At 40.9% G+C, this 61,865-nt stretch overlaps 1 long non-coding RNA gene across 3 annotated transcripts; it reads right to left on the reverse strand.

Moving 5' to 3' along the window:
• Positions 1 to 7,108: 7,108 nt before the first annotated feature.
• LOC104910622 lies at positions 7,109 to 50,542 on the reverse strand. Of its 3 annotated transcripts, none has more exons than XR_793262.3 (3): positions 49,552 to 50,542; positions 47,569 to 47,722; positions 7,109 to 7,814 (listed from the first exon to the last, which is right to left on the reverse strand). It is a non-coding gene; the product is annotated as an uncharacterized LOC104910622 (long non-coding RNA). The 3 variants fall into 3 exon arrangements; XR_793263.3 differs by lacking the exon at positions 7,109 to 7,814 and adding an exon at positions 40,002 to 42,263 and having other exon boundaries at positions 49,552 to 50,540; XR_004159519.1 differs by lacking the exon at positions 7,109 to 7,814 and adding an exon at positions 43,816 to 44,175.
• Between the last annotated feature and the right edge of the window lie 11,323 nt (positions 50,543 to 61,865).

The raw sequence follows: 61,865 nt of genomic DNA on the forward strand, positions 1-61,865 counted from the left end.
GTGTGTTCCATTCATATAATTTATACAAAACATTAAATTATTTTACTCAATGTAATGTAAGAACAAATAAGAAGCCAATAATAATGGGTTTCCAAATATTACTTAAAACAATTAAATTTTAAAGTTGACTTAAAAATAATTTCTAAATAAATAAGTAATTATTTGGATGGGATTCATCTTTGAAATCCCTAATGCAAAAATAAGTTTATATTTATACAGCATTAATGAACTTACTTTGTGGTAGAATTAAATGCTGCAGGCATGCCAGAACAGTATTGCTTTTCCTCAATGGAAAAAATCTTAATGATCCTAATACATATGCTGCCATAATTCATTTACTCAGCTGTTTACTTCTGCAGTGGCTAGATATCTTCTTTCTTAACCGTCATCTTGCAACACAAACTAATGACAACATATCGAGGAGCCACCGCTCTGAGTACTTCTGTCTGTGGTAGTCTGCATTTCTGCAGGATGGATTTGAAATATTAACAGGTGACACGGGATGATATAATTTTTACAGAGTATCGTGTGTGTTGGCATTTTTGAACTGTCCAATATTGTTCCTTAGGAATGTAGTGGTCATAGAGGAACATTCAAGGATATTTAGGTGATCAAGAAAGTAGAAGAAATTTCCACAATTAGGCTTCCAGTGCTTGGCTGCTATATCAAAGCTTGTGTAAACTTGCAGTGGTGAAAAGCTCAAGTTAATTAAAGTCCCACCCTGCTCGTGTATGACTCAAAAATGTCAGTTCGGTAAATCAAATTAAGCATCTATCCTCATGAGGAACCAACACTTCCAGTAAACCAATGGGAATTTGTCTGATGAGGATCAGTCCCCTATGAGAATTTTGTTTCTCTAGTACAAGTCTGAATGATAGAACTATCTCAGGGTTATGTAGATAAATTAAAATATGAGTATATTAGAAGGTCCATATGTAGAAGAACAAGCAAAGAACAAGTACATTTGTTTGCAGACTTATTCAAGGCTTATTTGACCCATGAGACAGAAAATCCGTAAGTTGCACACCATTCAGCTATGTGCAAGAAATAAACACAGCTCTAACCAAGTGTAGAACAATATATATATATTTGTTTAACTATTTCCACGTGGATCAGCTTCAGGTGGCTGCTTCTAGTGAAAAATCATGCCTCATAAATGGTTAATGGAGTTGTAGATGAAGTTGAATCAGAACAAGTAATTGATTTTGATTTTTCAGAATGATTTCTATATGGTTTCTTGATGTAATGTTCAGGGAAATAGCTGTATGACTAGAGACCACAGGCTCTTTATGGAAAATGAGGCAAGTACACAGCCAGTTACAGAACAGGGAAAAGGGCATGTTATCCTGATAGGATTGATGGTTGGACTTGATTATCCATGGAGGTCTCTTTCAACCGTAATGATGCTGTGATTCTATGAAATTGGAGCAAGATTTCAAGGTCATACGTTGTGGAGTCTTTGGAGAGCATAGATGGTTCTGCACTTGGAAATCTCTCTGTGTTCCCAAGATTGTGAGAAGTGGGGGGCAAGTGGGTGTTTCTGTCATTTCTCCTAAATGATTACAAAACCATGCGAAGAAGAGCTGGTAATTGAGTGTTGGTAATTGAGTGTTGGTATTCGTGAGCTGTGCTGGAATGAACTTTGGGCTGTGGCCTCAAAGCCTCATGCTTTGCTTGCAGCTGAGTTAAGGGAAAGTCCATGCAGACAGCCCCAGGCTTTTGCAGAATTAGCTGCACACAGAAAAAAATTCCAGATCACAATGGAACTTCTTCAGAGCTTGGGTAGGCAGTGTGTGCCTCTGGCATCACTTAGCTCCACGCAGTCAGTGGTGCAGCATTCAGCTGGAGATGGATGACTGTATCTCCAGTCAGATCACATTAACAGAACAGCGATCCAGTTACTAAGATTTGTAAGCTATGGATTAGATAGATTTCACCTGTGGCTTTGTGTGCTTGGCATCCTGCCACCATTAGAAGGAGTGTGAAGGGGAGCACCTGCGCTGTGTGATTCAAGAACCTGAGTAAGCATTAATTATATCTTTTGTTCTGTGCTCTGTGGGTTTGGAACTGTTAAGCCTAATCTAGCTGACTTGCTGCTTTGCTGCGATTTGTTTGGTCATGTTACATCGCTGAGACTCTGTGAATGATATGGGCTAGAGGTTATGGTTTCATCACTTACTGGAGCCAAGTGGTGCCGGCGCAGTACCAGGAGGTCGGAGAAAACAGAGAGGATGTCTCAACAATAGCTTCACTACAACTAACTCTTCAGATACAGTGATGATAGATGCCTTGTGCGTGCTGACAGCACAGGGTTGTGCACCAGCCTTGTATGAAATGCCAAACATTGATCAAGCAGTAAAACACTGCTTTGATCATACTGGCAGTATGAAAGAGAGCAGATTGTCAACGCTGTCATGTCAAACATTGACTCCCTGGCATACTGGAATGACAGTATTTGTCAAGATGAGCTTATCCTATACATTATGTTTTCTGAAAATTGTTATAACAAAGGACACATACAATTAAGCTATGAAGTTTCACGACCTCTCAGTATAGCAGCTACTGTTCACTCAGTCTGTTTTATTGCTGTTTTTATCGCTAGTGCCTTAATGACCCTGCACATTTTACAGTTTTAAGACAGAAATCTTGTATGCTGTAAGATACATAGAGCATCATTTGTCTCCTTGATGAAGATTTTAGTACCAGGCACTTCATTTCCTGTGTTGATCCCGTGGTGCCCCTTTATTCTCACACTTCTTTCCTATTTATGGGGGAAGGGGAAGTGAACCTTGTGTTGTTTTTATACCTCATTTGTATTTAGAAAGGGAAATGTGAAAGCAGAGAGTAGTCTTTCTTGTGTAGTCTTTCCCTCCCAGGTCTTCTTGGGAAAAATCTTCCTGACGCCAGGGATAAACCTGGGATCTCAATCCTCTCATATAAGAACATATGCACCGCACTGTAATTTCTGGGTCAAGGAGTTACAAGGAAATGAATTGATCAAAAATCATCACAAGGTTCTAGCAAAAAGCAAAGCAAAGAAAGGTGAAAACTCATTTGCTATGAGTTTCAAGATGTATAAGAACTGTAAGAAGTGTTGCAGCAGTGGTGAAATAGCATCTGTCCAGGCAGGCTCCTTTCTGTTGGATGGAGGTACTTCTGCAGAGGAAATGCTGCTACCCAGAGTTAGATTGGAAATTCTTCGGGATGTATTCCTTCTGATTTCACATACACCAAAGTTTAAATTTTTTTGTTTTATCATTGCTTTTGTTGTTGTTGCTGTTTTAAAAGGTTTTGTATAAATGTTTTATTTTGTGTCACTTTAAGTGATTGTTCTTCCAAGGAAGAAAAAGTTGTGCTGTAGTTGAGAGCAGTGAAAATGGAGCAAAGCAGTAAAGAAATGAGCAGGAGGATGGAGGGAAAATGTCTTTTAAGCTCTTGTGAAAGGCCCAGTTACTTGTTTCAAATATCCATCCTCCAGGGTGATAAGTGAAAAACTTAAAATGCCAATTGATCTGGGTGGGAAGTGGAAAGCTGCTATAATCCAATTAATCACAGAGCACTGGATGTCTCTGTGTCAATGCAGAACTCCACCACATGCTCAGCTGTTACTCTTTCACAATGAGTAGTACAGTTGTCACTGTGAGACTCCTGCCAGCAAAAAACATCCGCTGGTTTCGTTTTACCACCAAATATTTTTACACTTCTGCACTAATAAATATAAACTACCCTGGCTGGAGCAGGCATGTCATCCTACCGCTGCTTGCACTGCACCAGGGAAGGAGGCTGGGCTTTGCCATGGCCACAGGAGTGTGTGTGCCCCACTGCAGAGATTGTGGCTGTCATGGAATTGGTCCTTCTCAGGATTTTAGCCCCACAAACTGAGAGGCAGAAGGGAAAGTAGAAAATAAAATGAGCTTTTACAAGAATGCTCTGTTGACAATCCATACCAGTTCTTACTCAAGCTTTGTTCCAAGCATGCTCATGTACATGCAGAGCTTGTGATGTGATGATGCACGATGGATTTGCCCGAGCCTAGAAGTTCTGCAATGTTCTGTAATGTACAGGGGAACATGACAGATGTGCAGTGTGTTCGTGGCTGCATTTCTTTGACATGTGGAAATATGTACTGGAGCAATCAGCAGAAGGGAAGCCTGCAATGTCTTCTGTGTAGCACATAGGATCACACACTGGGTGATGCTCCAGTCTTCTGCCACCAAACCTGTAGTGACTTTATATATAATTCCTACCCCTCTATGTGCCACAGATCTAAGAGCTGTGATGCCACAGCTGAATGGAAAAGAACTGCATGCCCAGTATGATCCTAGTGGGCCTTGACCTAAAAATACTCTAGGTATTGATCTCAACAGGATTACTGCTCAGCTAGACATTCTTAGTTGGAAGGACTGGCCTTGTAGACTTCAACTGAACTTCCTTTAAGGAAGTGCCAAGCATTTAACTGCTGAAAATATACTTGTTTCCAACACTGCAGAAGACTTACACTGCTGAACTCTCCAGTGTTTATGTTTGATATCAATGGGAATATTGCTTGAATGTGAGATTAGAACATCATCCTGTTTTCGGCTCGCAGCGTCAGTGAGGAGGTGTATATTGTGTATTTCAGCATTTCAGCAATATAGGATGAGCTGTTATGGGAACAACCTTCTGCTGCTATACAAAGAGCTTCCCAAGTTGTGTCACAATGTCAGTGACCTTTCTTGGGCAAATGGCACATTTGCTGACACTGAAACAGAGTGTCTCAGGTTGAGTTTCTACTTAGCATCTGTAATGCTGGTGTCTTGGTTCTTCTTTGTATGTATGAGTGTGCCAGCCTATCAGGGGTTGGTGCCCTCAAGAGCTGTGCTTTATTTAGCTAAGGGATTGGCAGATAAAAGTTTGGGCATTGTGAAAATATTTCTGCAATTAAAGACACAGTGGACCAAATTAGGAATGAAAAATGTCTTGATCTCTAAATGAATCGCCTCACCACCAGCTAGCCGCTCTCAGTCATTAGTTTCTAACCTTAGGTGATTTCAAGTTTTTCAGTTTGAAAGCATTGCATTTAAGTCATCAGATTTGCACCTGTTTATGGGTATTGTAGTCTTATGGGTTACTACTTTTGTCTATGAAAAGAGATGAGTTATATTCACCTTTTCAGTTGTGCCATGAAATTTTACAAACGTCTGTGTATAGGAAGTCTTCTCAATATACAACCACAGTATAAACATAGGGAATAACTATTCTGCACTCAGATGTTCCAGTAGAAATGCAGAGTAAACCTGTTTTCTTCAATGCAGTAATGATAATTCTCATTAGACTGCTGCCATGAGATCAGACTGCTCTGTGGTTTTGCCTTACTTAAAATCAATTTTTATTTCTTCCTGCAATGTGTTTTACAGGGCTTTCCATCTGAAAAAAATATATATTGAATTCTCCTTTCTGTTTAAAACTGACTATTATAATTGTAGCTTAATCCAGTGCCTGATGAGCATAATTATATTTCTCCAACACAGATGTTCCAGAAATTTGCATTTTGTTGACATCAATGCTTAATTTTATTTTCCTAAAGCTCAATTTGATTTTTCTAAAGAATTATATAAACAAGAACACGTGTGTAACTAAGCTGTGTTTCCCCCACAGCCTCTTGGATTTCAGTCCTTCACTTCTGGGTGGTCACTGTACTAATGGCCGTTCTCAGGGTATAGAGTGCTAGCTCTGATATAAATGAAAATACAACAGAATTATGTTTTCAGTGAAGGCATTTATGCTATCTCACTGCACTCATCCATCTCTTCCTGTGGTTGGCAGGAGAAAATGGTTTTGTTGTTACAGTGACAACTTGGGATATGGTTTAACACTGAAAGGAAATTGATAGCAACCTTAAGGAAGTCTTTCACTCTTAATAGTCCCTGCACGTCTGCTTCACTGCAGTCCAACCTGCCTAAAAGTTGGTGGGTGAAGTTGGCCAAACCACATTGCATGATAGCATTCACCATCTGGGTCTGAAATAGCACCGGTGCTGATAAGTCCTCCCCAGTCTGGGTTTGCCAGCCACTCGGACCCCTGTGGTGTGAGCGCCCTTCTCCATGTTTGGTTTCACCATTCTGAATCTCCAAGGTGGACCCAGCCAGGTCCAATCCATTCCTTAGAGGTGCTCCCCTGCTTTGGGATGTGGTTGGCTCCCAAAAACATGGTGAGCTGGAGGAATGGCTGCAGGGGCTACATCACTGCTGCATTCTTCTTCCAGGTTTAAGAGAGCCAGATATATTTGGTCTTATGCACAGTTTGCAGCTTTCAGTATACCTAATGCAATCATCTCACTGAAGGACATGATTTCAGTTCATTTCTTCCTTATCTTTGAGGTTAAGGCTTTACCTAATTGCAGATATTAACCAAATCTATTTTTATACTACATGTTTTCTTCCCTATCCTGCTGCCACAGACTGAATGACACAATGTCTGTAAGGAGGCAAAACTTCACTGCAGCTGCTATACTGCTCTGTCCCAAATGAGTTCAGCCTGGGGGAAAAGAAGGGGTTAGTGTTAGACCTCTGCCCTTGACAGCGGATGTGCATTGTTACTTTTGCTGTGTGTGTATGATCTGAGGCCTCGCTCAGCACTGACTTCCTTATGGAAGGGATCTGCTGAAGTGCTTCTCTCCATCTGCTCCTGTTGGGAAGATAGGAAACACTTTCCTTTTGATGTCATCTTTCAACAGATACTCCTTCATCTCTCCCAGAGGACATGGCTGTCATGTACCGTGCATATACAGTAAGTGCAGGCATCCACAGGATCTGACTGTACACCATATAGTTAGGAAGTTAGGAATATAAATTATTGTGGAGTATAGCTACTCCTACATGCAAACTACCTTCTGATCAATAATAGATGCTCCTGCCAAGCAGCTGTGTCACAGGCTGTAGAGATAGCATTTGTGCCAACCTCCTGGATGCTAGCTTGAATCTATAAAAGTGAGAAGGTTTTTTAAGTGGGAGAAGAATTCAGTTTGTGGAGGAAAAATGAACTTTTTATGGAAAAAGAAAAAACCTAGCAAGCCAGGAGCTGTTTTGTTCTTTCGGTTTTATTTTTATTTGTTTTGAGTCAAGAAAGTGTTTATCTCCATTGCCCCTTTCCAAACCAGAAGACAATAACCACCTGGAGGGGTTTTCTTTTTGAAGTCTGGTATCAGGGTTTTCATGAGCTTTGTTTCCAGTGGGGGAAAAATAATCCTGTGTCCTTAGGAGAGCATAGAAAGCATAATGTGAGAAAGATGCCTTGATAAACAAGCACCTTTGCGGTAATAACAAAGATGATTCTTGACTCCTTTCTGAGAACAGAAGCACATGCTCACCCTGTTTAAGGTGATATTAAATTTCTTTTGGTAAGGAGATTTACGCTAGCTAAGATTCAATCCGGTTTTCAAAAGACAAAAAACAAAGCAAAAAATAGAAGCCTTTTCTTTATTAGCCTGGTGAAGAAGAGACCACAGATAAGTTCATTCCTGGCAATTCTATAGCACATCTGAAAAATGGCATTATCTGGTGTACTGTGAGATATCCATTCTTGAAGAAAACGAAGGGACAGGTAAGCAAAACTTCACCTTGACACATCAAATCTGGCTTCTGTTTCTTTCATATAGATGCAGTCATTTGAAACAAAGGTTGTCTGAACTCGATCATTTTTCCCTTGTCAGTAAAGAAGGTGTCCAAGAAGGTATTGCTCTCTTTTTTCTTTCTTGCCTCCATGTAGCCACATAAGAGGTATTTCTGCCATTCCTCTTTCTTTGCAGTCTCCTCCTTTCCAGTTTCCATGCCAGTCTGCAAGACCAAAAAGCACCTGCGTTTTATCCCTGGTCTGGGATATTCCTTAGTCTGATCGGGTTTTAGAAACCAGGTCTAAATCAAATATTTATTTAAACTGTTCTCATAAAAACAGTTCTCTGGTCATGATTATCAGGACACAAATACATCAGTAAGCTCTAAGTTTTCTTCTTTTGCCTCCAGGAAATCACTGTACATTTCTCTCTTTTTCGAGACATTTCAAAATAGCAGCTGCCCATTTTATTGGTGTCTCCTCCAGATTAGACCAAAGTTTAAAAATTGTCTTGTATGTTTACACATAACTCATTGAAAAAGGTTCCTGTCAAGTCTGCCAGCTTCCAGAAACAGCCCTCCGGTCTCAGAACAGATGTCCCTTGAAAATATATCTATATTTTCAAATAGGCTACAGAGTAAGGAGGCAGTTCCTCTAAGGTTAAATAGATGCACTCCATTTGAGCTAAGAGGACTTCTGAAATTAGTGCAAAGCGTATAAGCAAGTTGTTCCGAATCAGGACTCTGAAGAGCTCTGGTCAGTTAGCTGATGAGGAAATTGCCTCGTTTCCCTTTTCTTTCAGACGCCTAATGATTTGGCACCACAATCTACAAGAGAGAGATTGGCTTGCTCCATAAGCAGGGGTAGAAGCTATGGGCAATCCTCGTGTCTGCTCCTCATAATGAAGCGTACTTGCAGGAATAACTTATTTGTAAATAAGTACAGGAGAGCAAAAGAAGGCTTGAATGTACAGTTTTATTATTGGAACACACCAAAGTATTCCAGTAAGTGAATTGACTGTGAGTTTATGAACACGCTGAATCAACAGAACAAATACTACAGTTTTTACTCTTTGAGTGTATTGGCACTCTATGAAAGAATTTGTATTTTGTAGACGTAGATGATCGTTCTGGCTGGAGATACTTTTCTTAAGTTATGAATGTTGAGACCATTTCTGTCAGCCCCAACTTACTTTTTCCAACCATAATATTCTGTGACAATATATTAGAACTTCAAAGTAATGGGAAGTGCTGAAAAATATCTGGGACTGAGGCCTGAGCATTTCAAAAATCATATCTGATAGTGGTCTTTTTGAATGAAAAAGACTTGTTCACTAACAAGAACAAGGGTAAAGAGATGCTGCTCTTCAAAGAACTAAACAATTGAAGGAAAACAGTAAAGAGAAAACTTTCAGGGAATAATAAAATGTTACAAAAGCAAAAGGATAACGGTGAGTCAGAAGCAGATATGAAGAGAAAGAAAGGGTTTGGAAGTGGATTAATAGGCAAGAAAATATCCACTCAGATTGTGGTGTGAGGGATTTTGATTTAATTTATATTTCAAATGTTTTCCTCGCTCCAGATAATATCAACACTTTTTGCAGAAAAAGAATACCTCCCTGCAGAGGACATGTAATTTTCCTCCTCTTTACCAAGCCAAAATGGCAACCAGAAGGAAGCCATTTCCCCACAGCCTCAGTTGCCCCCTGTTTTGAGCTTTCCAGCTCTGTTTCTGCTCTCTCTCTGGGCAAATTTGAGCTGGCAAGGTGTTCTGCTACATGCACGATTTGCAACGCTACTTGCAGACTGCTATATGTTCCCGGCCTCTTGGAACTGGAAAATGCCCAGAGTCAGATATAGGACATGATTGCCATCATTTGCCTAAAAATGTTTTTATTTCATGCATCTGTGGAATGCACTGAACCTGAGTCATCTACAGCAAAGTCACTGGAATGATAACAAGGGTGCATTTGGCCCTACAAATGGCATGTGAATCTCCTCACAACCAGTCCTACATTTCCAGTATTTCCTTCCTGGAAGCCGACTGGAATCCTTGTAATAGTCTAAGCATAAAAATCTGATTTCATGCTCAGCAATTGCAGATTCTCAAGCCACTTAAATCCTAAACATCTCTAAAAACAACAGCTGATCCCAGTATGCAAGACCATCCTGTATCCAAACAGAGCCTGTTGCATTCAGTCTGCTGAGTCAACTTCAAAGCCCAGAGATAGAAGATCTGCCATGATGGAGGGAGTGTGGAGCAGCAGTTTGTAGAATAATAGAATCATTATGATCGGAAAAGACCTTTAAGATCATCTAGTCCAACAACTGACCCATCCCCACCATGCCTACTGACCACATCCCTCAGTGCCACATCTCCACATTTCTTGAGCACCTCCAGGGATGGTGATCACCACTTCCCTGCTGAAATCTGTACTGAAGCAATTGGACTCCATCCTCATTCAAGTAAACTTCTTGCTAGGTTCAGTGGAACTTTACTAAGGATTGACTACTAAAGTTTTAATAATTTCTAAACTACATGTGTAGCAGTAATGTAGCCATGAGACTCCAGTCCGTTTATCAAAGCTTTCAGGAGTATACCAGGTGTGTAAATCCACCTAATAAATGGTTTCCCCTTTGCTGGATTAATATTCAATGGGAAGCCACTGCCGTTTTTCTCTCCTTACTCATAGCAGCAAGCAAGTATTTCTTCTAAAGAAAACTTAGAGTTGAAAGCAGAAGTTCATGTGTAGTGATAGAAGTACAGTGTCCCTAACTGTCAGGCTGCACACAGAACACGGGCTGCTTCTTTATGGAGCCCTGGGAAAAATCTCTGCAATGAAAATGGTGTCATTTCTTGCTCTTAAGTATCATTGCTGAAGTAGACCAGTTTAAAGGAGAGCTGTGAAGGTGTATTTTGTTGTTTGGTTATAGATCATGGAATATGTTTATATGTTAAAAGTAAAATCAGGAAGGTGACTGGCCACAGTTGAGTTGTCCAAACACATCCTGTGTGAAACTGAACTCAGTAATGTGTTTTTAGCATGCTCAAGAAATGTAATGGTGTACAGCAGGCTCTCTTCATGTATCACTGAGCTTCCATTTTGCTTCCACAAAGTGTTATAAGAATAGTGCAGAGGAGGAGATGCATGAATGTAAGGTACATTTTTATGCAGAATGCAAACTGAAATGGAGAAATAAATAAAAAAAATCCGTTCTATTAAGTTCAAAGGAAGGATTATAGGGGGTGATTTGTCAGCATGGAAATACAGCTCTAGAATGGCAAGATCAGAGAATTATACTATGTACAGGGCTGATATAAGCTGAGTCTAAGACTGGTTGTGGGCTGCTTTAATATGTTTATGTGCTGTGTTCTGGATAGACCCTTGTATATATTATTGAGATTATTCAGTGTTTTAGGTAGGTTGCTTGAATAAATGAGCTAAGAAAAACATGAAGCAGTATGGGTTATTTGGTGCTGGCTTTTTCAAACTGTAGACAGACTTTCACTGCCCACTCTTTTCTCTTGCTACTCATGCCTGGTATGAGCAGCTAGGTGATAGATTTTGAGAGAACTCATTTATTTCTTGCTGCCTGACACCATTTTTATCTGAATACCAAAACAGAGGCTTCTGGAGGCCCAAGGGGGTTCTGTAACTCCATACTTGCAATGTGTGTGACATTCTGGTGTCCACATGTGGTGATGGGCACCACTCTACGTCCCTCTGCTCTTGCTGAGGATCCACTGCCTTTGCCAGCTCTAAATTTCACAATTTCCTTTCATGGCCACTTGTTCCTCCTTGAAGCAATGAAAAGTAAATCCCTACAGATAGTCCTACAAAGTTATTCCACATCATGCCTTAAGTTGTGTGAGGAGAGGTTCAGGTTGGATATTAGGAAAAATTTCTTCTCCAAGGTTGGAAATGCATTGGAACAGGCTGCCCAGGAAAGTGATGGAGTCACTGTTCAAGGAGGTATTCAAGACAATGTTTACAAATATCTAAAGTGTGGGGGTCAAGTGGATGGGGGCAGACTCTTATCAGTGGCATGCAGCAATAGAAAGAACAAGGGGCAATGGGCTGGAACCAGAACACAGAAAATTCCATACTAACACAAGGATGAACTTATTTATGTCAGTGACAGAGCACTGGAATGGCTGCCCAAGAGGTTGTGGAGTTTGCTCACGTTCTCCTTGTATAGAAGCCATTTCATATCTGTGATATATCTCTTGATGTTCTGTTCATGCACTTCTGATTAATGACATTAAGCAAATGTAAATCCTGAATCCTTTGCTGAGCAACTTAAGTTATCCGAGGAAGTATATATAGTAACTGCAACTGAGATCATTCAGCAAATGACAGGCTCTGTCTGAAGGAAGTGAGGAGCTCACTGATGTTGTGGGGTGGGCAGTTAGGCACTGCAGTTTGGGGTGATTTTACACTGACTTGTTTGCTCCTTACTGGCAGATGTTGCCTGGAGGCTTGGTACCAGGGAGAAGAGTTAGGGACTTGAACAGTTCTGCTGCTGGGAAAATACCTAGTGAAAAACAGACCAAAAGAATATAAAAGAAATGGTACAACTAAGAAATGATGATAGATTAAGCTGAAAGTGGTCTGAGTTGATGGAGGAAGAGACAAATAGAGAATGGATAGAGAAAGGCAGTACTGCCAGTCCTCATCATGGTCCTTTTCTTTCTGATAAATGACTATAGGAGGTTGGCTTTGCAAATGAAATTCTTCAGAGGTTTGCATGAAAAACCTCAAAAAAGAAAAGCAGAGTGATTTAAAAAAAAAAAAAAGTTAATGGGGGAAAAGTTATTTTTTGAATTTAACAAGGCCAGTGATTTTCAGTTTGTTTCATGTTTCAAAATGTGAGACTATGAGCAGGCAACAGAAAGATTCCAGTGTATTGCCAGATACATATTAACGAGTGAACATGAGAGAAACAAGAGAACATAGGAGAAAAAGGGGGAAAAGGAGTGCAGGAACTGGGGAGATGAGTTGACCACTGTACTCAAGAGAGCATCAGAAGGAAGATGGAGGATGGAAATTTTAGAGACTGCACCTTATAAAATAATGCTGTAAAACGGATGTGAGAATGCAGAGCTCTCTTTGGACGGAGGTCCCAAATTCCTCCATACTTTGTGATCTGTAGTTACTCTGAGAGTTTGGATTTCAGAAGCTCTGAAAGACGAAATAAATTAATACCAACACTGATGCTTACTTTCTTTCAGGCAGAACACATTCTTCTCAAATTAAAATATAATTATGGACTTGATGTGTTCTGAACATTTTATTTAGCTGAGCCGAAAATTATGTTCTCTGTAAAGCTGCTTTAAAGAAAAAAAATAATAAAAAAATCCACCTAATTATAGCAGCAGTGTGGAGGAGATCTTCTACTATATTGTATGATACATTTTGACAGCTGCTTTTTACTGGAAGGTTGTCAAGTCCATCACAGAAATGTTTTGAAATGTTTAAAATGGGGGAACACATGGTCTGTAGCTGTGACAGAGCCGGCAAAGGCAAAAAGGGCTTTTGTGTTTGTTTGGGTCAGGGATATAGCAGTGGTTAATGGAATATTCTCATCTTAACTGGGGGGGGGGGAGGTCTAAGCTATTTTCAGAATCTTTACTGGGGTTATAAAGGAAGGAACTGACGGTTATTTGGCACATACATTCACTGGGTGGGGAGGTGTTGCAGATCTTAATGTTATAGATTTGGTGTGGCAAGATCACTATTATGATTGGTGGGCTGAGGATAGATGGGGCAGTGGAAGCAGGGAACAATTCATCCTTAACCCCATCTTTCTGCCGTTCCTTTAACATATAAACAGAACCCCAAAATGTCCCTCCTCGAGAGATTTAAGGAGGGAGCTTGCAGCTACATGGGCCGCACAATGAAAATATACAAACACACCGAGCTTAGTTAAAGCCAAGTTGAGCTGGCACGTGGAAAAACACAAGGACAGGAAGGACGAGAGGGAGACTTCTCACTGTGCTGGGTTTTCAAACACAAACTCTTTCCTTCTTGCTCAAAGCATACCAAAGGGATGCCTCAGTCTTCTGGACTTATCTTTTGGGCAGGGCACTCATGACTTGCTGGTTCTTGCCTGTTTTCCCTGGGTGGGAGTGTGGAGGGCTGCAACAGAACGTCTCGTCTGCAGAAGGGTTGGAAGGTGAAGAGACAGAGAGCAAAGCCCAGGCTGTCCTCAGGCTCGATGCTATGCTGCTCAGTTCCCTCTGCCCCCCATGTACATGATTAGTGCATGTCAGCAGCACAAGCTCAAGCTCTACAGAGGTGGTGGAGTCACTGAGTCACTGAGTCACTGTCCCTGGGGGTTTTTGGGAACTGTGGAGATGTGGCACTGAGGGGCATGTGGGGGTGGGTTAATTGTTGGACTTGATGATGTTAGTGGTTTTTTCCAACACTAATGAGTCTATTATTCTATGATTTCCATGCTGCAGAGGAAAAAAACAAGAAAAAACAAGATTTTCCCATTAAAAGCAAAGAAGTTGTTAGTTATCTCCAGTACACTGAAAAGTGTATGCATTTGGGGTCTCTTGGAAAACTTTGGCTTGTTCAACAAGTTTGAGGGAATACTGAAAAGAGACACACTTCCCTGAATATGGGTTAAAGGAAAGTTTGAGTGTATCAAGGTGGCCAAAAATCACCTTTCTGTAGAGGGCTGTCGAAATAAAAGTTTGAGCCTACGTCAGTTCAAAGGGCATAAAGGATGTTCCTTATGATGAAGTTTGAATAGGGGTGTGATTTTTCACCTTAATAAGTGACAGCCTCTCCCAGTAAATCTTTTGCGCCAGATCTTTTGTCTAACAGTGACCCGCGTGTGTCAGGACAAGGAAAATTAAAGGGAGTTAAATTCTGTAGAGTAGCTATCTTTGTTTAATAGATAACTTTTCTCTGGAGATGAATAACTTCTGTTATTCTTGTAAAATATTTCTTTCATGACCCATATAGGCAAATTCATCAACAAGTTATGCCATGCGTGAATTTGGCACTGAGACTGAATGCACTTAGGTATTTACTCATTCCGCTAATACTCATTTACATCAACTGACACTGGATCAGGCTTCAGGGAAATAAGATTTGCTTTGATTTAGCTCAGCTGTGAAGTACGTTCAAGTTTTTTTTGTTTGTTTTTTTTTTTTTTGGTGTGTGTGTGTGTGTGTGTGTGTGTGTGTGTTCCACTGTGTGCTGAATTCCAGAAGCTTTTATTTGAATCTCAGCCTTTGCATGATGGAACTATCCTAGGAACCATCTTATTTGCTATTTTTATTAACATTTGTATTCTGTGTGTAATTACTTGGCAAATACTGCTTATCGAGATTACTACATCAGTTAGCAAAAAAACTGAGGAACCCACTTTTCATTTTGAAAAGCAGTTTGGACATGCACATCTTTTCAGAGAATCCTTAGTTTCAAGGTCAGTAATGGTTTTGCAAATGAGGCTTAGGACTTGTCTGCACGAGTGGTCTGTATATGAGAAATGAGTATGATTTCTTTGATGTGAAGATGGATCCTATCTTATGGCAGAGTATCATCAAAAGAAATTACTGTGTTTAATTCTCCTGCAAGTATATTCTGATATTGTTTAAAAGATTACACCTCTCTGTCATGCTGATATGCATGATTGGGTACAGCAGCTCACAAACATCCAAAGAGATAATGAAGTTTTGATGAGGCAAATTTCAGCTGATGATGAAGGGGAGCAGGAAATACTGACACGTGCTGCTGCTTCTTGAGGTTACAAGATTGGGTTCAATTGGCTGAAGGAAATTTCAGAGAGAACGTTTTTCAAGATAACTACTTCAGCACTGGTTTTGCTTTACTAGAAACTGAGCTTCAGTCCTTCTCAGGCATCAGACCAATATTCTCCATTTCGCCTCTGTGCATTTAGGTTTGATTCCCATTTGCTGTCTTCAAATGAAAATTATGCACTGTTTCTATTTTGATCCTAAGAAACATGTTAGGGTTCAACTAAGAAAAGTAGGGCAAAGAAATGGAAAAATACCCAAATTTCAGAATCCACAGGCATGTCTCCATGATGTGGGCTATGCATTCCTCACTGATGGATTTTTAGACTCCTGTTCTCATAGAATCACTAAGGTTGGAAAAGACCACTCAGATCACCAAGTCCAACCATCGACCCGACACTACCATGCTCACTAACCATGTCCCTCTTTCCTTACACTGTCTCTTCTTCTGCCCTTTGTTTATTTTTAAGAAGATTTTTGATTGAAACTCAAAGTGCAATTTTCCATTAAACTTGCTACCTGAAGAGTACATTTGATACTTACTGACAACCTCATAATTTTGACTTTTCAGGAAAATCAGTCCTGAAAAAAGTGAGCATGGGTAAGAGAGTAGGCTAAAAGGAGATCCCGATGCTTCCATTTGAAATGTGCTTAACATTTCCTTTGGTCCCATGCACATGTATGCTCAGGTGTACAAGTGTGTTCTTGATCAAGACTTCACTTCAAAGTTAAATGATGAGGGGAAAGAAGTAATCCATCTGTCAGTGTTTATGCTTTCATGAATTTGAGGGTAATCACTCAACTATACATAGCACTTAGCTTACCTATTATACTACTTATGTGAATCACTTATTACAACAGGAATATGGAATTTATACTATAGATGAACCAGATAAAGACTCTCTATTTAGATTTGGATCAAAAATATTTCCCAAAAGCATTTGTCTACTTGTCTAAAATTGGCTGGCTGGCAGGAAAGAGGCCAGCTGAGCAGTTGGTGGGACCTCTCTTCATTTTCTTAGTTTTCAGTGTTTCTGTTCACTTTATCGGAATAAGTGGTTTTGTAATGGGTTCGTTCTTAATTTTGTCATTAAAAATATTTGCCAGTGAGATCTGGCTGAATCTCTTCTTGATGTCTTCTGCTTTTATTGCATTCAATATTTTAAAGAGATTATTTAGCAAAGGAGAAATTGATAGAAAGGGGGAGCTTAACAAGAACTCCTCTAGCAGATGAGTATGAAAGGATTTTGCATTTTGACAAGATGGCCTCAAGTTGCTCCAGGGGAGTTTCAGGTTGGATATTGGGAAGCATTTATTCTCAGAAAGAGTAGTGAGGTATCAGAACAGGCTGCCCAGGGAAGTGGCAGATTCACTGTCCCCAGAGGTGTTCAAGAAACATGGAGGTCTGACACTGTGAGGCATGGTGGTGAGAGGATAATGGTTGGATTAGATTATTTTAGCGGTCTTTTCCAGCCTTAATAATGCAATGATTTTATGAACTGCAGCATCAAAGCAATCAGTAGAGCTGAGAAAACTCTCTCTTAAAGATACTTGAGTACAAGGCAGTATTGGACCAAGGTGCATGGGCTACAAATATAGTAGCTATGGTAAGCTGAGAGCATGGATATTGACTTCATTTCCTTTTTTTTTTGTGTGTGTGTGTGTGTGTGCGTGTGTGTTTCACAAAGTTGCATGTGTTCCTACCCAAGTTGTATTGCAGTGCTTTTCTGCTTTTTCTTGATAAGTGAGTTAGTCACCAGTCAGATTTCTTACAAATACAACTAGGTTGTGCAGATGTCTTTTAGAGCTGGAGGGCTATTTAATCTAGTTCTACTCGACAGAATTAAGACTGACAAAATGCCTGGTATTTTGCTCACTACAATCCTTTCAAAGCTTTAGCAGTTTGTCACGTGGTGCACAGCATTACAATGATTTAAGAGTCAGTTATTTAAGTAGAATCAGAGTGTGTGTTTTGAGCCTGGAATCAGAATGGTTTAGCAGTTGTAGAACTTGGCTCAATCAGTGATTTATAGGTGTTTAGAAGATGTTAAACAACGATTATTGAGGAGTGGTGTAAACAGGGTATGTTTATATTAGTGATTCTTTGATGTGAACACTTATTTGGATTGTGCCAGGACATTATCAGAGAACATCATCAAGAACATCACGATGTGTAATTCCGCAGTAGGCATTTCCCACTGTTACTCTTCAAAACTGCACATCATCTATTGTACTTTTGGGAGTGACTGTCAGGTATAGCAATTAATGCACTAATTAAGCTCTTATAACAAAGAAGACTGAGATCAGGCAACAGCTTCTCTGAGTAAATCTGTTAGGATCAACACAGGGCAAATTTTGAAGTGATCAGAAGTCGTGCTACCCTAGTTTTGATAACTTAAGAAAAATAAAGAATTCAGTGGCTTCTTTGTTTAAGAAAAAATTTACCTAAATAAGGCAGTTTGTGAGAGGTGCTCAGGGTCTGAATCCATCAACAACAGTGCTAATGACATGAGAGGAAAGGAAGGACAGAAAGTGAACAATGTGGTTTCAGATATTTTTCTATAAGCTGTTGAGTATTTGGAAACATTTTTATTAGATCACTACTTTTTCAACTGGAGCTTAGAAGAATTAGGATATCTTTGTCTGCTTGTCTTTTCAAATGTTTTATTTATTTATTTATTTTAAGCTTTGTTTCATGCCAAATTTCATGACTATAGATAGAAGCTATAGATAGAAGCAAGCAGGGTGGGTGTGTTTTGGCAGACCTGGTGACAGGGAGACTTCTGTGGGGGTTATCAGTTGGATTTCATTAGTAGTGTAGGTAGATAATTTTATCTGAAAGATTTCTGGTCTGCTTAAGCTTCTTTTCCATGTAATGGAAAATGGAAAATGATAGAGCACCCAGAAGAACTTAGGATGATGTCAAGTGAGTGGAGCTGGCACAGGCTGAATGCAGTATTTCATGCCAACAGCTAGAAATGAGGTACACTGATAGATCTTCATAAGGACAGGTTTGTCTAGCAAGGTAAATTCAGAGGCAGGTGAATGTTTTGGATTTCGGTTGCTATGGATTCTTTCCTCTGTGAGGAGTTAAAGGCCACAGTCATGAAGCTCCTTTGTGTGGAAAAATTATTTTTTTTTCTCACCACCAACCACCTCAATCAGACGTTTCTCTTGTGACTGAGGGATGTGGTTGTGGATGGCACCAGGGCCCTAATCATGGGCAGGGATGCTGCTGGTATGTGTGCAGGCTGCTTGTCACAGCTAATAAGCACATTTCTGCTTCGCATATACCTCCCTTCAGAATTTGAGCCATGACTTCTGATGTCAGAGAATTAGTGAAATTGCCAATCCCAAATATTCATAAATCCCAAGGCTGACTTAAAAGTGCTGAGATATTTTCTAATCATAATTTAGTTGTTCACTGCTGAGCCCCTAAAATTAATTCAAGTTTCTGAGCTGTCCTATCCAGGGCCAAAGGAGATTAGTTTCTTTGTATGAAATCTGAGAGCCTTATTAATCATTGCTTCAGGCACTGGGGCAACACGAAGTACCACAGGCCTCACTGCAAAATTGTGAAATTTGGCATCAGGGCATCTCCTTCCTGGTCTCCAGTGGACCGTAAAAAGAGCTAGAAATATTCATAAAATTGGAGAAGTCAGAAAATGAGAACAATGCTACACAAGTATCACTGTTGGGCTACAATCCAATTTCCTGTACTCTTGGCTAAGTAGGAAATGCAAATACAAGCTACCAGCAGAGGAAGGGAAACGTGGCTCAGAAGAAGGGGAAAGGAGAAAGTGGCAGAAGAATGGAAGGGAGTCACATCAGGAGATCAACTTGGAAGAAATCACCAGAGAATAGTTATTTTCTGCCACTGTATATATACGCAAAGCCTAATACGACATGGGCTGTCCTTGTTTCATACTCATGCAGAACAGCTGTGTATATGATGACTATTAATTGAATTTGGGGGGAAAAAAAGATATACTTGACTGGATCATAAAAGGGATTTTGTAAGGAAGGAAGGCTATAGTGGAATTTGTAAGAGGAGTAATGTGGGTGTTTTTTTGAATATTGGAAAGCCTGTTTCCATCTAAGAAGCTTCTTCTCAGCTGATAGAGGTCAGACGTTTGATAGTGAGACTTTATTTATGTGTATTTAAATAACTAATGCAAGGTAACATCTATCATTCCTTCTCTCTTTCTCTTTTTTCTTGCTTCTCCAGACATGCAGTTTTTCAAGCAATAACTAAGAGGATTTCCATAAGTAGAATCAGAGGAAATGTTTTCTATCCTACTGACACTGATGTTTAATTAACACCAGCCTTTGAGCATTCTGCAGTACTCCACTGCTCTGATAACAGAGTCAAACAGAGGCACAGCAGTGTGTCTTTCTCCAGCTTTGATGTTGGAGCTCTACTGTCCTTGGAAGAACCTCTGAGGAAATCACTGAGATGTGAAGGGGAAACCCTCAGAACCAAGTCCTCTGGAGTGGACTTTCCATTACCTTCCTCGCCTTCCTTCCAGATAGAAATTCACTTTGCATTTCTGCAGTAAAATCAGTTGGCAGCACAACACATGCTGCAGTTTTTGATCATTACTTGTCTGAAAATTGATGTTCTGGGGAGATGGAGTGATGAAACTCAGGCTGGGACAGGATACCTGAAAGCAAATAGTTTGTGGCCATGTGAGATTGATACAACAGCTTTAGTTTCTAGGGGGAGACAAAGTAGTAAACCAAAGTGTTTGCTTGAAGTTTGCCATCAATATAATGTTGGTTCTTCTTTTGGGCATGAAGTCACTAGAAGTCTTGCCAAGGATATTAAGCCTTATCCTCATTTCCTGCCCTGCCATTTGCCTAAGATTGCAACCATGATCCAGACCACGTCTCCACCTCGACACTCTGCAAAATGTCAGTGCTCAGTTTTGCCTATTTTTCCTTAGTCAAATAAATAACAGTCGAGGGGGAAAATGTCACCAGCCCATCAGCCCAGGAGCTACACATGTAAGCCATTAGAGATGTGACTGTCAAGCATCTCCTTTATATGACAGATCTAGGAGTAAATGTGTGTGAGTCCATGGAATAGACTTGATTCAGTCAACCAAAATTGTAGGTTAGCTGAGTTTTCCCCTTTTTTTATTCATGGCAAGGTTTTAATGTGGTCGCAGTACATAGTCACATGATTTACAGTCAGCTGGATTAACCGCTGCCTTATGCTTCACATAAGCCTTATAAATCCATGTGCATACCTTCCAGATGCTAGGAAGAGAGCATTGAGACAGCTTTAAGATGCATTAGTGAGGCTATTTTCCGATAGGAAATATACACATGAGACTGAATCTTACTGAAATGATATTTTAGGAGATTGCAGCAGAGATGTGCTTGACAGGGCTCTATAGCTATTTATAGACAGATCTGTCAAATTTTGGATAAACTTGTCTATCTTTTTTTTTCCTCTTTCCAACCACATTTGCTGCAGGATTCTTCTGGTTAATTGTGGGCTGCTGAAGCTTTGCATGAGCCATCTGCCCGGTGGCACCACCCTGTAATTACGTGGGAAGGGATCCCTGTCTTGTGATTTTGCTGGTAGCTGGACTTGACGGATATTCTTCTGAGCGTGGCTGGGAGGGATGTGTGGCTCTCACCGGCAAGGCTGGGATGGGAGCTGAGTGAAACATACGGAAAGACTTGCATGTGACTGGTGCAATTTTAATGCCATTTCCCAAATAGCGTCCCACATTGTCCTACCTATATGGTCAGTGGCATCCAGAGAGTATAGTTTGGGCAGGATCAGGAGCCAGATCTTCATCTTCTGCAGTCAGTAACTGGACTCTGTTCAGGCTTTTTTTCTTGTGTTTTTGTTGTTGTTGTCATTGTTTGTTTGTTTCCAACATGAGTTTTTGGGATTAGTGTGTTTTGATGGTCGGACTAGGATACTTTTTCAAAATCTTGGTTCTGTCTTCTCTTTTTGTTGAATGTAAATACTCTGATTGCAGTCTCTGCTAGGGAATCCCCTTTCTGGGTGTTTCCCAATGCTTGCTTGGATGTGTCAGTTGGTTTCCCTCCTCACATGATTGAAGCAGGTGAATTTCACTAGTGTCGAAGGTACTTGAGGTATTTTTCTTGATGGAAATAGGCTTTACACAACTAAAATCTTATTACCAGGAATAGTTATAGAGCATTAACTTTGCAGAATGTAAGCTGTGCTTGCAGATGCCTTGCTCGGAATCTGTCAACAATAGTTTGTAGTAAAAGTGAATCTGATAGCTCTGTTCAAGAACAGGAAAACTGTGCAGGGTGTTCTGTGTACCATTTCTCTAGGCATTAAAGTCAGAGAGGTACCATGGGCAAGTCTTACATGTTGAACATACTGGGGACAATAGGGAAGATGTGCATCAAACCCTTTTTAATTAGCATTTCAAAATGAGCAGCCTAGCTGCCTTCTGCGCCTGGTGAAAGGAAAGGTTAAGCATGTTTTCATTATGGTCAAAAGCCTCCAAACTTTCTTACATTAAAAGTTATACACTATTTCTTTTCTTTGCTTTGATTTCATTTCATTTCCTGATCATTTTTCTTGTTGTTACTTTTCATCTGTTCTTCTATGTAGGCTCAAGAACAGGAATTCTGTGGATGTTTGAGTTGCTTTGTAAGTTCTCTGCAGCTCCTCAGAAACCTTTGTTTTGATAGACCTATGTAAAGCTGTTCTTTAACCAACTTGAGTGAATGCTTATTCTGTCTGACAGATCTCATAACCTCAGGAGAGTTGAGGTGTATTATGTGATTGCATTGCAAACATTTGGCAAGCTGTTTGAGGGGTTGTAGAGGGGTGATGTATTTGTTTCAGGCCTACCAGTTTCAGGGGAAGTCTGCTAATTCTTGTGCAGCTTGTTGCCTCCTTAAGCTACATATCTAGGTAGTCTGGTGCAATGCAAGGGCATTCTGGTATAGTAAGGAATCATGCACTTGTGTTTCCTCAGGGGAAGGCAGATAAATAGTGGCTTGAGGCAGAGTGGCTGGAAAGCTGCACAGGAGAAAAGGATCTGGGAGTGTTAGTTGATAGCTGGCTAAACATGAGTCAGCAGCGTGCCCTGGCAGCCAAGAAGGCCAATAGCATCCTTGCTTGTGTCAGAAGTAGTGCAACCAGCAGGAGCAGGGAAGTGATTGTCCCTCTGTACCCAGATCTGGTGAGGCTGCAATTTGTGTGTTGTGTACAGTGTTGGGCTCCTCACTACAAGAAAGACATCGAGGCCCTGGAGGATGTCCAGAGAAAGACAGCTAAGCTGTGCATGATCTGGGGCACAAGTCTAATGAGGAGCAGCTGAGGGAACATAGATTATTCATTCTGAGAAGAAGAGGTTCAGAAGAGACCCTATGGCTCTTTACATCTTCCTGAAAGGAGGTTGTGATGAGGTGGATGTCAGCCTCTTCTCCCAGGTAACAGCAATAGGACAAGAAGGAATGGCCTTAAGCTGTGGAGGGGAGGTTCAGGTTGGATATGTTTCCTCTCAGAAAGAGTGATGATGCAATGGCACAGGCTGCCTAGGGAAGTGGTGGGGTCACTATCTGTGGAGGTGTTCAAGTGCCGTGGAGATCTGGCACTGAGGGACATACTGGGCATGGCATGGTGGGGATGAGTTGATGATTGGCCTAAATGATTTTAGTGGGTTTTTTCCAATCTTAATAATTCTATGATTCTATAGCAGAGTCTGAACGCAAATCCCTCTGTGGATGCAGCCAAAGAGCAGAAGAGTCCAGTGCAGCCAAGGCCTACAAGTGTCATGCCTGCGGGCTAGATCATAGCCTTACAGGCACCTGGCTGCTGGGTGGGCTATATGGTTGACCCCAGACCTACATGTGGGTCCCATAATCTCTGCAAAAGAAAATTCAAACAGAAGAGATTCTTCAACCAATATCAGCAGGGAATAAGCAGCATAGCTCATGTTTTAGGCTAGTGGAAAAGATGACAAGTCTGTAAACTTGGAAGGTTATCTGTTTGCAGTTGTTCATGTGATTGTAAGAGGTCTTTCACTCACTTTTTTTTTTCCGTGAAAAACAAGCCAAAACAAAAAATCAAAACAACCCCCCCAACTTCAAAGTTATGCAAATGAACCCTTTTACTATTTTTACAGTAATTTTTCTCTGCTGGAAAACAAATTATACAAACAGACTTCTAAAAAGCAAATCCCTCAGCACTGGGCAGAGGAAGCAGTCCTCTGGTACGACGTGGAATAAAACAGCAGCACACCTGCCTCCAGCTGCTCTCCTGCCACGCAGATCTCACGCAGCCCAGCTATGTGAAGTCACTTCCAAGTCAAACAAGCAGCAATTTTTAAGTAGCACCTAACAAGGAACGAGGCCAGCAAACCCCAACCCCAAAGGTTCCTGCTGCACAGGCTTTATTTTCATTTCCCTGACCCGTTTGCACAGAGTTGTTGCTGATGGCCTGGCCTGCCTTCCTGCACACAGCAAAGCAATAACAAACAGAGGGCAGCTGGCACTTTGAGACACCTGCAGCACACCAAACACTGGGGGATTGTTCATCCTGCACCATGGGACAACTCTACTGGTGTGGCGTCCGCACGATGCACGCAGTGTCCTGGAGTCAACCAAGAAAGCTCCAGGGCCCCAAAGAATTTCTTGGCCAATTCATAGAAACTATACCATATCTCTTTCTTCCAGAGGAAGAACAAGGATGACCAGCAGAGGAATAAAAGAGCCCCTTGTGCAGCATTGCTGTTGTCTTGAAGACAGGCTCAATCCTGGAAATGCCATCCATATGATATTTGGGCAGCCTTTGAGCACCCCTTATATCAGTCTTATTATTCCAGTTTCTCATGCCTCACCCCTTATTTATTCATTAATTAGGTGTTTGCCAGTGAAAATACTTGGATGTTCTTCTGATGGAGCAGGTACAGGAGAGAGTGTTAAAAGGAAAAAGAAGAAAAAAAAAACTAAAAACCCTAAACCCTTGAGCAATATTTATGGACTTTTGAAAGTTGAGATTCTTGGAAAAAGAGCTACATTTCTTTTCAAATACTTTCCAGGCTGGAATCTTTTGCTAATTTATCTCATGCTTTACCCATACAATAATTACGCAGCTTTTACACATTTTAGCAAGATAAATAGAAATGTGTCTTTTCAGCGAATCAAGTGGGACAAGTGACCTGAACTCCTACGTTTCCTTCTGCATGTTCATTTTCTACAACACCATGGGTGAGTGGGAAATCCAGGAAGACTTTCGCAAACTTGGCATTGGCATTATACTCAGCCCCCTGCAGTGGCTTCTTCTGTTGGATGCGCCACACATCCTCCTGTTCATAAAGAAGATTCATGTATAAAAATTAATATCCCAGTTCTATAAACTGTTGGCTTAGGAAATGGTCCATGCTCCCATGCTTCCTTTTCCTGTGCATCCTCTCCCTTGCTGGCATTTTGTGACTCTCTGAGCAAATTTTAGGCTCCGCATGCATTTATGGTTTTAATAAGCTCCTATTTTGTTTATGCTAACAGAATTAATCTAAACGCACTCTCTTAGCAGCCTGTTCTCAGTCAGAATATTGTTTTCAAACTGAGGCAACACCTTGTTTACATCGATAAGCAAATTCACAGCCCGCATAGCTCCTTCCAGCAGGAGCAGCTGCTGAGAACACAGCAATAAGGACTGGGAAGCACATGTTCCACATACATAGCAAGCATTTCTTCTTCTGAAGGGTAACCAGATTTTCTTTTTTTTTTGTCTGAAGAGTTGAAAGCTGGAACATCTGCTTCTTGGCCAGCCAGTACTTCCCACAAGCACTGCTGCTCAGGTTCAAAAAACGTTGTTTAGGTTATGGTGCGTGAGCGTCCTGGTGCATGAGTCTGTATTTCTTAAACATAGTACAGTGTAGCAGAGCTGGAGTGGGGTCTGGGCTTGAGTACCTGATGGTTATTACTGTGGCACTGCTTTGAAATGGGTTACTGTGAGACACACATTTTTGGCATTTGACACAGAGTAGAGTGCACATCGCTTTATATTGAGGAAAATTTATTGTCTGGTTGTTTCTGCTAACAAAACAGAATCTTGAAGAGTACTTCTGCCTGCCCTGCTGTCACAGGTTAGCAACAGGCAGTGCTCTTTGGGGCTGGAATCCAGCATTTAGGTCCTGAGCAGAGATTTTATCTCACTCGTGGTCAGAGCTTGCAGATACTTCAAATGAGGGGAAAAAATGAGGAAATAAATATTGCGTTCATGTGTGTGTTAAAATCACTTTTTCTTTAATTTGCTTTTACCTTTAGACTACATTGCACTTATTTTGGGTAGGTGAGAGGAAAGTAGGCTAAAGGCTGCTGTGAAGCTCCTTAATATTCCTTCTTTTGGACAGTGAGAAGTAGGTAGGAGATGAGTGCTTTGCAACAGCCAGCTTGGTGTGTTTGAGCGTCAGAGGAGGAAACTAAAATAATTACATGTATCTTACAAATTCTAGAAGTGTTTCAAAATTAGCATTGGTAAGACGGTGGTATTCCCAGCTGAAAACGTGAGGATATGTGCAAAGCACACTCTGGGCTTGCTGCGGTGCTAGCTCAGAATCTCTGCTCTCACCCCCCTCCCTTTCCCTTCATCCAAATCAAATTGCGCAAGGAGTAAAATCCCAACCTGCAGGCCTGTGTTTTATGCTAGTTTTGCTCCCTGCTGAACAGGTCAGCAGTTTATTCTGCCTTGAGGAGCAGCAGTGGTGACAGCATCTGTTTTACAGATACAGAGGTGAACTCCTTCCACTGACTACTGTTGCCCACTGGTATTTCTATTAGGCGTAACATGATCTGCAGGTGGCAAGTAAGGCCAAATGCTTTGCCACAAAAATAAATGGCTACTCATTAAAAATATATTTTAACTGGTAATGTGTTTTACGTCTGTCCCTTTCAACCTAATTGTACTCAGGCTCCTCTGTCCACACCAAGTTGGGAGGAAGTGTCGAGGGTAGGAAGGACCTACAGAGAGGTCTAGACATGCAGGATCAATAGGCTGCCTCCAATTGTATGAGCTTCAACGAAATTGAATGCCCGGTCCTGCCCTTTGTTGCCCTTTGGTCACAGCAACCCCATGCATCACTTCAGGCTTGGGGCAGTGCAGATGGAGAGCAGAATGGAGGAGAAGGACCCAAGGGTGTTGTTTGACAGACGACTAAACATGAGCCAGCAGTGTGCCCAGGTGGCCAAGAAAGCCAATTACATCCTGGCTTGTATCAGAAATTGTGCAGCCAGAAGGAGCAGGGAGGTGACTGTCCAGCTGTAATCAGCTCTGGTGATACTTCAAGTACTATGTAGGATCCCTCACTGTAAGAAAGACATCGGGGCCCTGGAGTGTGTCCAGAGAAGAGCAATGGAGCTGTGCCAGGTTTGAAGCGCAAACCTTATGGGGAGTGGCTGAGAGAACTGGGACTGTCATTTTGAGAAGAGGAGGCTCTGGTGATACCTTACGGCTCTCTAGAACTACCTGAAAGGAAGTTGTGGTGAGGAGGGTGGTGGCCTCTTCTCCCAGGTAACAGTGATAGGACAACACAGTGTCCTCAAGTTACACCAGGGGAAGTTAAGGTTGGATATTAGGAAAAATTTCTTCTCAGAAAGAGTGATGAGGCATTGGAACAGGCTGTGCAGGGAAGTGATGGAGTCACTATCCCTGGAAGCATTCAAGAAATGTGGAGTTGTGGCACTGAGGGACGTGGTTAACGGGCATGGTGGGGGATTGGTTGATGGCTGGACTTGAGGTCTTTTCCAACCTTAATGATTCCATGATTCTATGGCAGCCAGGGGCAGACACACAGAGGTGCCTTGCAGAGAGGAGCGAGGTATGGAGAAGGGATGTTCTTGGCAGGGCCAGGCAGAAATGATCCTTCAGGTCTGGAACATTTTAAGAAGCCAGACTGAGCTTTATCTGAGGAATGTAATTCCTACTGGCAGTGTTAACAAGATAGGAAAAAATGCAAACAACTTCTCTTCAGACCCTGCAAGTCTGATCAGCGCCTGGAGATGTCGGTGGGAGCAGGTGTGCTGCCTCTGATGACTGCTGAACCTGTCTCCCATTGCATGTAAATATACCCCAAATAATGGGCAAGTCCTGGCATCTTGGTGTCTGTGGTGAGGTCTTGCTGGGAATCAAAACCAGTTTTAGGAAACATGTCTCAGTGCGTGAAGTAACGTTTATAGAAATGAATCATTGGCAGGTGGTTGGCTTTTGTTTGTTTTTATTCTTAGAACTTTTTTGTCTTATAACTTGAAAGCTCACTAATGGAACTAGACCCCAATGCAGACAATATTTTCTCAATATTTCACCTTGCTGCAAAGGATAAGTAAAATGTAAGCAAGAGGTCAACGTAGTTTTTGCCTCTTCTGAAATGCTTTTATACTTTCTGACAGTATATCATCGCATTAGTAAACATGAGAATCCAGTCCCTAGCATTTACTGTACTGACGGACAAAGGAAAGCTGAGTTTTTATTTTTCTTATCTGGACAGCACTTCCATTTCTACTCTTTCTTTCATAGTTCTGGAGCATGGCACAGAGATCATGCACATTTTTTGCATCTGTTTGATGAAATTACCAGTAGTGTGCCATTCCAATGAGCAGTGGAATGGTGGTAAGTATGGTGGAGATGAGTTGACAGTTGGAGTAAATGATCTTTTCCAGCCTTAGTGGTTCTAAGTGTGTGGAGGAAACTGAAATGAGTCCTTGTGAACAATCAGGTATGCACCTTGAAGAGACAGCCTGTTTTACCTTGAAATTCTGTCTGTACTTCAAGTACCCAGAGGGTGATCTTTATTGCTTGCTTATCCCCATCTACCAGTTTTGTCCTTGCAATCCTACTAACTGTCAGTACAGGGCCAGATTTTAGAATGAGGGAGGTCAATACAAATTATGAATTAATTTTGATTTTATCTGGGTGAGAGAAGTGCACTTTTTGGAATATCCTGGTAGGGCTGCCTATTAAAAGGCAAACACTGGTGTCAATAGAATCGGAACAATGTTCTGTGTAGTTAAAAAATCAGCAAATATTGAGATTTTGCTGTATGTAGTGGTTAGTTTCTGTATGTGGGGTTTGTTTGTTTTTAAACTGGTTCGAAATATGACAGTTGATATTAGTCTTTCCCAAAGTTCATATACATGGGATCCTGATGAATATGCCCCAGTATTTAGTGCAGTCAAGTGCAGCTCCTTATAAATTTTGGACTTTTCTTTATCGGAAGCAGCAGATACAAAAAGGTTTTTAAATAATCAGAACATCCTAGAATATTTGTTTATTGTACAAACACACCACTGAAGGTGAAGGAAGAAGGATAAGCAGAAAAATACAGAATCCTTTTCTGCTGCAAATCATAGTTTTCCCACCCTGTACTTCATCCACCTGCTCAACCTCCACCATAGGGAGATAAATATTTGTATAAATATATAAAGTATAATAAATAAACACAGTTACTAGGGCTTTTTATGTTAGAGACAAATCAGAATAATAATTGGAAGGAGAAGATTTTCCTGTTCATGGGTTTTATGTTGTTTTCACATTCTCTTAAAATTATTTTTAAATCAAGATCTATCATTTTGGGAGAAATAAGTGAATTTATACAAGTCTTCTCTGGGCAAAAAAGTGAGACACAAAAAATTCAGAATATCTTGAGGAAGTTTAAGCTGATTCATACTTTAATGAACGAATGCTTATAGGAGGTTAGAAGTGAATCATGGATGAGGAAAGAGGAGAAACTATGTTGACGGATGAGAAGGATCAAAGCCTTTTAGTTCTGAGAAAAGAGGCCTCAAAAGCATGCCTGTAACATAAAACACTTCTGTTTAGATATTTTGGTTGGTTTTTTAGAATTCATAATTCATAAAGCAATTTTGATGATAGTCTGTGTACTTGCCTGCAGTTCAGTGTTGATTTATAGCTGATAATATATGAATATTACTTCAGGAGATGAATTTTATAAGCAGAAGGGCCTGTAAAGATAACTCTGTTTAACGTTACAAACAATAGAGTAACATCTGTCAGTTCTTAAAATGATTAGATCATACTCTGAGAGTGAAGTTATTTCTTTAGAACTAACTTTGCTGACAGAAGGTGAGTCATTTTTAGTTGAATGGCATAAATTTCTTGTCATTGAAGAATGGATGTGGTGTGTGGTTGCCTTACTTTGTGCTCAGCAGGGTCTTTTATTCTCAGTGCCCTGTCTCTGCTTTACCTGTCTATGTAGATAAAATAATTAGTTGTTCAGCATGGGATATACTGGGAATAGGTAGGACACATGTTTTAAGATGCTCAGACATACTGCTGGAGATTCTTCTGCCCCTTTGTAGCAATGACATTGATAGTACGAAATTGCAAAATGAGTAACATGTGTTTTCATGTGTTTTGATGGAATTAAACATGAAATTGGAAAAGAGCATGTCTTAGTACAACACTGGTTTGCCAGATAGTCCATTACACTCTAAAAATCTGCTGCTGTTTAAATAAAGAATGCTTTTGGAAAGAGTTCCAAGTGGTATTGTTTCCATTTCCCCTGTATTTGAAAAATAAGTATCACCTGATTTCAGCTGAGTAAAGCCAAACGTGTCTAGAGCTAGAAGATACTTCTGTAACTGACCTACCTAATAACCTCTTTGAGTATTTGCTTTTTCTTAACTGGGTCTGAAGATGTGAGAACTCTTCTGTCTTGCAAGTTCACACTTATCCTACCAATCTTTGTTTTTTATGCTGTGGAGGCGTGTGAAGAATTACCATCTACCAACCTGTTCTCTGTTCCATTGGAAAATAATGTAAGTAAAAGGTAAAAGAGCAGAGTAAAGGGAAAACAAGGTTTCCCAGCAACGAATAGCGCAGAAAACCATCCCATCAATGCTTTTGTCCATAAATGCATCTCAGCAGCAGCACAAGAGCTGGTGTACCATATTCTTCCAGGTGCTGTGATCCTAACACAGAAGGTGATCTCCTAAAATCAGAACCACTGCTAAATGCACAGCTGTCTTCCAGGTATCCTATTGTCACCTTCAAGATGGCACTGACATATGTATGTGAAAAAGTTCATTGGGCAACTTATAGAGACATGAAGAACGTGGTCTGAAATTTCTGATTGGTGATTCTCTCATTGGAATTGGCCTACTTATAGCCATTCTCCTTTGGTCAGCTTTATTTCTAGACACAGGCTTTGTTGCTCTCTTTGTTTGCTAGTATTTGAATTACAAGATTTTTGCTCTGGTAATCATCAGCTGTCAGAAATGAAAATGTATGGGAAAATATATGGGAACTAGTTTTCAGTCTGTCATCTTTCTGGAAAGCTACAAATCTGTTGTGAATATTGAGTTGAATAAGATTTGCTTTGGATGTAGAGACACATCTCAAAATAAAGAACATTCTCACTCCACCTACTTTGATCCCATGATTAATGCATGGCCAGTTGCATTGATCAGCTGTGTTAGAGTCATCTACATTGGGCCCAGATATGGCCCAGAATCTATGGAAAATCTATATCCTTTCAAGGTGGTGGCTGAGGCATGGGGAATATTCAAGGGCATGTTTTGTGATGTTGCATCTATGTTTATTCTCACTTCAGTTCTGCCAAGCTTCTCTTAATAATATGCCATAATACCCATAATTCCCTTATAGTCTGAAAGACACCTGGACCCGGTGAAGTCGAAAACATGTAATTTCTAAAGCTGTTTTCATGCAGAAATTTGTACTCACATGTTTGTCGTCTTGTTTGTATCTTCTGGTCCTTACTCTATATTTGTTGCTACAATTCTCATGGCCAGGAGATATCTACTGACACTGGCCATGCACACAGAATGACAACCAATGATTTTTAAGCCTAAACGAATGGGAGTAAGAGACTTCTCCCTCGTAATAAGAACCTGACGTATTTAAAAGACCTGAGGTATTTATACTGATTTTTTTTTTTAATTTTTTTACTTGTTTGCTTTTAGGCAAGAGATAGAGAGATTTATACGTATGTTCTTAAGTGGGAAGATAACTTGTGAAACTGTTTTGTATTGGATCAGAATTGATTACAGAAAACAGGTTTCAGATTACAGAAGGATCCTTTCATATTTATTCACTCTTGAGCATCATGGAAGCCATATGTGATGCAGCAAATGGGTACCATTGGAAACGAGGCAAGAAATGGTGAAATTTTCAGTGGGCTGATGTTGTGGATTACTATGGAAGGCTTCTCTTCCCAGGTGTTAGAAAGTAAGACCTACAATCAGATAGTTGCCATGTCACATGCCATTACTCATCTCTCACTGAAAAGGTGTCCTATGTGAAGGAAACACTGCATTTTCTCTATTTTCTCCAAGTGATTTTCTGTAATTGAAATCAATTATCTGGAAGCTGTGCAAATCACTGTGAATCCTGCTTAGTCAAACTCCAGTACGCATTAGAAAAAGCACAGGGTGTTGGAGGGGGCAAATTGCTGAGGTTTGGTGTTGTACATTTACAGAACAGTAGATGTCAGTAATGAGGGAAAAAAAAAACACACCTGAATATCTCAGCTTTGAGAATCAGAATTCCTAATGTCACAGTAGAAGTTGACAGTTGCTATTTATGACTGAATTAAGAGCAGGAGTAAACATAATATTGTGTCTGCTTTGCATATTATGTCCTTTCTACACATTTGGATCTCATTTGAGACTTGCAGAGAAGTCTATTAAGTCATTGTTGTCATATGCAATAAGAGATGAAACTGAAGTTCCTGCTTCTCTTGTATTGAAAAAGTCTAAATTAATGTAAGCTTCAACCTCAGCTTTCTTCCCCTGTGTCAACACTGGGGCAAATTCAAGCATCATAGACAATTTTGTATGTTCATTCCATCTAATTGTAGCATATGTCTTCCTTTTGCTTCTTTGTTTAAAAAAGAAAGAGGCAAAGAAGGAGGTAGAACATATCTCTAAGTTCAGCTGGTAAGCTCAGAAGTTCAGATAAAGCATGTGCAGTGCTTTTTGTATATGTATATGAATGTCTGTAGTATAGTTAATGAGATTCATATACAGATAATATGTATATTAATACATATACTTGCATATCATGAAGCCTTGCAGTCTTTCCATGTTCATACCCTGGCTAAAGAAAAAGCCTTCACTTTGTGGTTAAGTGATATGGTTCTTCATGTGTCTCAAGCATGGCTTTTCATAAAGTCCCGTACATCATGGAGCATTTCTAGCAGTGATTCATTTATGAAGTCCATTGAAGTTGTGGCTCACTGGAGTTCTTGCATGTCCAATTATGCATTGGTTGGGCATCTAGAACAGCATTGTTTCTTCCTGCCATGTCTTTCATTATTAACACTGAGAATCGTATTGGGCAGACAGAAGACAGGTATGAAGAAGCCCCAAATGAGAGGTCTGGCTAGTTCTGTAGAAGTTTAAGCAAACATTCCCCAGTGAATTGTTGTAAACTCAAGTAATGAGCACAAAGCTTTCATCAAAGACATTTGCAAGCCCTTCATGTGTTTCATTGGCCTGTTAGAGTTGGACATGCATGTAAGAACAGTACTTGGGTTCACAAACCCAGGAATGTCACAAGCAGGTAGAAGAGAACATAACAAGAGGTTGCCTTCCCTGGCCACCAATGCAAGTTCTCTTGCTGATTCGAAGTATGCCTATTGCAAGAGTCATTTCATGGACAGCTTGTCTGGAGGTGTAATGCAAACTGAAAGGAACAGGCTGAGGGTTCTAGATTTTAATCCCAGGAGGAACTACAGGGACCACCTCAGCTGGTATCCTGCAGAAGGTACACCATAAATTTCCTGAAGTCTTGAATAGAGCACATGTCTGGGGTAACTGACAAATAGTTTGTAAAGGTATACAGTTCTGATTTAAAACTGCTGTTGGCAGAGGATTTACCATGTCCCCGTAAACCTTCATACTGAATGGGCAAATATGTCTTGCTTCTTGCTTTGAGTCTAAATTTGAATTTCACATGCTGGATTGTGGATTAGCATTTGCATGCCAGATTAAATACAACTTTAGGATTAGATGAGCTGTGACTACATAAGCTATCATCAAAACTGTCTTTAGCCATTTTTCAGTGATCTACAAAGAATTTTCTTACAGCTACTTGTGCATTTTATAGTTATCCCTTGTCCCAGCAGCCTTGTTCCTCTGCCTCTTTATTGTCTACCCAACTTCTCCAAAATATGTCAAAAATTCTTCCCAAGCAATGGATGAGTGTTTCAGTCAAGAATGACTGTTTCTAAAATTCATTGTATCCATTTAAGTTGTTCCAAAATGGTACCAGCCTTCTTAAAGAATTATTTGGTTCAGAAAACTGCCTCACTCAGAGCTTTCTTGAAGCCTTTTTTAAAGGCTTTATTTACTTTTAGTCGAGACACTGACATGCAAATCTTGGATTTTGCAGGAGAGGTTAGGATCTTGTGCAAAGCTATCAAATCATCTTTTAAATATGAAAACCCATACTTTGCTGCAATACGTTTTTTCATTAGCTGTTTGAGGCTGTCAGAAGATATTAAAATTTGGGCTCTAGGTCCTCTGAATCAGGTTCTTACTCACAGTACAGGATAAAAATATTGAACAATTATATTCATGTGAGGTTCATATTTTAAATCCAATGGGTGATATCAGAGAATCTTGTATTTGATCTACATGGTTCCTCTGAGTATTTTTGACATTTTATTGCATTGCCCTATCAAGGGAATATTATTTATATGATATAATCCTCATTTGGTTTCAGTTTATTAAATGAAAGGAATGTGTTAGGCTGCAAGTTCTTAAGAGGTCTGGAATCTGGACTGTAATCAAATCCATTCCCTTTCAGCTAATTTATGTAATCTGATGAGAAACAAGTGTAATACAATTTGTTCAAAGAAAATGGAGAATGTTCATTCCATAGAACAGTACCAAAAAAACCTGCTGAGTGAAGCCGAGCAAAAGGCAAATTTTGGGCTCCTTTTGTCTGATCAGCTATACATGGAGCATCGCTCTCAGTTCTGCTTATGAAAGAGGATGAGATGAATGCCTTTCAGAAGATTTTTAATTTCTTCTGCACAGTGCACAGTCTTTCATAAAGCATATGTAGATAAGAAGCCTTTTGCTGTAGAGCAAGGGTCCTAGGTTTTTCTCTGAAGTAATGGTCTGAAATCATTTCCTTATCTCATCAGCAGTGAAACTTGTTGCATCAGCCTGAGCATGGGAGGTCCGGCACTCAGGGCTTTGTGGTGATGCACCATGACACACAGGTGCTTTCAGAAACAGCATGTTGTTCTTTGCTATTGGCAAGATCCGTCCCATCAGATCGTGCCCTTCTTTTCTTGCAGCTTAACTGTGGTCTGTTTTGGCAGTGAGTGGGCGTAGCGTTTGGCAGTCATTCATTACCTGGGTTTGGAATTCCCTCCCATTTTATTGTCAGGTATACCAAGATACCATGTACAATGTTTACCATCTTTAAAGACCTGTAAATCAAGCATTGTTTCAGGAAAACAGGTTAAAAGTCCTGAGTTTCCAAAATTTTCCATATCCAATCTCAGCAAGGATTAGACAGAATTCAGCCCCTAATTTTAGAGATTTCCACACATTACATACAGTAGTAGAGTGTAAAATAATTCAGAGTTGAGGCGAAAAAAAGTCTGTCTTCAACATTCCTTTCCTTTTTTATTTTTTAAATTTTTTTGTAAAGGTTTTGCTGAAAGGTAGAGTAATTTATGTTGGACCTCTGAGAAAAGAGATACTCGTTTCCAAGAATTCCATGAGGGCAGCATTTTGTTTTGTCCCTCACAAAAAACAGAGATGTGTTTTTTCAGTTTTGTCACCACACCTTGATACTTACAGGCCCACATGGTTACAACTGCTTTCTGTGTCAGTTGACCACTTTCACAATAATACCGAACCAGGTGTTCTTGATACTATGAGAAAATGAATAGCAAAGGAGGGGAAATGAGGGATCCCAAATCAAAATGAACCCAGGGAAGGATGAGAGCAACAGAGAGCAAGTAGCAGATAGATGTGGAGGTAGAAATTAGTCTACATGCAGGCCTGACATTTACGTGTGTGAGAAGAAAATTCCATTGCTGCCAACTCAGTAAATGTTTAATTTTGAGATGTGTATTTCCACATCTGGCTTATACTTAAATACTGCAAATATTGTTTCTTTCACTTTTAATTTCTCTCTTTTTTTCCAATTCAAACTTCAGTCTCTTAAGAAAGATAAAGTCTCCTAGGGGAACGGTTGTCTTTTTACTGCTTTAAGCAATCTACCCATACATTGGAAATAGGAAATAGAAACTGCAAGTTAATAAAATCCTAGGAGAGAAGCTTTTGGTGTTGGGGGGGAGGCTGTCTTGCCCTTTATGTTCGTGCAGTCTTACTATCACCTCAAAGAAGGGAAAAGTAGGAAAACGCTTTGAGAAAATATGAATTAGCTATGTGCTTGTTTGGAAGGTGATTTGGGTTAAAGCTTCTATGTGTAATTTAAGAAGCAGAAATGATTCATGGCATTTTACTTGCAAGACAGTGTTATGCTGCACAGGGAGATGGGAAATCAGATCTGAACACAAGCTCTTCTCCTCTTGCAGATTCTCTGAAAATAAAGGGAACAATTTCTCCGCACTCATCTGTGCATTCACTCATTAAAAAAGGAGCTCTGCAGGCCACAAAGCCCAGTGCTATATATCTTGCTTCACCAGACAGCCGTGCATCTTTCCACAAGCCTCATTTTTCCCTTGATGCGGACTAGAAGTGATATTGAATTAATCCTTTCAATGCTGATGTAATAGATATACGCTTGTGCTGTCTGGCTGGTTTTTATCAAGCCCTTCTAAATTGTTCAGCTGTATGCTTAAGGTCTGCCAGCCAACATGCCACAAACCTGACTACTTCTCATGCACAAAACACGTTCCTAACCCTTTCACACTCCCTGTTGATTGCCCCTCCAAGGTGCCCACCACTACTGCTCCCTGGCACGACTGCATTTAATAATTAATAATGGTAGGAACAATAACAGCTAATTGGGGTAGGTCCCAAGTGGGGAACATAGCTCGGCATTCACTTCAATACATCCTTATTTAGAAAAGCACTTGGAGCATGAATTTACCTTCTTGGACAAGCAAGAAAAATGAATAAGGCTTCTGAATTGAGGCTTAAATTACTGAATGTGTTTTCACATAAAATAACAGCATATCTGTCAAAATGCTGGGCACTAGGAGCTAGGACTACTTACATTGCCTGTTGAAAAACTACACTAGGAAGAAGAGTATATGAAGTATGAAGGGAGAGGAAGAAGAGTTCAGGCAACACAGGAAGAAGTGAGGTCTGAGATGATGTCTGGTTATCGTAACAAAACTGAAACAATTTTGCTGAATCCACAACCATATCTTTAGTTCGGGCTAGGGGTTTGATCTTGATTTTGCTTAGCATGGTTGAACCTTGGCTGGCTAATTATGATTAGAATCATAGAATCATTAAGTTTGGAAAAGACCTCCAAGATCACCAAGTCCAACCACTAATCATCCCCACCATGCCCACTAACCATGTCCCTAAGTGCCACTTCTCCGTGGTTGCTGAACATCTATGGGGACAGTGACTCCATCACCTTCCTGGTAGCCCATGCCACTGCCTCACTGCTCTTTCTAGAGATGTTCAGCCCAGCCCCTCCCAGCCCCAGCCCATATCTGAGCCTAGTTCAGGAGACCACAAGTGGCTTCTTGATGGTTAACTTACAGGTACTGAAATTAATACTGAGCAGAAAAACTGTTGAGGGATCTATTTCACAAACAAACAAACAAACAAACAAAAAAACCTGCCCTAAAGCTTCTTTTTGGAGAAGACCTATTATCTTTAAAATGTTCAGGAGGGGAGAAGAGAGGAGGAAAGGAGCAGAGAGAGACTGGCAACAACCCCTAATAAGCTCAGAATAACCCCATGATTATTGGTTTTCGTGGCTGCATTTTTTTTAGCTTTCCCATCTGAATTATATCAATAATTAAATATCCAATGAAAGATGCAACTGGATTTCCCACATCCTTGGTGAGGTCTGAGCAATCAGGATATTGAAATAAACATTTGGTTGAAAAATTCCTCAGTACCCCAAACTGAGCCTACTTATCTCCTGTGCTGCAGCCGAGATCTGCAAGTAATTTTATTGCATACCAAAAAGTATTTCCAGTTAAAGTTGTTGTTCAATATCACTCTGTTGTCCTCTATTTTTAGATTATCAAAATGCCATGTACCTGTCTTTTCTCCTGCATGATACCAATGATTTTTTTGTGTGTGTGTGGAAAGGTCTTCTACTTCCAATCATACTGTCCATCCTTACATCTCAACAGTGAAAAGGTAATATTTACATAAAAATCAAGAACGCTTCACAGGATCTTCATTTCTGTCTGCAATGGTCATATCTAAAATATGCCATTTAAACCAAGACAATACAGTTGTGGTCATTTTTATTTTGTTTCTGCAACTTTCTTTAAGGAGAATACACACAAAGAAAGCAGAGCTCTCAGAGCTCTTCACTTTCCTTTTATCCAAGGCTCATGGGCAAGTGGCAGGGAGTTCCCATGATGTTCCAAAGAAGCCCTGGGGACCATTAGTGCAATCCAAATCTCCTAGCGCCAGTAAATTCTTCTGGTGCTTTTCCAGAGACTGAAGTATGAGACCAATTTAAGGAAATAATGTAATGCACTGCTATAGTAAAGATATTATACATCTGTACATGATGACAACTTAACTGCAGGTACTGGATGGGTCCCACAGGTTATATTTATTATGTCTCTGAAAATGACCACAAGCAAGGAAAGTGTATTAATTCCTTTCAGTGATATGGTATTTTTGGAGGCTGTGTTTCTCCTTCGCTCTGAGTTTTCAATAGGCCAGTCCCCTCCTGCTGGCCCCCTCTCTTGATTAGTGCCTGGAGACCACGGATTTGGAATGACATTCCAGGCTGATCTAGTAACGGGGTTTGGACATGAACGCTGCAAGCATCGAGCCAAACTGGAGTCCTCGCTATGCCAGAAATGCATTGTTCAGCACTGTCTGGGCAGTGCACCTGCACCTGCGCGCTGGAACTGCCACCAAGGAAACCTTCCTGCAGACCTGCTTCTCATTACATCCCCAGATCAACATGTTCTTTGGAATGATATAGGATCTGGCCAGCTCCTTCTCCTGCGCTGCTGTGCCCTGAGGTTTGTGGGATGCTGATACCATGCTCTCCGTGATGTTCAAAAGCTTAGATAAACATTTGGAAATGTGGATTTACGGCTTTCTGTATGCAGGCAGATCACACATGTTGTAACCACACTGAAAATATTTCCTGAAGAACAGCAGGAGAAGGAGTGGGAGAAATGCGGGCAAGAAGTTACAGTGGGGAAATAAAGGTAATTCTTCTGTTCTTCATGCTCTTAGCAGCTAATTGAACCATTTAGAATACTGATTGCAGTTAGTTAGGTAAGAAAAGGCATGCTTTGTTGCAGTGTAACATTCAAACGATTTCTCACACTGTACACTCCCATGTAATACAATAGTATAACTTACAATCCTAACACCTTCAGCCCAAAACAGATGTAGAAAATTTAGAAATTTCCCACCAATTTATTCTTAATACAAAAAAACCCACAACTGATCAGTCAGACTTCTCAGGTCTGCTAAAATAAACAAGTGAACAAAAAATGTTTCAATAATGAAAGCACTATTCCTGGTGTTAATAACACTATGTTGAACTGTGAAGCAGGGATAAAGAATGAGAATGCTAATTTTGATCTGAAATGACTACAGGACAGACTTTGAGGCCCTGGAGTGTGTCCAGAGAAGAGCAACAAACACGTGAAAGGTCTGGAATGCAAGTTTTATAGGGAGAAATCAAGTTCAGTTTGAGAAGAGGCAGCTCATCAGAGACCTTATTGTTCTCTACAACTGCCTGAAAGGAGGTTGTGGTGAGGCTGGAACTCTTTTCCCAGGTAACAGTGATAGGATGGGATGGAACGGCCTTACATTGTGCCAGAAGAGGTTCAGGTTGGATACTGGGAAACATTTATTCTCCGAAAGAGTAGTGAGGCATTGTCACAGGCTGCCCAGGGAGACGGTGCAGTCACCATCCCCATCCCTGGGGGTATTCGAGAACTGGGTGGATGTAGTACTGAGGGACATGGTTAGTGGGCATGGTGGGGATGGATTAGTGGTTGGATGAGATGAGCTTAGAGGTCTTTCCCAAGCTTAATGATTCTCTGATTTCTGTGTGACTTCAGACCCACGTATTTGAGAGGAAGAGTCATGGCCTCCATGTGCAACCATTACGGTGACCCCTCACATGCATACTGGCAGAGCTCATAGGGGACCTTTGCTGTGGAAGTCCCCACCCTCAGCAGTGGGTCAAAGGAATGGAGACGGCCCTGAGCTGCCATGGGCTGTGATTCAGTGGGGTGCATGCCATTTCCCCAGAGAGTATTTGCATGTGTTTAACAGGTGGATGTTGGTAGAATTCCATCTTTAATTCCATGGTAATTTTCCACTATGCTCACATTTGCATTTAAATATGGAAACATGCCTGGAAATGCACACCCATTAAGAGATGTCAAGAGATGTATGCCGCAGTGTTTTTAGTAAAAAGAAAATTTTACAAGAAAAAAAAAAAAGGATAACACGAATTTCGATGTGTATTGTGTTCTGGACTTGTGAAATTTTGTCTCGAATATGACAGGTGAAAATTTTTTAAAATGTGTATAGGAGGCAGAAGCAATGGTAGAATATAATTCTAGCTAATGGCATGGGAACCAACTGATAATAAGTCTTTTGCTTGCTATTGGATATGGCAATATTCTGCTTTGTATACAGCACAAAAGTAATTCCAGTACTTTAAAGCATTCAGCTACATGGAGCAGACGAGGAAAAACAATGACTATGAGGAAAAACAATGACTAGATCGGTTATAAATCATAACATTTGAGAACCCAGCTCAAAACTTTAGGGAAGGAACAGCTTATCTATTTTAATTTAAAGCTGCTAGAAGGTAATTAATCTGCTCCAAGTCAAACTTTTCCATTGTTAAACATTGTGTTATTGCGGTGTTTGGGGGAGCAATTAATCTTTTTTTTTTCTTGTGTATCCCCCACATATACTGTCTTCAAAGAGAAATATTCTTTGAAAGCTGTTTTTCATCATTGCTTTATTTAGAAGTCAAAGCATCTTGGTCCTAGAGGAACCAATCCACTCTGTTCTTTAGCATATATCTTATGAAATGGAAGAGTGATAAATATGTGACAAAAAATTCAAAACAATCCTTTTTTTTGTACTATCAAACTGATGAGTGAACTTGGCTAGCGTCCAGGAAACATTCATCTACACTTCAGACTTAACACGACATTTCCTTTCTCCTTCCTGCTATGCTAATATTTTCCCTATTAATCACTTCATAATTTTTTCTTGCTGTTTTGGGCAAGTTCAAACCACTGACTTGATGCTCCTCACTTACATTGCAAAGTAACCAAAAATGATGTCTTCTACCCTGTGAAAATTATCAATATGCTTGTGGAGAACTGGGTTTATTGTACCTGTATTATTTCCATCTCTGGCTTTTGATCATTGCACTTGTATACAAACTCCACCAAATCTTTTTGCCTGACAGCCCTGATACTGATGCTGAGCAGTATCTCAGCTAGATGCCTCAGACTCAATTTGCCATTGCTGTAGCATTAATTAAATGTTGGGATTTTATTATCCATGCCCATCAGTTAAACTCTTCTGATCATTTGCCTGAGCATTAGTCAACATCTATGCTAATTATTGCTGATCTATATTTTTACAAATACTGTTAAACTTTTATATTCCAAGAAACTGTAAGCATCCCAGCAATATGTGAAAGAGCTTTCCATCATCTTTTGAAACCACGACAGACCTTAATGAGGAGCTGTGCAGCACAGCAGCCTTGGGAGAAGATCTCTTGATTCTAGCAGGATCAGATTTACAGCTTCAGCATGAGCCAACTTGGTGCCATCAGATTCAGCAGGTATTGAAGCAGGTCATAAAATGCAAAGCTGATTTGTTTGATATTACTTGTGATTATCTTATAGAATTATAGAATGTCTTTGGTTGAAAGGGACCTTAAAGCCAGTTCCCACTCCCAACTATTTCCAACCATCTTCTGATATTATGTCCTGGGGTGAATATTTCATTGAAAAGATGTGAATTTTCAGGTTTCCAAACTGATACTCCATCAGCACATTAGTGAAATTAAGCAGTGTAAAATTTTGACAGAAAATAAAAGTCACAGAGCAAGGTCCATTTAAAGCTGTGTATGACAGACATCTCAGCAATTTCATGCCTATGTTTCTTTTTTAGGATTGGATGATTTTAGTAGTTTCAGATTTTCATTATATACGAGGACATTTTGATGGATATATATGGTCTGTGAGTAGTAAGAATAAAACATTCATGAATGAAAGTAATAAAAACACTGCTTCCAAATTGTAGCTTTCTGAGGAAGTTTGTTATGGTTTTATTCTACCTGTAGTGTGCAATAATATCCTCTTCACATCAGTGAAGGGATTCGGTCTAAAACTGCACTGCTGTTGCAGCTCAAAAGGCCTGTTCATGAAAGAGGTATGGATTATGCAGTCTTTGAAACTGCCCTATTAAGCATATACCTTCTGGAGATCTGATTCCTCAAAGCATAAAACAACTTCTAATGATCATGCTGTCAGCTGTTTATCTAAATTGTCTTTTTTGAAACAGATTTTAAAAGTACAGCCTCTGTATTTGTAAGGATTGGTTTCATCTTTTGTGAGGAAATCCACTTCTTTGTTTCATTCCTGTGATTCAGATAACCTCAGGTTTGCAGCTAGTATGAGTAGCAATCCCCATTGGCCAACTCACTCTCTTTGTGACTCTTCATTGGCTTCTTCCCTTTATCTCATCAGCTCTGTGATCTGTGTCCTCACCTGCAAAACACAACGGATGCTTCCAAACTGCCTGTCCCGTTTCTTCATGTACTCAGCAGCCTTCAGCCATAGGAAGTTCTCCTTCATCATCTGTCTCCTTTTCCTGCTTCTCCCCCTACTTTAACATGTACAACCTCTTCCAGTTCATTTGGCCTCTTCCTGAAGTGTTTTCTCTGACCCACGCATGTGCACAGTTAATACAGTTTGGGGAACAGTGGCCTCCAATTCTTTTTATCCCCCCAGATTTCAAAGATGTTCTGGTTACAGATTGTTTCTCATTTTAACATTCAAGTAGATGACAATGTTTGACTATGTCATTCTTCATGTGTGTCTCTTGAGTTTTGCAGTCAGATTGCAAGCTATGACTCTATTGTAGAGAAGAGATAAGGAATGTGAATAGCATGTATGCTATTGTGCTCTATTAATAACACTGCTCTGCTGCCTTGTATGGATCAAAATAGGAAAGTTGCCTGCCTGACGCTGTCATCTCTTCTCTCCGTTGCTAATTATATATTTAAATTAAAGGTGTTAGTTTCCTAGATCAGGATTTGAAGACAAAAACAATCTGTTTCCAATAGTTACATTGATTTGAGTCATTCAGACTATCACAGCAATAGTTGAACTATGTTTAATAATGGGTTATATCAAAATTTTAGTAGCAAAAAGACCAGGCAGTGCCTTTTCCTGTACTGAATATTCATTTTTAAGGAACTATCTGATTGTACACAGGCAAATGTTTGCAAGATATGGTGCCTGAATCAAAACTAACTAACTAAAACTAAAGGTAGTGCTTTTCAAGATGTTGTTTTTACGTTACTGGCTGTTAGTAACTCTCTTCAGGTTTAGCAGATTTATCCATTTAGCAGGATGATCTGGTCACACTGAATCCTAGCAAAACACATCTCTTACTGACATTGCTAACCTAGATGCTGCCATGCAAAAGTCTCATTGTGCATTGTGTGTAATTTTTGCATCCTGAATGCATAGTTTGTAGCCCAGAGCTTTCCTGAGACTGTTTCGTAACAGCTCTTTGGAACTCATCAGCTTAGGAGTGGCTCTTTTGAAGACCTCTTTCCTCAAGGTAGGTTTGCCTTTCCTATAAAGCTGAAGGGAAGGTATGTTGGTTAAGATTTTTGTCACTTGAAGGGAAAGTATGTTGGTTAAGATTTAAATAATGGACACATTTTAAGACCTCCTGTATATTTAAAAGTTGAGCTCTCTGTGATATAGATAAAATACTGTGGATAATTACAGAAAGGTGGAGGGTTGTAGAACAGGAAGGAGTTGTAGAGTGGTATCTTAAAAATGTGCCTGAATATTTAAGATTTGCCTTTAAATGTACAGTTATCAAAGTTTGGAACAAGTGACACTTGCTATGCCGTCTCCCCCAGCTTTACCTCACACTACTAAAGTAAAATACTAGAGGCAAAAAAAAGTGTTGCTTTTTAATAAGTGTATTATTTTTCAGCAGTTCAGTGATAATTAGAAGTTTTAGCACATGGTTTTATGGATGAATTGTTTCTACACTCAGCTCTTTGCCTAAGGAGATTGCAGTTGGAAAGGAAGAAGACCCTTTGAAGGAAACCACAGGAAGAGATATATGCATACATTAAGCATGCTTTCAATACATGCTTTCAGAAAAATCCATCATTTCATCTCAGATGCTTGATCAAACTTTGATCAAGAGGCTAATTTATGGGTGTTAACTTTGCTTCCTTCAAAAGGGAAAATGTTGGAGTAGCTGGCCCAGCTCCACTAGTACATGTATGTGAACCGACATGCAATACTTTGTCCTTTACTTTTCTAACTTACCTTCCATCTAGTCACCATTGAATTCTTCCAGATCTTCCTATCATGATTCTCTTTCCACAAAGAACTTAAGCATTGTTTTCAGCACCACTTGGGCACACATCTAAAAATGACAGTTTCAGAAGTGTCACCAAAGTAGATAGGTGCCCAGGGGGATTTTCAAGACCCGAGGAAGCACTCTACAGTGCACCCAACCTACTACAAGAAACCATTGGGCAAGAAATAAAGAGGCTTTGGGAATTGGTCTTGGCACTTCCCTCCATCTTCAGCACCTGACACAATTAGTTGTCTCTCCAGTTCTTCATCTGTCTCTGGCTTTCCATTAATGGAAGATGAAAGCTAATCAGTGAACCTACATGGTAACAAGACAAATGCTCAGCTGTGGCACTTTCTCAATTCTAGGTCAGCCTTTAATAGAAATTCACCTCTGATAATCAGTTCAAACCTTTCCCTTAGACTTGAAAATTTTCAGAGCAAGATTCAGTTGTCTTTTCTGCCGTTTCACTGCTGATCATTGTCTACTGTGGTAAGAAACTGGTTTCAGTAAGTCCATAGTTCAGTATTGCTATAGGGTTTTTTGTTGTTGTTCCCATTTCAATATGCTTTGAAAAGGGCAAGTAAGGGAAAAAAAAAACAAAAAAACTTTCTTTGTTGGCTGGCTATTAATGCAACCAGAGTAATGCTCAGAAGAACAAGAACTCAGTTTTTTATGTTGATTTATCAACTATATGCAACTTCCAACAGGCCTTCAATGATTATTAATTGCACAATATGTATAAACGATTCATCCTGTTGTTCTTTCAACAATTACACACCTCTTTTTTATCTTCTTCATTGTAACTTCAAGATAATGCTTTTTCTTTTCTTTGGCCATAAATCCTGATGTGTTGGGTGGTTTGATTCTTTTAAAGATAGAGAAAACTAATAAGATAATAAATTCTGAGTGATTACTGCAAAGCTTCTGGAGCCTGACAGTAGTTTCCTCATTTCTTGGGATTGAGCCTATAACCCCGAGGACTTAAATTTCTTCTCCTGTTATTGTTTTTTTTTTCTCTTTTTCTTATTCACCTTAGCCTTCATCCCAAAGTGCAAATGCTGTGTGCAGTTGAAGTTCAAGCGGTGTTGAGTGCCTGGGCAGGCTACATGAAAAGCAACTTGGCTACCAGAAATAATTCTAAATGCTTCAGTGCCGAGGATGTCTGCCACTGAGAGCAACAGCACCTGGACCTACCTACATGTTGGAGCTCATAGCCTACAGTCCATGCTACAAGCGACAGAGAGTCAAGGTGAACTGCAAAAAGACTGCAAAGTTTTTAAGGATTTTTATAACTTAGAATTACAGAATCCTTAAGTTTGGAAAAAACTACTAAGTTCATTTAGTCCAACCATAGTTAGTGATCTCCTTGCTTAATTTTCTACTTGTACTTCTCGGTCCAAACTCAACAAAGAAAACTTTTTGCACTCAAAGATGTGTTTAGGCAATGATATGCTCTCTTAGATCAATGACTACATAAATCTCTATCTCCCTGTCCTGAAAGTAAACATAATGTCCTTTCAATCCCTGCTGAGTTTAGAAACATTTCTTTGCATTTGTTAAGGTCCCATAAAGAACCTTTGTGCCCAGAGGTGAAGACTGAGGACTGAAATTTGAGTCCCAATCGAAGTCCTTTGGTTTTGATTGATAGAAAGCAAAGTGCAGTGCTGCCTGTAGGATACCCGGGCTGAGAGAATGTGTTTGTAGGTAAGAGTAAATGTGCTCTGTCTATGGACTATACAGCAACTACCAATAAGCATAGGCAGAAGAGATGTGTACCAGTGTAGCTGAGAACATAGATAATTGTGTTTTCTGTTTTTTAAAAGAAAATTAGAGGTTCTTATTATTCTGTCAAGAAAAAGGCTGAAAAACTGAACTGCAGGATGATAGCATCTTTTGGCTGTGGAAAATCCAACTCTTTTGTGTAACAGATTTGCTTTTACAAGTCTTCCTTGTGTTGTGCCATCTTAAATGAGTTATTTTGCTAATCAAATGTGTTTGAAGAGCTTTTCTCCCTCTTACTTCCTCCACAAAAGTGTCTGCCTTTTTTGTAAAGAGGTGGATGTAACCCGTGCTTCTCAGAATCACCTCACACAGGGCTTTGGTTATTTCAAGCCTAGAAAACCCACGGCTTTGAAGGGTTCCACACTGGGCTTCTGTTATTGAATACTTTTGCCTAATGCTTTTGTGAGCTCTTTACCTACCAGTCTGCAGTGGGACAGCTTGAATTGCCTTTCCTTGAGATCCAGAGGTGCATCCAGCCTACCCGGTAGGACTGAGATTTGTGTGATGCTCTCTCTTGTCCATTGTGAGTGTACATTTCCCAGGCAATGGGGTGAAGCTTGCCACTAGCATACACCTCCTTGCTATGCCTTTCAGTGCAAGATCATGAACTGGTCTTATGTTGATTTCTACCAATTTTATGTAAGAGTTCATTGGCATTGCTCCTGACTTACAAGGAGGATAATTATGAGTTTAGCTGGGTGTTACTGGGTTGTAATCTGGCACTGACAACATAGCATATGAGAGCAAGCAAAAAAAAAGGAATCATCAGAAATGGCTACTGTGTACAGTAGCTGTGGACAAACCAAACAGCCTTGATTACCCAAAGTATTATAATGAATCTCACCCCATCTTGGCAATCATTTGATAAAATACTATTAGTTTGGGTCCAGTTTCTTTGAGGTTAAAAGGAAAAGCAACATTCAGCATATTTAAGTTTCTTAGGTGGAAAAAGTAGCTTGATCTTGTGGAACCAGAGGTCCGTGACATGTGTCTTATTATGAAACCACAGCTGGCATGGAGTCAGGCATATGTGCTGCATTACACAGCATCATATCCTACTGAGGTGTTGGCCTCGTTTGCACTAGAAAGCAGTGGAAGGACTGACAGATCAAATCCCATCCATGTTTGTTGTAACTTTGGCAAGCATGTGCAGATTGCCAGGTTCCCCCTGGTTAGAAAGATCACCAGCATACTCTTTCTGGAGGGCAGAGAGGAAGACAATGACAGACTGAAGGAGTTTATTTTCATTTCTGCTCTCCTTCATTATTCTGCATCCCCCTATTGCTCTTGTCTGCAGCCTTCTGCTGCTGCCCTGCTTCAGGAAGCTGGTCTGTGTGTTACCAGCAGGGGGGCTGAAGCCAGAGTTTGCATCGCAAATTCACAGAACCACAAACTGAAACAAGCTGTTGAGCCGTTATTGTTTATAATTAGTTTTTGACTGAAGTCCCAGTCTGCTATAGGGAATGGTTTTATCTTGGTGTATGTGTGGGTGGGAAGAGAAAAGCAGAGAGCTGAATCAAGGAACCAATCCTTATCCTGAGGGGAAGAAAGAATAGGGCAGCATAACCCAATCCCATGGGATCAAAGGTGGCCAGCACAAACATAAACACCCTTACACTGTGTTTTCTCTCCTTGATTTTACTGGTAAATACCCTGTTGGGACAACAAAACACTTACCCTGGAGATACACAGCTTCTTTCTTTGGGTCAGACAATGATTGGCAGCCCTCGATTTGTTCTGTGTCTGAAGCCTTCTCCAGTCTGTCCAGGCCTTATTTCATTTCCACCCTTAGAGTAATCCAAGTCCCTTCTCCATCACAGATACTTTCCCACTACAGAATAAGGGGGAAAAAAAGAGAACAATCATGCTCAGGTGTCAAAATCCAGTTTGTAACCTTGTCAAAATTTTGCATGTGGGAAAACAGCCAGCTAGTTCCTTGAACATAAGCAGCCAAGGGCTCCAACCAAAGTATCCCATCTCCCCACTAGGGCTGGCAAGTGGGACTCATCACTGCACACGTATCCCAGGGACATCCAAGTTGGTGATGTTAAGAAACATTTCTTCTCAGGAAGAGTAGTAAAGCATTGGAACAGGCTGCCCATTGAGGCTGTGGAGTCACCATCCCTGGAGGTGTTCAAGGAACATGTAGATGTGGTACTGAGTGGCACGATATATTGAATGTGGTGGGGATGAGCTGATGGTTGGACCTGGTGATCTTAGAGATCTTTTCCAACCTTAATCATTCTATGAAAATGCCTGCCATTTTCCATGCCCTGGCTTTCCTAGCCACAAGTCGGCTGTAATGGGGCCTGTCTTACATCTTGCAAGAATGTCAAGTAGTTTAATGCATGTTTATAAAAGGACCCAAAGATTTTTGGATGAAAGACGTTCTATATGCGCTGTGTGGTTTGATGTGCTGCCATCTGGGTGTCCAAAACTGTAGGGATACCATAACCTGTATTCTTATTCCTGTGTTCTGGGAGGGCATTTGCCTGCCTGCAGAATGAAAATCTGCTCAGACCAGAATTAGCTGATGAGTGAAGAAAAACCACCTTGCATATTTCAGCTTGCATTCCCAAACAGTGTGCTACTTGTTATATACCACTGCACTGACAAGTCATTGTTAAAATAAAACCAAAAACCAACAAGATGCATTCTTCTTGCAGCTGGACTGTGGGCGCTGTTAAGTCTTTCATGCTTTCCACATATTTAAGTGCCGTGCTGAAAACTGCTCCATTTGTTCCAAAACACATGGAATCAAACAAAATAGTAATAGAAAAAATGAGCACTGCAAATTTTGTCCTTGGCATTTAATTCTGTTCATCTGATACTATGTTTTCATCTCAGGATAATATAAATATTTAAAGCCACATGTAGTTCTGCTAATAAAAATCAGTTTGGTTAGATTGGGATTAGAGCAACTCATAAATAGGACGTCCTGCTGAAGTTTGGTTTAGTATTTATTCTAGAGCAAGAAATGGGTATGAGATGATGCTCTTAGGTCCTGACTTTCACTTTATTTTGCCAGTGGCCTATGGATTCATCTCTAGCATCTAAGCATGTGACAGAAACTAATTTATCACCGAGCAAGAAAGTCCTCAAAAGAGCTATTGGTAATAAACATTTGTTTCTCAGCACAAAACTTATGTGAGCCCTGATCTCGTCTTCACTGAACATTTCAAGTTCCCAATGACTTAAATGTGGAAGTGTTGTAGGAGTGGGTTTGGAACCTTGGCAAAATGCAGGAAGTCATTATCCAGTAGCTAATTGCCTTTTTCCTCTTTCAGATGTTTGATTTATTTTTAATGAATGTGGAGAAATCTTTGCAGAGACATTTCCCCCCCCCCTCCCAGCTCCTGAGATAACGTCAAGCAAATCCTTCCTACTCTGGTGGTGGTTTTCCAGCAGAACAGTCTACATTTGTGTGATGTGTCTCATTAACCAAGTTGTGTCCTGGGGACGGGACAGATGCATAGATGAGATGATGTGTGTAGAATGAAAAGAATGTGTGTATTGCATGTAGATTTTTGCATAACCTTAAACAGCAAGTAAAAATCTTACATTTAGTACTTCACATGGGGTCTTTAGAAATAATTATATAAAGAACAAACTAATTTGATTGATTACTGTGTTAAAGCGGAATGAATTATGTCCACCTACCTCGTGTTCATTTCCTGCAGATATCCAAGTGTTGGGCTGCATGAAGTTCCAGAGGGCAGCTCTTGCTTGCATTAACCTGCTTTCTCAAGGACATACCTTTGTGCTGAGCACGCCTCTAAGTCCATTTTACATTACCTGGCTGCAATCCAGGGCTATCAACTTCAGTGGTAAATCACACTCTGACTTCACTGATGCTGGGATGAATTCCATAGGGGTGTTGTAAATTCTTCTCTACGTCATTGTACATTGGTATGTTCCGATCAGAGGTGTTCAGAGTGTAAAAAGACTGAGTGTTATACGTAACAGCATAGTCTGTGATTCCACACTCTTTCAAAGAGAGGAGGAAATCAAGGCACTTTTAAAACTATCTAGCTGGAAAGGAATATCCTTGCAGAAGGCACAAAATAAAAGGCATTGTGTTTTCTAAATTTCTCTAATCCTACTTACATCAAGAATAATTATCTGACTTCCTCCTCTTTCCCTCTTTTGATCTGACCGGTAGCTGAAATGCAGAGTACCATTTCAGGAATCAAGTGAGTATTTCAGCGAGGAATGGGAGTGGTGCCATCACATTATGCTATGTGCATCTGAGCTGAACAGTTTCTAAACAAATAATAACAAATCTAAGCCTGTTCGTTGGCTGTTTGGCAAGTACAAAACTCAGAAGGTTTGAGGTCAGGAGATAGATAAAATAAATAAAGGTTTGAGAGGTCAACACCCAAAAGTACGAGAATGAAATTCCAGCACTTCAATGTAGAAGTAAGACTGATGAGCTGCTGAAACTTCCGTGTGTCCATTTTCTATTTGATATAGCTGATGGTTCCTTCTGACTTTGTGTTTTGGAAATTGGTGTCCACAGTTGGTCTGACTGAATGGTTTGCTCTAGCATTAGTTTCAGACTGACATATACAGCTCTCCGAGAGCTGTGATTTGCCATGGGAAGCTGAAGTTCAGCTCCTCCCTCTGTATCTGGCCCACAAGGAAACATCCAGAAACCTTTTACCAGCAGAATTACATTAAAAACAAGAGAAAGGAAAAGGGTAAGGCTATAGGAGAGTTCCAGAGAGATCCAAAGGGGAAGCTGTCAGCTCCCACATCCGGTCTGCAGATCGGTGGTGGTCTGGGAAGCACTGTCAGGTGGTCTCCAGAGCCGTTTCCATCACAGTAGTAGTTCTCTAGCACTACCACTTCCCACTTGTTATAACCCAGGCATTGGATCTCTTGGTAACGCCCATACTGAACAGATGAGGAGACAGCTGGCGCCTCAGACAACCAGGTCAGAGATCAGATAGCAGGGTACATCAGGACAGGTTTTTTAATAGAGTAAACTTGTACTCCTCAATGAACCTGTGAGTCAGGAACATGAACAGGGAGGTAAGAACCTGCCCATTAAGCTGGAAAAATGACTTCCATTGAGCATTTCTGTTTCATATTTTCACAGCTTTTACAACCGATATAAAAATTTCACCCACTCATATTCCAGTCCAAATTACAAAGTGATTAAAGAAGAAGTGCTCTTCAAGAATAAACATAGTGGGTTAATAACAGATGTGAATTCCAATGTAAATGTCTTTTTTTGCAGCATTCTAATTTTCCTTCATGTGATGAAGTTTGACTGCTAAACTATTGCATCTGATTGCAAATAGCATCTGTATCAATATACAGCTAATGTTTCAGTTTTTTCCAGATGTGCTATTCCCCTTGTTAACACAGCTGCTTTTGTCCTTGTCAGGATCAGCCTAGCTGACTGTGTTTACGACTGAGCATGTCTGGGCCTTTCCCTTGTACAGGTACAAATCAGACATTGAACTGACTGAAGTGAAAGGTCTCCAAAGCAAGATTTCTCTTCTACCTTCTCCTTTTCCCTGCCCTTCCTTCCACCCAGAACCAGAAACTGCAGGAATTACTGGCAGGATAGAATGCAGAATGGGATTTTATTCTATTAAGTGGATTGTCAGAAGAATTTACAATTGAATTTTAAAAAAGGAAAATACTTGTGCCTCAGTTGTGCTATATACTGCATGAATGTGTGACTATCATGTGCTGTTGATAGCACATTGTCTTCAACTGCCTACACGTATAAAGGAGTCTAATACTCCTATTGCTGAGGTTGGTTGGTCTGTACCATTTATTTACATAGTCATTGAATTCAAACAAATAAAATGCCCTCATGTGTTTGTGTCATACCCAGACATCTCATTTTCAGCCCTGGTTAAAAGCTGATCAAATTGCCATGTGTACTTTGTCTTTTCTGTTAAGAGCTGAATGGGTAATAACATTGCAGACAGCTTTCTTCCCTGAGAAGCCCACTGTATTCCTTTGGTGCTAGCTGCACTTCTTTACATTTCACAGCTGAATTCTTTGGATTATAGATTGAATGTGACAAACACACCCAGGCTTTGGTTACTCTCAAAACCAACATAAACTAAGCTGGGCAATAATTTGTTTGGGTTTGTGCAGAACAGATCTAAGATGATGTTTTCTTTGATGTGCTTCCCATGAAAGATGGTTGCGTATGAATAGTAACAGTACAAAATATCAAATTATATGCATTTCAAAATAAGTGTGTCGGTTTGTTAGAAACTCAAAAATGCATACCTAAAAGTTTGGTTGCATTGAAAGCGGGCTACCAGTCTAACTTCCTGCAGCTGCAGAACATCTGTAACAAATCAGCAGCTCCTTATTGTCTATGTGAAGGACTCTTGCATGCCAGCAGTCACTCCAAGAAGTGTCTGTGTGTGTATACCATGTCCCCTCACCATGGGTTGCAGAGTATGAGCCTGAATCCTTTTGGGAGTCCTTTTGGTTTTGGCTTTTCTGTAACACTCGCAAATGCAGAACAATCCTTGAGAAGTATGTGTCAAACTGGTAGGAGAAGGATTTCTCTGTCTCTTAAGTTTCAACTTGGCTAGACTTAGTATCAGCTGCCTGGTCTTTGTAGTCAGGCTTTCTCTTTGACCAGACAATGGTCCAGTTGTTGTCTCTAGCTGCATTTAGCTAGAAACAAGTCTAGACCTCGTGTGGTCATCAGGCCTGCTCTAACATTGTGATAGAAGTATGGACTCTTTTCTTCCATTTCTACTCTGGCTGTTGTTCTAGTAGCAACTCACCAGAAGTTTGGGCAGCCATGCAATGGCCCAAGAGACTCCTCTGTTCCCAGGGCGCTTGGGTATGGACCTGTATTTTCATGACCCATCTGGTAGAGCATTAATGGAGCTGTCTGTTTGCTGGAGAATGGTACAAAGCTAAGCAGCAGAAAGAGCTTGCAGAAAACAAAAGAAATACCTACAGAGAAAACAGAACAGGTATGGAGGTGAAAGCAGAGGAAATAAAGGCAGAAAAGAGCTAGATGCAAGTCCCTGCACCTTGTTATTCAAGTGACTGGATGATTTTGACGATCTGGCTTGGACTTAGTGCTGTGACTTTCTGAGAAGGACAAGAGAGGGAACTCAGAAAAGAGAAAAAGATGGAAGCAGACCTGCTGGGCGTACCATGGGGTTTATCTACCGGCCTCATCGCAAGTGTGTTCCCATTGCAAAGGCAGCGAGAGCCTCTGTTTGAGCAGTTGGCACATTAAAGATCCATTTTCTGTGAGCGGGGGGAGCATTCCAACAATTACAGAGTGAAAGTTGGTACTTCAAAGCTGCAATAATGTGGGAGAGACTCAGAAGCCCTGTTTGCTTTCCCATAAAACTTTCAACACTGTGAAGTTCTGCCATTTTCAAAAGAGAATAAAGCCTTTTACCATCGCAATTTTATGCAGGGCGCTCTATCCCATAGCACCCATTCTGAAAATGTTTGGTTTTGCCTCTTGAACACTGGAGAGAAAGAAATGCTAAGATGAAAGCAAGTGGAAGGCAAAATTGGTGAAATGGGTATGAGTTCTATTTTTCATTCTTTTCAACAAATGAATTGTTGGCAGTTCTTTCTCAGTCTGATCAGATTGTAACATAATGTTAAAAAGCCTGTGTTGGTGAGTTGGAGAGCATCATCTCAGAGTCGTAGCAATATTATCAAGAAAATAAGGGAAAAATAAGTGAAGCAAAGCCTAATACAAATAAATTTTCAACTTCAGAAATTCAGCTTCCTTTTTTAACACCTTGGTGATCAATAGTCTTGATCCTAACAAACAGTTAGAAGTATAAGTGACTGCTATGCCTACATCTACAGTTCTATGATACTAATTGTAGGAAAATGGAAGGAAATTTGGGCCAGCCGGACTTTGTATATTTTCAGGTCAGAGAAAACACCAATGTACTGTACATCTTTAAGGGCAGGTAACTGAAAAGCTGTCAAGTTATATTAATCTTTTACAGCTGGTGCTTTGGAATTATAATTCAGTGCAACTTCTGACCGAAGAGAGAAACCTTATTCGAGGCAAAAGGTGGACTGCAGCTTCTGATGTGGAATCAGCATTGATGAGGCTCCTTACAAGCCACCCTTGCTCATGAGCTTATCTCCTAGTGTTATGTCTTTTCTAACATTCAAAATCAAGGATTCTGGGCTGTTATTACAAATGAAAGATCATTAGTTTTGTCATAGTCCTTTGCCAGTTCCAAGTGGAAGGAATCTGGCCTCTGCTGTAAGAATAAATCTGTCCCCAAACACTGTGATAATTTGGCTTGCATTTTTGTACCACTGTTGTTTTTTTTTCAATAAACTGCGTAAATGAGTTACAGATACCAGTTATGATAGGTCTGTATAAGTTTTAGATTCTTTCATATTGCTAAAATTGTGGTTTGGTTCTCTTTTATGTGAAGTATGGGCCTTTGGTCTTCCCTGCAGGTTCAGAGAACGTGGTGTTGTTATTTGGGTAATAGAATGAAGCCAACAAGTAGTATGAGATTGGTGGTGAACAGTTCCATCCTGAGCCACAAGCAGAATCACAAGAAGAGCTCTGATTAAGCACAAAATACAATGCTTTGAGGAAAAAAAAAAAGGAAAAAAAAAAGTCATTTTAAACTAAATTCTTTGTTCTTTAACTATCACAACTTTGACACGGTTAGATTTTTTTGTTTGTTTGTTTTACATGAAACACTGTTTTAAATGAAAGCCTTTGCGTTCCCAGACCAAAAGCAGTTTCATGGAAGTCCAGCTGGACAAAGAACCCACGCAGCAGAGGGAACTGAGCCCCACGTTTGAAGTTTACAGCTCACTGTAAAGTGTCTGCTCAGAAAATGCAGCAGCTCTGCCTGAACTCTCCAATTCATGGTTCCAACTGCAGCCGTGCCAACGCAGGTGTCTCTTCACAGCTGGAAGAAGGAAGCAGAGGGTGCAGTACCACCTCAATAGCTGACCCCTATCTCATGTGAACAACAACAAGACCTCCAAGGAGCATACCATTTGGTCATCAGATATTCTCCTTTTGGCCACAAGAGAAAGACGTTGTAGGGGGAAAATCCTCCAACTCTTCATGTACAGGAAAGAAATCAGATTAAAAATGAATAAAACCTTTGGGCTATTCTCTGCAAGGCAGGCAGGGACAAGCAACACAGTCCAAGCCACTGTTCCCGCTGCAAAGAAAACAAAAACACAGGTGTTGAACATACTGAAGCCATGCAGATTAGCCCTGTGTGCAGTACATGCTCTTTACAAGAAGAAAAAACATCATTTTTGTTATTTGGCTATTGTTCGCTGGAGGCATGTTTTATTTCAGCTCGGCTCCAAGCAGAGTTATTACCAATCCCACAGCAGAAGTTCTCTGTGATGAGAGAAACATGTGATCTCTGGGCCCTAGAGAAGAAATTATGCTGGGAAGGCATCTCCGACGGGAGGGCTGCTGCTGGCCACCTGAGCAAACACCCCACCTGGTGAGCACAACAGAGCAACATGGGTACATATACGACTGTGCACGGGAGCAGCCTGGCTAGAGGTTATTTCCAGTGACCCTGCCTAGAGAAAGATGAGATTCTGTGCATATCTCCAGTCCAGGAGATTTAATGAGAGGGAGCATCACTTTGCTCCCCAATAAAAGGAAGAGACACAGCTCATCCTTTTGCAATGCAACTCCAAGCAGCAATTGCTGATGTGCTGTTCAGTGTTCTCCCGTGCAGGTTATGAGCTTTATGGTGTTGTACATGGGAACGTGTGTAGGGAGGGGATGTAGGGGGGATCGGCTTTCATGAGCTGCACAGATTTTGCTCATATCACTTTGTTATGCAAATCCGTAATTATTTCATTTCCCCCAGAAGGAGTCTTTGTGGTTTCCTCTTCCGCAGGATTTCCGAATGCTTCATGGAGGGAACAAATCACTGAGCAATTCCCAGGTATGTGAGCTACATGGCCAGCTCTGCAGAAGTGGAAGCCTGGAAGGTTTTGGTGGAGGTTTTAAATAGCAATTTTGGAAGGGCTGCTGAAAGGGAGGTGGTGAGGCTGACCTTGACAGTGGCACAAAAGTTGTTCATCATTGTAATAAAGTTAATTAAGATTGAGGCCTGCAAGGTGCCTGGGGCTAAGGAATAGAGGCCAGGTTTCTTACAATGAAGCTGCCTTTTCTTCTGAGTGGGGAGCAAGGAAGGAAAAACAAGCACTAGATTGTAGTAGTTCAAATGCCCATCTCAGCCCCACAGATGGAAGTCAGGAGTGGTTCTTCTGAATAGATGGAAGTCAGGAGTGGTTCTTCTGAATAGATGGAGTCACTCCATCATCACACTAGTATGTGTGCAGAACTTGTCCCATGTGGCTTGTCTGCTCATTTTGTAGCTTTTCATGCCTCTGCAGCTGTTTTGTGTAGAGATCAGCCTTCCAGACTAAGACCTGGTTTGTACGTTTGCAGCAAAATGATTTGTGCTCTGTGCAGAAAGGCAGATGAGTTTATTTGGATATCCCAGAAGGAGTGATTTAGGAAGCTGGACAGTGTTTTGAGATTTGGAGCCTGTCAGTATATCATACTGAAATGTTTGCCTTGTTTTTATAAACACTGGAAGGCAGGTAGGCTTTCATTCCACTCTCTTGCTTTGATGATTATTCCATTGAGCTGCTACATTTGGCAAACCAAGACAGAAAAAGGAGGGAGGGAGAAAAATAAGAAATTAGCACCACATTTAGTCATTTCCATTAACAGTGCAAAATACGTAGAGTGTTTCTGTATGAAGCTCAGACTGTATCTCATTCACACTAATCATTTCTACTGCTTTTGCATCAACATTGAAGCCCAACCCTTAATCTTTCCAGATGACCTCTTTTGTCTTTACCAATAGGAAATGTGGAGAGCTAATCAGGGTGCCCATTGGCTGGATGGACTAAGATTCAAAGACAGATGTAGATGTTTCATTCCTCTGAGTTTCCATCTGGGCATAACTGGGATCAGTCCTGCTGGCATCTGAAAAGCTGAGCAGAGTGAGGACTTCTGTGGTACTCCAGCTATCACTGGCCTCCAGCTACATGTCCCATCACATCAACCCTCTGAACCCAATCAGTCAAACAGTTTTTTTACCTGCCTAGCTCGGACTGTCCTAATTTGAATACATTATTATAATAAGAGACGAGCAAAACACTGGCTAAAGTCAAGATAAAGTTCATCCCCTGATCAAGTCCAAAGAACTCAGGTAGGTTAGGCAAGATGCACCAGAGGAGCCTTTTTACTGCTGTACCCAGCAGTCTCCTGACTTTCTTATACAAGAGCACAGCTCAGCTGTTAGAGAGTTTCTAGTATGTGGTGATCTTCTCAGAGGTCATGGTTGGTGAAACTGAGTCTAGGCTTTCCCGTTTTTCTGGGAAGAGATTCAGATCTGACCTTTTCTTCTGGCCTTTTTTTATAGAAAAAATGAAAATGTCACAGCAACACCGTGGCCTTCCTGCTACTCTCTTCTTTCCGAAATAAAGCTAGATGTCTCTTTCAAGGAGATCTCCATTTGCTTTTTGGAAGATACACATTTAATGAGTTTATTTTTTTTAGCCAAGAGCTAAACTGGAAGCAGAAGAAATTGCTCTCAATTAAAAATGAGTTTTGTATTTTGTTTGTGTTTGTTTGTTTGTTTGTTTGTCAGAGAAGGAGATATATACACTACATTGGTAAATTCTGACTTCATTGCATTACTAAATACATTGGTCCTATGAAACTTGGCCAATCAGTGCAACCAGGCTAGAGCATCCATTGCTTCACTTGGAGCAAATCTCAGGCCACAAAATATAGTATGAAAAAGTGCAGAACTACATTTCCATTCTGGAAGTAGTGCCAGTGTCAAAATATCTACTGAAAACCAAACCACAGGTTCTTTCCATAGCCCTCACTGCTGTTTGTAAAATGTTATTTAAGAAACTGAACTGAAAAGATGGAGAGTTTCAGATGGAGGTAGCCAGAATCCAAACTAACAAACCACAATTTATTTAAACAAAAATATTCATTTTGAAGGAAACCATTTTCTCACGTTGCCTACATCTCAATATTTTGATACATACATATCTTAGCAATAAACATTGATGGAAAGAAAACAAACCATGGCTGACAGGACAGCAGTGTTGCTTCTGCCAACTCATTAAAGGCCAGTAAGTGTGCAAACCAGCAACAATGAATATTCGTCAATTAATGAAAGATTTTCTCCCCTCAATCAGCAAATTCAAATGCTGTCTTCAGATGTAGAAATTGCTATTTGTGTGCCAAGATCTATATTTTTCAAAAGTGGGCACTAATCTGGAGATCCTCTTTTCCAAAGATTTACATGGCTGCCCTTGAATACGAAGGGTCGTTTTGGGGGTTTACGGTCTAGCTCAGGAATATTGCTCCAACCTTCAAAACTGAACACCACAGCGGAACAACTCCAAGAGTGTCTTTGGGTTGGCATGGGCACAAACTGGCTGGGCAACATCTACTGTTGAGTGAGCTAGGATAGCTCTTCTTATTCCTCTCCCTACATTGATTAGAGGGGAAGGACACAGACATACAGCTAGACTGAACACCTGTAGTCAGATGTCTTAATCTCCAAGGCATACACCATTCTTTGAGTGCTTACATGTCTAGTGCATTGTGCTATGAGAAACAGGAACATGGTCTTGTTAAGACCAGGACAGTTCTCAGTTCTGCAACAGTCAGACCAACAGCATGACCAGAGCAGTAGGAGTTAGCTGATCTCTTGCTGCTCAGTCACAGCAGAAAACTCACAGGCAAGAAAGGTCATGAAGATTAAATCATTCTCAAAAGAGAGAGCTCTTTCTATTCAGGGTAATCCCTGGTTTTGAATGTTACATTTCCAAAGTATTAGATGGTCAGACTGATATTTTTTATTAGTGGAATTATAGGGTCATTTTAGCATACACGAGGCAGCATGGTGGATTTACAAGCTTGGAGTCTGCTTATACTGACCTTAGAAGCTAACACTGATCCAGGGCTACTTTGCAGTAAGTTGGGAGTGGTGCATAACTGAGAGATGCAAAGTCAAGTATAACAGTATCCCCACCCAGAGAAGTACAGAGGTAAAAAGCCATTGAGCTATCACTCATCAACGGAGAATTTCAAGAAAGATTAAGTTGGAAGTTGTGTTGCAGTCTTCATGCACTTGGTCTATTTTAACTGCTGCTGAGTCCTTTTCCCCGTCTTTCCTGCTGAGATTGGCGTGCCAGCAGTGTCACGCCCGTGGCTGGTGGTGGTGCTAGTTGCAGTCCTATCACCTGAGCCCTTAGAGCTGTGCTGGGTGAAAACAGGCAGCCTGTACATTGGTCATAGCACATCTTCTTCCTCTTACATCACTGACCCCATCCCCTCGTGAATTACTTCTTTCCACTTCATAAATACTACATGCAAACATATTATTAAAGGGTTGTAAAAGCATCTGGAATATGACCATTATCTCAATAGCCCCTTGAATTTGATCTTTAAGATGATTTTACCTAAGCTAAAAAGCACAGCATGCCTCCTGGTTGGAAACAGCGCATCCATTGAAGAAGAGGTAGTTTCCATGGCACTTGGTGATGTTGGCAGTGAAAATGAAAATGAAAAAAAGTGATTCACAGCACTTTCATGCTGAAATGAAATAGTGGAGAGGTGCATAGCAGTGTTATCTCATAGGTCAAGTCTGAGGGTTTGCCAGACATTATTTACTAATGAGGAGTAACTACTTACCTGTACTGGTTCAGTTTGGTTTGTGCAGACACAGTGCTCTGGTATTTAAAATCACATGTCCAGTTTGAGCTGAGGACATTGTTTTTAACTTTGGGAGCTTCAGAACCATAAGTCCCACCGCTTGGGACAATCCATGAAGCAGGCAGTGCTTGGAACTCAACATGTGCATCGTGAGCTCAGCCATGAGGTGCTTGACATTCCATGCTGCACCTCATTAAGTTATCATCAAATCCTCCTTTGTTTGAGTAGAGCGTGAGTTGGCTGTCTGTTGCCTTGGAGTATTTCTGACAAAAGTCTTTCTTGATTTTCAGTGGTCCAGTCCCAAGGTCACTGTTCAGAAAATGTGTTGGTTGTGCAACATGTCACAGTCTTCATTTAATAATGAATAATGGCCAGTTATTTGGCACTGTAGGCTTCATTTGGATTTGTGTGATGGTATTTTTTTCCCAATCACATCTCTCACCCGTGGCTGAAGTTGAAATATCACTTCCAGTTATTTCAGTAGCCTAAAGATTTTCCTTGAGGCTCACGGTTTGGACATGGATACTAACCAAAGATTGCCATTTGTGCTGAATTTCTTAGCCGGCAGTTTAAATAATTTTGTTTTCTTCCTGCAGAGAACTGCATTGGTTTTATCATTTGTGTCCAAGGACCCAACCATACCTTGCTGTTTTAGTGAAGTATTGCTCAAATGCACAATTTTTATGTAGCGCTGGTCTAAATTTCTTACACAGACAAATGAAAAGTATAGTTGGTCTTTCTATTGACACCACTGTTGAAATTGTGTGTGAGAGTATAGATAGGTACAAACATTTTAGATATATATGCCAAATCAGATGCCTTAAAACTCTCTGAAAATGAGTGTTTCATTTCTTGATTATAAGCATTCAAATGGATTCAATGGATGCGTGCAAACTCATCTTCATGAAACCCAGCATTTAATGCTCTGCCATTAGCACATGTATCCCAGGAACATCCAGGTTGGATACGAGGAAAAAATTCATCTTAGAAAAGGTGGTGAGGGATTGGCACAGGCTGCCCAGGGTGGTGGTGCAAACACCATCCTTGGAGGTGTTCAGAAACTGTGGAGATGTGGCACTGAGGGACGTGGTCAGTAGGCATGGTGGGGATGGGTTGGTGGTTGGACTTGGTGAGATCTTTTTCTTAATGGAACCTGCATATTCACAAATTATGACAAGGCAGAGAGTGCTTCTCTTCCACCTGCTGTGCCTTCCCCCATCAGATGCAGAAGATAAGACAATCTGTGTTGCAGAGCGTATTTTAGAAGGATCAACGCTGCACACCTGAGCTGTGTGCCGCTAGCGCAGGGTGGGAGTTCTCTGTCCTTTTGGTGCTGAAAGGCAGCACGCAAAACCTGATCCTGAAGAATGGTTCTGGTGCCGGAAAGGGGACCTGAGGGCAGGAGGCGGTCTGCAAACCTGGCCACCAACCCTTCCACCTGCTGAGATGTTCGAGGGGAGATGCTTGGGTGCACTCTGACTGAAGGTTTCTGTTTCATTCCAAGCATAACCGCCTTTGGAAAGCGCTGGGTGGAGGTGGGAGGGGAACGCCCCCCCGCCCTGCTGACTCCCCAGCTGCACTCAGCGCCGTGATTGCATTTCCAGAGCCACCTCCGTCCCTGTACGCTTTTCTCTCTGGGTGGTGGTTTCCCCTTCGCTTTGCCTCCCGCTCGCAGCCGGAGCCCAGAAGCGAGGAGGCGGTGCGATTGGCCGCGGAACGGCCCCAGGAGTCGCGCTCACGCTGCACACGCACCGCTCACACCCCACCAAAACTCACCCCGGTCGCCTGCAGCAGTCGGGGCGAGGAGCGAGCAACACCTCCACCTCTCGCCACGGGAAATAAACACCCTCACTACTGCCAGCACTGGGAAGGACAGGCGCTCTGCAGGGCGGTGCTTTTTACCGTCCCGCTGTGTTTTTTTTGTTTTTTTTTCTTCTCCATTTTTCTTTCTTTTTTTTTTTTGTTACCCCCCGAAAAGAGCAATCCGCGGCTCTGAGCTCCCCGCACACCGCGTCTCGAGTGCCGGGGTACACGATGGCGGCTCCGGCCCGCTGGGTGCTGTGCCTGTGCCTGGGCTGCCTGTGCCTGACTCCGGGGGACGTGCTGCGGGCGCGCTGGGCCGGGCTGCGGCGGAGGGCTGCTTGGGGCGGCCGGGCGAGTGCAGGTGACCACGGGCTGCAGCCGGGGGACAAGGTGTCGGAGCACATGCTGCGCCTTTACGCGCAGTACAGCGCGG

The sequence above is a fragment of the Meleagris gallopavo genome, chromosome 4 (assembly GCF_000146605.3).
Source record: "Meleagris gallopavo isolate NT-WF06-2002-E0010 breed Aviagen turkey brand Nicholas breeding stock chromosome 4, Turkey_5.1, whole genome shotgun sequence".
In the NCBI taxonomy this organism is placed as follows: domain Eukaryota; kingdom Metazoa; phylum Chordata; class Aves; order Galliformes; family Phasianidae; genus Meleagris; species Meleagris gallopavo.